Source organism: Hyperoodon ampullatus, assembly GCF_949752795.1.
Source record: "Hyperoodon ampullatus genome assembly, chromosome: 12".
Lineage (NCBI taxonomy): Eukaryota > Metazoa > Chordata > Mammalia > Artiodactyla > Ziphiidae > Hyperoodon > Hyperoodon ampullatus.
Genome location: NC_136925.1, coordinates 38,921,520 through 38,993,608, shown reverse-complemented (window position 1 = coordinate 38,993,608; position 72,089 = coordinate 38,921,520). Strand labels below are relative to the sequence as shown.

General features: G+C 39.8%; 1 protein-coding gene across 1 annotated transcript; it reads left to right on the top strand.

The window, feature by feature from the left end:
- The first annotated feature begins 13,863 nt into the window (after positions 1 to 13,863).
- On the top strand, positions 13,864 to 58,770 carry SNX3 (sorting nexin 3). Its single transcript, XM_079716533.1, has 4 exons — positions 13,864 to 14,106; positions 50,218 to 50,313; positions 56,517 to 56,641; positions 58,007 to 58,770. The coding sequence occupies exons 1-4, from the start codon at positions 13,945 to 13,947 to the stop codon at positions 58,110 to 58,112; spliced, it is 489 nt and encodes a 162-aa protein (XP_079572659.1). The 5' UTR covers positions 13,864 to 13,944; the 3' UTR covers positions 58,113 to 58,770.
- Positions 58,771 to 72,089: the final 13,319 nt, after the last annotated feature.

The window sequence follows — 72,089 nt, the reverse complement described above, 5'->3', positions numbered from 1 at the left end:
CTAATATTTTGAATCTAAAATGACAGTAAATAAATCAAGGCTTTGAAACACTCTGTCAATAGATTTAAGCTCAGGTTTCTGGTCAAGAGGATCATCAAGCTTTCCAGTACTAGATTCATTTAGTTACAACATTGATTGAATAGTCTCTGCTCACAGGCCTAGCCACACACCACCAGTCACTTCTAATCATGGCTTCAAGGCCTCATCCTATGATTTCCAACTACATTCTTTCTTTCTAGGTAAGGCCATTTCCTTATCGACTTGTTCACAGATTCTAGGCATTTCAGGGCTTACCATGTGTCCGGCACTGTTCTATATGCTTTATAAATATTAACTCTCAGTACTCATAATCACCTGGTAAGGTAGATACTATTTTTGTCCCCATTTTATACATGAAGAAACACAGGAACAGTCAGGCAAAGTAACTTTTCTAGGGTTACTTGGCTACTAAGGATTTTGCCCATTTCCTCTACCAAACCCTCACTAAATATAATTGATTTGCTCATAGTATTGTCTTCAAGTCAGACACATTTATGTAAAATATAAATTTCTAGGCAAGAGATATTTATACTATAAAAACATATCAGAATGGTAGTACGTAAATCACACTAGTATTGTGCCTAATGGATAGAAGAGATTAGAGAAAGCAAGGTAGCATGGAGATCTCTGTGGTCTAACATTAACCAAGCTAGGGTATGGCAAGGGGGTGAGGGCAGATGAGAAAGCGGTGAAAAAGATGATGCACAGCTAAAGCCCAAGCAATTCAAAAAATAATACTTACAGCAAAAAGGATATAAATATTGGGGGCATTGCTTGAGAGTAAATGGAATGAGAGTGACTTCAGATATGCTGAGTTTGGTTAGTCAATAGGACAACAAACAGAAATAGCACATGGGTGCCTGTGTGAGTATGTGCTGTGGGGTGGCAAACATTGTAGTAATATGCCCATACTCCAAGTTGAGGTAAGTGTCGATTTGGGAGCATTAAACAGCTGAGTGGATCAAGCCTTGTCGCAGCAGGTCTGGTCAATCTCTCTACTGAAACCAGCCCACAGGTTCTGGCCAAATACACTTCCTGCGAAGATGTGTTCCCAAATGAGTAGTTAGGAGAGCTTACTTCCTTTGCAAACACGACTAGGAATCAAAGCTGGTATGCCTGTGTATATCCTAGTGGCTAAGGCCTTTCACTAGAACACTGATACCAATCCATAGAGATCTGCCAGGCCTTTCACCTCCCAGTAGGAGTTACGGCGCTGTTTGCATCCTGGCACTCTCTTCCGACCTGGCATCTCATAGATTTCCAGTCTGGGCAGTCCTCAGCTGCTTAATGCAGTACCTTCTTTGGGTCAAACTAGAGAAACAGGGGCAACTATTTCTCAAGTCCATTCTTTTCTCTACATTCCCACTGCTGCTATCTTAGCAGAGTGCCAGAGTGATCTTTCTAAACTAAAAATCAAGTCACTCCCATTCAGTGGTTTCCTTTAGAATGTCTTTAGATAAGGATAGAACCACAAACACTGTAATGCCTCATGGCCTTGTCCCTCTGGCCTTAGTCCTTATCATTTTGCACTTTCATTCCAGCAGTACTAAACTATGTGTAGTTCCCCAGCAGTGCTTTCCTCTGGGCCTCTATATTTATCTCTATCTCTGGAATGCACCTCCCACACACAGGCACACCCAAATCATAGGCACTTTGCACGTCAAACACCAACTTTATGTCTCAGTTTTGTTGCTTCCTTCTGGAATTCTTTCCCTACTACCCTTGAGACTGGGCTATGTGGCTCTCATCACGTTCTACTGACATGTCCCTATGACCAGACTGAAAGATCCTGGAAACAAAAAACATATCTTTTTCGCCACCTTCCCTCCTCTCCATGCTCCCTCCTGCCCTAGCACCTAGCACGGCACTTGGTTTACTGTAGCTGCTCAGTACATATTTGTCACATGAATGGCTAGAATGCTCTAAGTGTCCTAAGGGAGACATATCTGTTCAGCTAAGGAGACCACATGATGCTATTGGTTCTGGAAATGACCCTCTCCCTGCCCCACCAACTAATCAATACAATATATATGGCATTCTTCAGATTCTCTAGATCCTTGCTATTTGGTGTGGTCTGGAGACCAGCAGCGATGGCATTTTCTGGAACTTGTCAGAAATGCAAAATCTCAGGTCTCATCCTAGAACTCCTGGATCAGAATCTGCAGTTTTACACAATCTCCAGGTGACTTGTATGCATATTAATGTTTGAGAAACACTGCTCTAGATAACATTGTTGGTTCTTTACTTAGAAAGTTCATAATCCATTTTCCTGAGAGAAGGAATACAAATGCATGGTTCCCACTGTTCCCACAGCTCAGAATTGTGTATTTTCACCCTGATTCAGGTTTACACTAACCTTGCCTGGCCTTACATGGTTGAAATCAGCCACTCTGCATGAGGTCAGGGGCCTTCAATTTCAAAAGGAATCCTGTGGTGTTTTTTTTTTATCCCTCCAGAAGTCAACCACTTGAGCAAGGACAGAAATTGCTCATTGTCATGGCTGCTTTTGACTCTTCCAGACACTGGATCCAATGTCATCTCTAAGAGGAGAGTCCCTCCTCACCCAGGAGTGTCTGAGCAGTCCTGATGTCTAAGCAGTCCTCAGCCATTGGCTAGCGTGCTCAGCATTTGGCTGCGAGCAGCCATGGGAAATGTGGACTCAGAGCAAATGCAGTAACGAATTTCAGCGCACAGCAGCTGAGGCCATAGGTTAATTATGTTTCCTGAGGCTAGAGATCTGAGAGGCACATTCTCATGGCTACCACAAAGGGTTAAGAGAAGATATAGGGAAAAGGGCATAATTGGTGAAGAACTTGGATAAAAGCAAGAGAGGGGGTTTCCAATGTTGATACAACCAGCTGGGCACTGCCTGATTTACCAATACAGAAGAGACACTAAATCATGCAAAAAAAAAAAAAAAAAGTAACAAAATGTAGAATTGAGTGTGCGTTGGAAGAGACACTCTGTGAAGGATCTCAGGGTACGGAGTAAGACCCCTCAAAGGGCATGCCTAAAACACAACAGATCAACAGATGCTCACTAACCTGCCTTCTGAGAGTGAGTCACGTTACCAGTCTTATTTTGCTGAGTGGCTTGCTCCAGGTCTTACCTCTTCTTTTTTTCTTTATTCTTCTTTTTTTTTTTTTCCCTCAGGATCTTAGTTCCCCAGCCAGGGATCGAACCCATGCCCCCAACAGTGGAAGCACAGAGTCTTAACCACTGGACCACCAGGGAAGTCCCCTGCCTCTTCTTTAAATGAAACTGTGAACAAATATACAAGGAAAATCAGTGTGATGTGTTCAACTAAAGTATTAACCTCTCCAAGATCCCAAACTCTTAGACAGTCCAAGAAGCAACCCGGCACTGACCCCTCCATGACCGTGGAACTTAACCTTTAAGGGAAGGATAGAGACTATCTGATATGCTCCTAGAAGGGCTTAACATCATCTCCAAAGCCTGAGTCTCCAACCCCAGCTGGTCGTCCAACAATTCAGTTCAATTCTGACACTAAATACCTGGACTTAGCACAGACCCTGCAGGTTAAAGACTCAGTCCCACAAGACTGCTCCCACTTCAGACACCAGCCTTAAATGGGGTGCCTAAGCTACCCACTCCTGCCTGGCTGGTTACAAATTTGAGGATTCTCATGACCCCCTTCCCCCTCAGGTTTGATAATTCGACTCCCAGAACTCAGAAAAAACACTTTACTTATGTTTAACAGTTTATTATAAAGGATAACAACTCAGGAATAGCCAAATGGAAGAGGTGTCCAGGGCAAAATATGGGGGAGGTGTGCAAGGCTCTTCCTTGCCCGCTCCTGTCTGCCACATTCCCAGGAGTCAGGCGGTGGGGCTGAAAATTTCACTGTGCTTTGCAGATATTGCAATTTTACAAATTGAAGGTTTGCGGCAACTCTTAGTGGAGCAAGTCTATCGGCGCTATTTTTCCAACAATATTATTTTTTAATTAAGGTATGCACATTATTTTTTGAGACATAATGCTGTAGCACAACTAACAGACTACAATGTAGTGTAACATAACTTTTGTATGCATTGGGAATTGAAAAAATTTGTGGACTTGCTTATTTGTGATATTTGCTTTACTGTGGAAGTTGGGAACTGAACCCACAGTATCTCTGAGGTATGCCCATACAGGAGCTTATCCTGCAAATATAATCCCATGTGTGTGTAATGACGGCATATTCAAGGTTATTCACTGTAGTACTGTAATAGTGAAAGACTGAGGTCACCAAAGATATTTGTCAGTAGGGGATGTAGTGGAGAAAAATTTTTTCCTCTACCCTTCTAGGGTAGATAATAATCAAATTGACATAAAACGTTAACAGGAGAGAAACAAATTTAATTTTGTATGTACAGGAGTCCCATAGAAGCATGAGACTAAAGAGCAAGTTGGGCAGTTGAAGCTTAGGTACCATCCTGAGCTAAGGAATGGGATAGGGGCCTGGGGCTTCCAAGGGGGAGGACAGTAATTCACAGGACAATAAGAGGAACAGATGTTTGGTAATTAGATGTTTGCCCTGCCACAGAAATAGATCATTCAGACAAAAGTTCTCTCTGGTAATAGCTCTCTCTAGGCCAGGCCCCCTATCTACGTTCTTTTAGGTAGTGGCGAGAGAAGTACAAGTTTTTCTTGAGTCTGCTGCATCTTGATTGCCCTCCGTTCAAGACAATCCACATGCCAAACTGGCATATTTTGGGGTCACACATTCTGCTCCCCTTCAGGGACAAGTTAAATAAATTATGGTACATCAGGTAATGAAATACTTTGCTGCTGTATAAGTATGGATCTATCTCCAAGGTATATTGTTAAGTAAAATAAGGTGCAAAAGTGTGTGTATCCTATGATGCCATTTTTGTTATATATACATATATATATGTAAACATGCTAGAATATTTCTGGAAGGATACAAAGATACGCAGCAAGAAACTGGTAACAGTGGCTGTCAATACAAAGGGGAACTAGATGGCTGCAGACAGGGACTGGAGGCAGATATATCAATGGATACTCTTAGGTGCATTTTGACTTTTGAATCATGTAAATGCCTTATTTAAAATTAACAAACAAGCTGCAGTGTTTATAAATAATTTCCTCAATACCAAATCTGAAAATGCCCACATTCTCAAAAGCTGGAAGTAGCCTGGGCATGCCTTGAGCTCTCAGAGGTTCTGAGGGTGACTCATGTTGTAAGTAGTCTTCAGTGGAGAGGAGGGAGATACTGAGCTTTGTGGGTTTCTTTGCTTTGTACTGCATGAAGTGAGGTTACATGCTGAGAGTAAGGAAGAAGGGTGTGAAATACAAGAAGAGGATAAAATAAGGGAATGCTGAGGTGTGTTGAAGGGTCAGCTGAGGTTGGAAACCATAAATTTACAAAGGTGCCAGCTAGTTTGGGATTTTCTTCATGAAATCACAGCAGCCTGGGAGCAGGGGTTTAGAGGTAGGTCAGGGTGTGAGCTCTGAATTAGAAAAATGATATGAGTGGCCAGGCTGGCCCTTGAGAAGTTTACAGGACTTCACTAGGTTCGTCACATTTTCAGAGTCTGACACTCTGGAGGTCCAGCTACTTGGTTTTACCATTTTCCTCAGAGGTGATTAGGCCTGGGGGAGTGATGCATTAGTCAAGTTCACAAGACACTGATTGATAAGACAGAACCTCAATTTACAAATTTAAAATGAAAATATAAACTAGCTGGTCCCACAAGGCAGCATCTCCTTTTGCCTACAAGAAAGTCCTCATAACAAATAATCCTAAAATGTATATGGAACCACAAAAGACCCAGAATTGCCAAAGCAACCCTGAGGAAAAAGAACAAACCTGGAGGCATAACCCTCTCAGACTTCAACAATACCTCAAAGCTACAGTAATCAAAACGGAGAGGTATTGGCACAAGAACAGACATATGGATCAATGGAACAGAACAGAGAGGCCAGAAACAAGCCCACACACCTATGGTCAATTAATCTCTGACAAGGGAGGCAAGAATATACAGTGGAGAAAAGACAGTCTCTCCAGCAAGTGGTGTTGGGGAAGCTGGAAAGCCGCATGTAAATCAATGAAGTTAGAATACACCCTCACACCATACACAAATATAAACTCAAAATGGCTTAGAGACTTAAATATAAGACATGACACCATAAAACTCCTAGAAGAGGACACAGGCAAAACATTTTCTGACATAAACTGTAGCAATACTTTCTTAGATCAGTCTCCCAAGGCAAAAGAAATAAAAGCAAAAATAAACAAACAGGACCTAATCAAACTTACAAGCTTTTTGCACATCAGAGGAAATGATAAACAAAACAAAAAGACAACCTACAGAATGGGAGAAAGTATTTGCAAACAATGCAACAGACAAGGGTTTAATTTCCAAAATATACAAACAGCTCGTACAGCTCAATATCAAAAAGCAAACAACCCAATCAAAAAATGGGCAGAAGACCTAAATAGACCTTTCTCCTAAGAAGACATCAAGATGGCTAACAGGTACATGGAAAGATGTTCAATATCACTAATCATTAGAGAAATGCAAATCAAAACTACAATAAGGTATCACCTCACACAGTCGGAATGACCATCGTCAAAAAGTCTACAAATAAATGCTGGACAGGGTATGGAGAAAAGGGAACCCTTCTGTACTGTTGGTGGGAATGTAAACTGGTGCAGCCACTATGGAGAACAGTATGGAGGTACCTTTAGAAATTAAAAATAGAGTTACCATACGATCCAGCAATCCCACTCCTGGGTATTTATCAGGAAAAGATGAAAACTCTAACTTGAAAAAATACACACACCCCAATGTTCATAGCAACATTATTTACAATAGCCAAGGCATGGAAGCAATCTAAGTGTCCAACAACAGATGAATGGATAAAGAAGATGTGGTATATATATACATATATCATGGAGTATTACTCAACCATAAAAAAGAATGAAATATTGTCATTTGCAGCAACATAGATAGACCTAGAGATTATCATATTAAGTGAAGTCAGACAGAAAGACAAACACCACATAATATCACTTATATGTGGAATCTAAAAAAAAAAATTATACAAATGAACTTACTTATGAAACAGAAACAGACTCACATACACAGAAAACAAACTTATGGTTACCAAAGGGGAAAGGGCGGGTGAGAGGGATAAATAACAGTTTTAACAGATACACACTACTATAGATAAAATAGATAAACAACAAGGATTTACTATATAGCACAGGGAACTACATTCATTATCTTATAATAACCTATAATGAAAAAGAATCTGAATATGTAATATATAACTGAAACACTTTGCTAACACCTGAAGCTAACACAACATTGTAAATCAACTATATTTCAATTAAAAAAATTTTTTTAAAGTCCTCATAGAAAATGAAATTACTATCAGCCGACTGTTCAGTGATCTCTGAATAAAGAGGAATGGATGATCTTAATGACTAGAACTACCTAGCTGTGATAATCTAATATACTACTCAAGGAACACAACTCTCAAGGTGTTCACAGTAATTCAGGCACATTGACAAATTATTTTTCTAGAACTGAACCATTAGGAAAACATAAAATTGGTTATAGTTTTCTATCGTCTTAGCCCATGGTTAGAATATGGTTGCATTTTCTCGTCCCCACAGCCCACTTCAGTTGCCACCCTTGTGTTACCAGTGTTAACATTTTGGTGTATATCCTTTGCTACAAAAATATGCACATATAAAAGTACATACATACAATGACAGGGTTTTGTTTGTTTACCCAAATGAGATCATACTGCACAGATTATTCTTTGATCCTTACTTACCAAAACATCATGGATATTCCTCTTCTAATTCTAGTAACTAAAAATAGATATATTCTAACATCTTAAGACATAAAAATAGGGACTTCCCTGGTGGCGTATTAGTTAAGAATCCGCCTGCCAATGCGGGGACACGGGTTCAAGCCCTGGTCCAAGAAGATCCCACGTTCCGCGGAGCAACTAAGCCCGTGAGCCACAACTACTGAGCCTGCACTCTAGAGCCCGCGAGCCACAGCTACTGAAGCCCAAGTGCCTAGAGCCCGTGCTCCGCAACAAGAGAAGCCACAACAATGAAAAGCCCATGCACCAAGATGAAGAGTAGCCCTCCCAACAAAAAAAATAAGAGTAGCCCCCACTCACTGCAACTAGAGAAAGCCTATGCAGCAACGAAAGACCTAATACAGCCAAAAATAAACTTAAAAAAAATAGAATTATTTCATTTGCTCTAGTATATAATTTATATATTACATATAAATTACATAAAATATTATATAATTTCCCTAGTTTGAATATACTATAATTCAAGCATTTCTTTTTTTTTTTTTTTTTTTTTGCGGTATGTGGGCCTCTCACTGTTGCGGCCTCTCCTGTTGTGGAGCACAGGCTCCAGATGCGCAGGCTCAGCGGCCATGGCTCACGGGCCCAGCCGCTCCATGGCATGTGGGATCCTCCCAGACCAGTGCATGAACCCGTGATCCCTGCATCGGCAGGCGGACTCTCAACCACTGCACCACCAGGGAAGCCCCAAGCATTTCTAATTCAGGCTGTTTTCAGTTTTTGCCACTACAAATAAAGCTGCAATAAACATCCTTGGACTTACATCCTTAAGTACTATGGTCTCTTGAAGCAGAAGCTGGATTTGGGGATGAAAGTGTCCTGAATATTTTTAATTTTGATAAATATGAGCAAATTGCCTGTTTCCTTACAGTCTCCCTAACACTGTATGTTTCTGTTCTTTTTGATTTTTGCCAGTATGATAGAAAACAGTATTTCATATTTGTTTTAATGTATTGATACATTTGATTAGTGAGGTTGAGCATATTTTTCCCACTTATTGTCCATTTGAATTTCTTTTCCTAAGAGGCAGCATGAAATAGTGGTTACGTATATAAATTCTGGAGCTAGTTTTGCCATTTTGTACTTGTTATTTTGCCTTTGTGCCTCAGTTTTCCCATTTATAAAATGGAGACAGTAATGGTACCCACCTATAGGGTTGTTAGGAGGATCTGACAAATTCATTATCTGAAAAACATGTAAAACTGTACCTATCCATATTCTTTGCTCATTTTTCTATGGGATTGCATTTTTCTTATCAATTTATGGGAGTTCTTTTTATATTAGGAATATTAGCCGTTCACTATCTTACGTGTTACAGGTATACTTCCCCCAATTTTTTTATTATAATGCCTTTGATAAGTAATTTTTATTAAAAATTTATGTACTTAAATGACTATATTTTCTTTATAGCTTGTTTCCCATATTGCTTAGGAAGCACTTTTTTAACTCAAGGTTATACAATTTTTCTCCTACATTTTCTCTAAACCTTTAAAAATATATATATTTCAGGGCTTCCCTGGTGGCGCAGTGATTGAGAATCTGCCTGCTAATGCAGGGGACACGGGTTGGAGCCCTGATCTGGGAGGATCCCACATGCCACGGAGCAGTTGGGCCCGTGAGCCACAGCTACTGAGCCTGCGCGTCTGGAGCCCGTGCTCCACAACAAGAGAGGCCGCGATGGTGAGAGGCCCGTGCACGGCGACGAAGAGTGGCCCCCGCTTGCCACAACTAGAGAAAGCCCTCGCACAGAAACAAAGACCCAACACAGCAAAAAGTAAATTAATTAATAAACTCCTACCCCCAACATCTTCTTTAAAAAAAAAAAAAATTTCAATTCTATCTTGGAATTCCCTGGTGGTCCAGTGGTTGGGACTCCGTGCTCTCACTGCTGAGGGCCTGGATTCAATCCCTGGTTGGGAACTAAAATCCCACAAGCCACGTGGTGTGGCCAAAAAAAAGCGCAACAACAAAAATAAATAAATAAATTCTATCTGGAATTTTTCCATGGTATAATGCAGGGGACTAGCTATGTGGTCTCCCTATTCCCTAGGCACTCAACTGTGTCAGCAACATTTCCCCAATTAATTGAAATGCTCCCCTTGTTGTATATACAACATGTTCTTTGTTGGGATCTGTTCTGCACTCTATTTTATAGAAAGCCAAAACCATACTCGTTTTGGTTTTTTTTTTCTGGCCATGCTGCGCGGCTTGTGGGATCTTGATTACCTGACCAGGGATCCAACGCAGGCCCTCAGCAGTGAAAGTGCAGAGTCCTGACCACTGGACGGCCAGGGAATTCCCCATACTCTTGTTTATAGTTAGCTTTACGGTGAGTTTTAACATTTGGTAAAGCAAATCCCACTTTGATTTTTTTCACTTTCATAATCTTCTTGGCTAATCTCCAACATCTGAACTTTAAAAAAATCTTGTCCAGTACTACCCAATGCATCCAAGGCAGAGAGGAGGTTAAAACCAATCACAGTGGGATTCTGATTATATTTGCATTATTAATTTTATTTTTTATTTTTTATGTGTCAAACATTTTATCAAATCATTAATGAGAGAATAAGATGTTACAATTGGTTCAGAGAAGTCAGAGGAACAGACGTATACATAAATAATCAGGAATGCTGATAAATTTTTTTAAATTTTTTTATACATCAGGTTCTTATTAGTCATCCATTTTATACACATCAGTGTATACATGTCAATCCCAATCTCCCAATTCATCCCACCACCACCACTACCACCCCCACCCCCCCGCCACTTTCCCCGCTTGGTGTCCATACGTTTGTTCTCTACATCTGTGTCTCAATTTCTGCCCTGCAAACCGGTTCATCTGTACCATTTTTCTAGGTTCCACATATATGTGTTAATAAATGATATTTTTCTCTTTCTTACTTACTTCACTCTGCATGACAGTCTCTAGATCCACCCACGTCTCTACAAATGACACAATTTCATTTCTTTTTATGGCTGAGTAATACTCCATTGTACATATGTACCACATCTTCTTTATCCATTTGTCTGTCGATGGGCATTTAGGTTGCTTCCATGTCCTGACTATTGTAAATAGTGCTGCAATGAACACTGGGGTGCATGTGTCTTTTTGAATTATGGTTTTCTCTGGGTATATGCCCAGTAGTGGGATTGCTGGGTCATACGGTAATCCTATTTATATGGTAATTCTATTTAGTTTTTTAAGGAACCTCCTAAGTTATTTTATTTATTTATTTTTATTTTCAGCTGTGTTGGATCTTCGTTGCTGCACGCAGGCTTTCTCTAGTTGCAGCAAGCAGGGGCTACTCTTTGTAGCGGTTCACAGGCTTCCCATTGCAGTGGCTTCTCGTAGTGGAGCTTGCAATCTAGGTGTACAGGCTCAGTAGTTGTGGCACATGGGCCTAGTTCCTCCCCGGTATGTGGGATCCTCCCCGACCATGGATCAAACCCGTGTCCCCTGCATTGACAGGTGGACTCTTAACCACTGCGCCACCAGGGAAGCCCCTGCATTATTAATTCTAGATGAAGTGATATTTTTCGGATATTAAGTCCTCCTATTCAGGAACATGGAGTCTTTTTAATTTAGGTTTTGGTTTATATCCTTTAATAAAATTTCATAATTTTGTTCTTATAGATCCTGTGTCTTCCTTCCTTTTTTTTTTTTTTTTTTTACTTTTGGTCACTGATGTGAATAGGGTATTTTTTCCATCTCCAGTCTAACTAGACATTGCCTAGACAAAGGAAAATTATAAATTAAGTTCTTTACTTTCACTTGGTCACTAAATTCTCTTGTTAATTCTAGTAGCTTATTCTAGTAGCTTCTTCTTTATGGATTTTTCTAGGAATACAATCGTATCTCCTGAAAAATAAAGATAATTTTTTTCCTGATGTTTATCCTGGGAAGCTCTTCTTTAGCCATTTGACAGTGCTGCTATTTTCTATAGCTGCTTCCCCACTGCAGGCAATTGTTGCTGCTGCCCAAGGCTGCACTGAGTGGCCTCCAATGAGACAGCTTTCTAAGAGAATATCCCATGATTGCTTTGTACAGGTGTCACGGATGACAACACAATACGGTGGTTCTAGGTCTCTTAGCTCTCATATATTCCAATTCAAAGAGTCATTTATATACATTTTTGAGCTCACTGCCCTAATCATAGCAGTCAAGTTTCCACTTGGTCTCTTGCAACAGGCCCAGCAGGGAGTCCTGCCTGGGTACTTATTCTGATATTACTCTTACTCTTTGACAGGGAGATATACTCAGAGAGAACTTGTCTGACCACCCTAATGAGCTTGTCTGGGTCACTCTCACATTATCCAGTTTTATTTTCTTTATAGCACCAATCATATTGGCAGATGTTATTTATTGCTTTATTATCTGTCTCCCCAAGATAGAGCATATACTACACAATCTGATGAAACCAAGGAATTTCAATGTCTTCCTCACCCTTTTACCTCTAGTATCTAGAGTTGAAAACGCCCAGTAGGCCTTCAATAAATACTTGTTTAATGAATGAATGTTCAGTTTTCTTGAAAATAATCTACATCATGTTTAAGTAAATTTTTTTTTTTTTTTTTTTTTTTTTTTTTTTTTTTTTTTGCGGTATGCGGGCCTCTCACTGTTGTGGCCTCTCTTGTTGCGGAGCACAGGCTCACGGACGCGCAGGCCCAGCGGCCATGGCTCACGGGCCCAGCCGCTCCACGGCATATGGGATCCTCCCAGACCGGGGCACGAACCCGCGTCCCCTGCATCGGCAGGCGGACTCTCAACCACTGCGCCACCAGGGAAGCCCTAAGTAAATTTTTTAACACCAACTTTTCTTGTTTTTATTAAGAATGGTTGCTAATGATCCAGACAATTTTTCAGCTTATGGGACAGATCAGATTATTTAAAGTGAATGGGTTTTCTGAAACTCAACATATAAAGAAATGCAGAAAGAGTTGTGAGACTATAACATCAAGGGAGAGAACTCTCCGGGCAGGAATAGACATCTATCCTTCCACCTCAATGCTCAAAGTCTGCATTTGTTGGAGATTAAATGCGATCTACTTAACTGTTTTGTCTTTTTTTCATTTCTGATAAAGGCTTTTTTGAGTTCCATTTCAAATGCTGTACCAATACGTTTACCGCTTTTTTTTTTTTTTCCCCCCCACTGGAACTTTGTGGGAACTGAAGGGGAAAAGTTGCAGATCACTCAAACATCAGAAAGTCAAAGCAGGTTTCAGCCCATATATTATCTGTTATCTTGTTTTAGAGGGCCGACCAGTCTCCCCAAACGGTTCGACCGTACGGTATGATCTCGCGACGTTGTTTTATTCCAGTCTACTTTCCCACGTTCAATTCACCAAGCCAGACACATGTACGGTGAAACTCTCAAGTTGATATCAAAATCATTTGAGGCATCAATTCAAGGTTACCTAGAAAGGCATTTTCAGGGGTTTACAGTGAGACGGTGGATAGGTTGGCACTGAGCGTAGGCAGTTTTGTTGATTGCGGGCAAACCTCCCCTACCTCGCCGTTTAACTTTTGTGCCGGCGGCTCCCAAGACCGCGAAGACCGTTTCCGGCGTTCTCCCCACTGGTCCAGGCCAAAACGGACACAGAAACACAGGAAGCGCCCGCCCTCGCACCCCCGGTCCCGCAGCACCTGGGCCGCATACTCGCGGCGGCGCGCTCGCCCGATGCACTGTGGGCGCTGTAGTCTGGCCGGAACGTCTTCACACCTACAAGTAACCTGACTGCGCTTTTCTTCCTCTGCCTGGTGCGCAGTCACCCTCCGCGGTTTCCGCTGGGACTCCCTGCCCGGGACGCACCGTTCCAGCGGGTCAGCTGTTCCCCACTTGGGGACAGGAGGCGGAAGCCGGAGGGGCGCGGGGAGGAGCTACGCGTGCGGAGTGAACACCCACCCTACGTGCTCGTTCGCCCTGCGACCGCTGCGCGCGAGCCCGGCGTCCCCGCGGCGGGCAGCAGCGGCGGCAGCGGGGTCGGTGGAACGCCGAGGGGGTGGACGGAGCCCGCGGTGGCGGCGGCTGCAGCAGCGAAATGGCGGAGACCGTGGCGGACACCCGGCGGCTGATCACCAAGCCGCAGAACCTGAATGACGCCTACGGGCCTCCCAGCAACTTCCTCGAGATCGATGTGAGCAACCCGCAGACAGTGGGAGTCGGCCGGGGCCGGTTCACCACCTACGAAATCAGGGTCAAGGTGAGGCCGTCCCCTCCCCCTACGGAGAGACCCCCTCCTGCGGTCCCTGGTGCCCCCAGCCGACCCTGGAGCGCAAACCCTCAAACGGCCAAGGCCGCCTAGGCCGGGGCTCCCGGCTGTCCGCGGGCGGGGTTGTGGGCCAGGGCCCTTCTTCGTGTAGGGTTTGGATGGGGGCGGCAGAGTGAGCTGAGCCCAGCGCTGGCACTTGAAGAAGGTACTCGAAGAAGAGGGCGTAGGTTGAGCGCCGCTTGCCCCTCAAGCAGCTGATCTGGGAATGACATCTGAGTTGGAAAGGGGTAGATCTTTCGAGAACACAGCCCTTCATCGGGAAGGGAGCTAGCTGTGACTGAGAAAGGGGGTTTGCGCAAAGTTGAAGTATTTCCGGTTTTCTTTTCCTGGATACTTTTCTCCTATTGGGCCAAGCCAAGCTGATTGCTTCAGGCCCTTCCCAAGCTACCAAACTCACCTAGGTTGTACGCTTTTCTGAACAGAACCCCATGGGAGTTCACAAAAGCCTGACAAATTTGGTAGGGCTGAGCCAGGCGAGAACGGTGATTGGAAATGATTGACGTTAGTATTTTGGGCCACAATCGTGCTAAAGGAGTGCTGAGGAGTGGGGAGTGTTGCCAACCTCACAATCAAAACTACCACTGCTTTAAGAAAAGCCTGTTTATTTAGGGATCTTGCTCTCCTAATTTCGAGATTTGCACTTCACTGAATGAAGGAATCAGCTGAAGTAGAAACACATTTATAATTTCATAACTAGTATTTGTTGGCAGTAAGTAATTCAGATGATTTGAAAGATGCTAATTGAGAATAGTGCTTCACTTTCACTCTCTAGTTCAGAATTAAAGAATTTCCTCATGTATGGAAGTATCCTTAAAAATTAGTTACGTAAAACGAATCCAGCTGTTAATGACAACAACAAATTACTAAAAATTAAGCGTAAGAATTTGGTTTTAGAGTAATCAAAATTTACATAACAAGTTACTATTAACATTTAAGTGGAGTAATTTCTCATTAACTCACATTTTTTTGTGTGGTAAAATACAGCAAAATTTAACATCTTAACCATTTTTAACTGTACAGTTTAGTAGTGTTCAGTTTATTCACTGTTGTGGAACTTACTTTAAAAAATGATTTACTTTTCATGTGTTGCTAGAAAAATGTAACAATCGTCAAACTTTAAGATATGAAACGAACAGGTTCATGTTACAAGCCATCGTTGTCTCCCTAAGGATGTGTGGGCCACAAGCAGTCTTGTTACAGTGAAACTGCAAAATTTGAGCTCCAGTGTACCTAGGGAAGTATATTATCACGTAAGCCAAGTGAAAAAAATGAGGCACTTTTTTTTAACGTTTGGGATTGTCTTAAATATATGGCAGATCGTTCACTAAAAAGAACTTCCTCTTTTACCCTTATTCACTAGCATGTTTTCCTTTATTTCTTGTGCTAAAACAGAGCTTGGTGGTCCTATTTCTAAGCTTCCAGAGCTAGTACTTCCTGTCACACAACTGAAGTGGAATATCCTGCCTACATTTCCTCCATTTAATAACTTTGTGTTTATCATGCTGAGTGCATTATATTAAATGGACTCTAGTATGATAATTATTTTTAAAAATTCATCTGGTATTTTATTACCAAATAACTTACGTGACACTTAAAAATAGTGTTTATGGTATGATCGTTTGTATTCTGGAGATTAAAATCCTTTTTAAGAGTGATTAATGAGTTAAGGAATTAACAAAGTACACATCTACACTGGTTTGTTAGATTATGTACACCAGTTTGTTTTGTGTTAATGACTGTTAAGTCATAAGTCATGTGCCCTCTAAGAAAATGTAATTGAGTTTCTAATGCTTATGAAATGCCATTGGGGATTCTCTTAATAATGTAATGTGTTAACTTAAAACTCAGGACACCATATAGTAAGATATTAGAACTTATTTTAGCAGCATGTGATTTTTGAGAGAAATTAAGGTAGAACTGCCAGGGAGATGAATAAGTAAGTCATTTTGTCATTTCTTTTATTACTACTTTTCTAAACTCTTCCTGCTCTCCCTAGCTCCTGCTGCTTGCCTTCTGCTGTTGAATTTGACGTGTGGCAAACCATTTTATGTTCCAAAGTTTGGGCCCTTAAACTATCTTATAGTTACTCTCTCATTCTAATCTTGAGAAAAATGTTCCATTTTATAGGATCTGATTGAAATTACTCTAATTCACAGAGTAATTTTATCTGGATGGTGGCACTTTAGAATGCAAGTTTCCCAATCTCCATTTATCTTTTGGTTTGAGGATAGTGTTTAAGACTATTAGGATCACTTGATTAATACCTCTGGGCTTTTGAAAATAATTGGTACAGTGTTAGTGTTTTTAAAAATTTTTCTAATGGTAGATATAGCAGAGAGCACCATAAATGATTAAAGGTTTTTGAAAGCTCAGGGTCTAGAATTACTTTGGCATATTAAAGAGAAGGCTAAAGGTGAGATTCAGTCACTGTTCATAAAGTTTGTGCTATAATGTAACTTTAATTTTCTGGAGATTTTAAGTTAATTAAGGTCTGTTGTACCTAGAGACAACTGTTTTGAACAGGAGTGAAGTTAAGGATCTTTCTTGAGCTCTGAGTTCAAAGAATAGATTTATCATTTATTAGCAGAGTAAGGTGCAGAATCTAAGCTCCACTTCCCCTCTGTAAAGTAGGTATGCTAATAATAGTACAGTTGGCCCTCTGTATCTGCTGGTTCCTCATAGGAGGATTCAACCAACCACAGATCTAAAATAGAAAAAAATTCCAGAAAGCTCCAAAAAGCAAAACTTGAATTTGCTGCACACTAGCAACTATTTATATAACATTTACATTGTATATTAAGTATTATAAGTAATGTAGAGATGATTTAAAGTAAAAGGGAAGGACTTCCCTGGTGGCACAGTGGTTAAGAATCCGCCTGGGGCTTCCCTGGTGGCGCAGTGGTTGAGAATCTGCCTGCCAATGCAGGGGACACGGGTTCAAGCCCTGGTCTGGGAAGATCCCACATGCCGCAGAGCAACTGGGCCCGTGAGCCACAACTACTGAGCCTGCGCACCACAACTACTGAGTCTGTGCACCACAACTACTGAGCCTGTGCTCTAGAGCCTGTGAGCCACAAGTACTGAGCCCGTGTGCCACAACTACTGAAGCCCGCATGCCTAGAGCCCTGCTCTGCAACAAGCGAAGCCACTGCAATGTGGGAGCCCACGCACCGCAATGAAGAGTAACCCCTGCTCACTGCAACTAGAGGAAGCCCGCGTGCAGCAACAAAGACCCAATGCAGCCAAAAATAAATAAATAAATTTATTAAAAAAATAAAAAAGTAAAAGGGAGGATGTGTGTAGGTTATACGCAAATACTAAGCCATTTTATATAAGGAACTTGAGCATCTGCAGAATTTAATATGGAGGTGTGTGTGTCTTGGAACCAAATCCCCCATGGATACTGAGGGATGACTGTACCTACCTCATAGGGCTAAATTATGCCATAATGCACATAAATCTCTTTAGCACAGTGACTGGTATATAATAGGCACTCAAAAGTTACTTCTTTCTAAATACAGCTACTTCTAAATTAAAAGTCAGGGGCTTCCCTGGTGGCGCAGTGGTTGAGAGTTCACCTGCCAATGCAGGGGACACAGGTTCGTGCCCCGGTCTGGGAGGATCCCATATGCTGTGGAGCGGCTGGGCCCGTGAGCCATGGCCGCTGGGCCTGTGCGTCAGGAGCCTGTGCTCCGCAACGGGAGAGGCCACAGCAGTGAGAGGCCCGCGTACCGAAAAAAAAAAAAAAAGTCATTGATCAGCTAACTACATTTTCTATGTTAATGTGCAGTTGAGCTACTAAAATCATTGAATTTTCTTGTCAAGAAACATATGTTTTGTGGCATTCCATGTGGGAAGTTGTGATGCCATTCAGAACATAGTAAATTTCACACTTAAGAACAAAAATAATGAATAGAATACTCCATATTTTAAGGTAGTATGTTTCCTATGATTGTACTAGTATTTTTTTTCCAGTTTGAGATATAATTGACATATAAAATTGTATTTGTTTAGGGTGTACAACATAATGATTTGCTATATACATATATATAAATGATTACCACAATAATTTTTAAAATATATTTATTAATTTGCTAACTTTTTGGCTGCGGTGGGTCTTCGTTGCTGTATGCGGGCTTTCTCTAGTTGCGGTGAGCGGGCTTCTTATTGCGATGGCTTCTCTTGTTGTGGAGCACGGGCTCTAGGTGCACAGGCTTCAGTAGTTGCAGCACGCAGGCTCAGTAGTTGTGGCTCACAGGCTCTAGAGTGCAGGCTCAGTAGTTGTGGCACACGGGCTTAGTTGCTCCGTGGCATGTGGGATTTTCCCGGACCAGGGCTCGAACCCGTGTCTCCTGCATTAGCAGGCGGATTCTTAACCACTGTGCCACCAGGGAAGTCCAATTACCACAATAATTTTAGTTAATATTCATCACTGCACATAGTTCTAAAAGAAGCTTTTTGAAATTGAGGCATATTAAAACATAACACTGAATAGTAAAGTTTGCTAATAAACAGTGTGATGAGAAAGATAGTGAAAGTCGCATCTTGACAGTATTTGCCATTCTAAACCTGTATTGGTGATTCTTCTCTGGATGAGTCCTCTCATTTTAAATTGAGAGTCATTAATATCCTGATCAGAAATAAGTTAATTTTTAGACTTGTTTTTAGGATTTATAAGAATCAGTTGTTGGGCTTCCTTGGTGGCACAGTGGTTGAGAGTCCGCCTGCCGATGCAGGAGACATGGGTTCGTGTCCCGGTCCGGGAAGATCCCACATGCCGCGGAGCGGCTGGGCCCGTGAGCCATGGCCGCTGAGCCTGCGCGTCCGGAGCCTGTGCTCCGCAGCGGGAGAGGCCACAACAGTGTGAGGCCCGCGTACCACAAAAAAAAAAAAAAAAAAAAAGAATCAGTTGTTAAAGGGCCAAAATAGTTTTTTAAAGAATCAAGGCATTTTGGAGCCAAAGGACATCTGCAGGATCTGTGTAGCTTTATCAGTTGGCCATGAGATGTTGTCTGATATACATATTTGCTGCCAGCTACAGCTCACCTCCAGGATCTCTATCAGGGAAAGGCATTTTGCTAGCTTTGAAGAGTCTCATTTTACCTAACCCATCCTTAAGATGGGGGGAGAGAGGCAGTGGCAATTAAAAAGTAGCCCTGTTATACTGTGTTAAGGGAGTCTGTTCTATGTTGTTCATTTTGACAAATAAGGGAACCAAGGCACAGAAAGTTGTCTCTAACCCAAAGTAAATTATCTAACTAGTGTCAGAGCCAGGGTTGGATTTGAAGTATTCTGGTCCTGGGTCAGAATTGCTTCACAGCTGCAGTTAACTGAATTTAAAACAATGCATTAAAACTTTTGTTATCTACTGCCTAGTGTTGGGTAACCCTCAAGTGTCTAAACCTTTAGAAGGAAATCCCATTGTTGGCACCCTTGAGACCTGAGAGTTGACTCTTCAGTAATCCACAGTAGATTAAGATGCACCCAGGAAAAATAAATAGCTTAAAAGAGCTTACTGTTGAATTCTGTGCTATGATGAGATGACCTGAAGAAAAAGTGTGTTGTTGCTTGGCTTTCTCATGTTATGTTAAAGCTGAAAACTGAGGGGATTTATCACTTGAGTACCTGCTCTGTTCAATGGACTTTGCTATATATAGTATAATTTGATCTTTGTGGTAACCAAGCAGAGCAGATGATATCTTTGTTTTGCAAATGTGAAAGCTGAGGTCACTCTTGGTCCTCATCTCTTGTCCTTCCTTCATTCTTATTTCAATCCTGCTGAACTACTTGTATCTCCCAAGGAAGCTGACTGGTATCCAGGCCTTTGCACACACTTCCTCCTCTGTTAAAAAGTCTTCCTTTAGCAGCCTCATCTATCATTACTTGTCCTGCAGGACTCAGCCTTGATTTTACCTTTTTAGAGATTTTGCTGATCCCTGGAATCTAGACTGGATTTCCTTCCTGGGTGCCCTTGTAGCCCTATTAGGATTAAGTCTGTTTGCTTGTCTGCAGCTTCCTTTAGTTCCTGTTTCTTCGACTATAACCTCCTAGAGGACAGGGACTGTCATGATAACCCTTACTCAACACCTGACATTGTGCTTGGCATGCAGTGGATTCTTCGGAATAAATGCAGTTTAGGGATGTTAAGTAACTTGTCCAAAATCACAGCTATTAAATAGCAGAACTGGGATTTGAATGTATATTTTCTGACCTTCAGAGCCCTTTTTCTTCCACCCTCACTGAACATTCAGATCACCTGGAGCACTTCCGAAACCCTTTAGATTCTCTTTTAATTGGGTTGGGGTGGGATTTGGGAAGTGGTAATTTAAAAAGCACCCCAGCAAGGCCACCTTACTGATATGCAGCAAGGATTATCCCTGGTGGCACCATGCTTTCTGTCTCTGAGAAATGACAGGTAGCAGAGAAGTATGAAAAAAAAAAATATGGAGCCACAATGGTTGGTAGCCTTGATGAGTTTTTTAAAAAGGCAAATTCTGGGGGCAAAAAAAGAAAGAAGCAGATCCTTACAGCAAAGAGGAAAACCAGTGATATTTGCCAAAGATGAAAACTATTTTTAGAGGGGAGACAGTTTAGATACTAAGCTGAAAGCATGCCAGCAGCTTAGCTTTGGGGGAAGAAGGGAAGGCATTGACTACATTCAGCCAAACCAGATCTTTTTGCCCCTGTCTTGCACCATCCATGTCTATATCCCTGTGTAATAATCATGAGAGTAAGCCAGAAGTCAGGAAAAGACAATATATATCCACCTAAATAATCTTTATATTTTATTAATATTCCCACTCTATACCTTTAAAGTGGAAAATCTACAAGTGCTTAATATTTAGCTATTTTGGTGATTCCATGAGATATTTTTCATCTCCTCACCTTCACAATCATGCTTACAAAAAAAAAAAAGGATTGAACTGTTATTTTTAGATACTTCTATGTTTGTACCATATTATGCTGCTTCCATGTAAGCAGAGCCAGCAATTTTTTGAGTGTTAGATAAGAAAGATGGTGTCCAAGAAAAGCAATACTGTAATTTTGGTACTGCTGTCTACTGATTCCTTAGTTAAATGACTTAAAGCTCTCAGCCAAAGTTCTACCTCTTTTAAAGAAATATTTAACTTAGAATCTAGGAAATTAGACAGGGTAGTAAAATGTGACATATGCTGTAGTTTGCCAGAAAGCTTGTATCAATTAAGATACAGTTTGGACTGATCTCACAGAGACCTCAAAAGATGAGTTTATTTTTTTCTTGTGAAGAAGTCTCTAGCAGTCCAGGGCTGGTATTGTGACTATCAGCTCCCAGTATCACATCCACATTGTAGCCAAGGGGAAGGCATATTCCTGCCCCATTGCCACATCTGGCTACAAAGGAAGCTGGAATTTAGTCTAGCTGGGCAGCCATATGAAGAAAGGAGGAACAGACACTGTTCTCTGCTTCACCACGGTGGCAAATAAGTGATTGGGATCAGCCTTCTAGGGTGTGGCTCTAGCAACATTCTGATCATGTCTCTTGATTCCTTCCTTTGCTGATGACTGAAATTTCAATGTTTAGAGAAAGTTCATTTGATTTGTAAGGAATAAAATTTGAGCTCCCATTTTGACATTCTTAAATGTGAATAAGTTTCCATTCCTTCCTGAGAAAATTTTGGTGAGTGGAGAAAGGAGGCACGCATGAAGACATGGAGTATTGATAGAGGTATATCATGGGGTTGAGTTTGGTTTAGAGGTACTGAAAATAGATGATTAACATTTTTTGGCCTTCAGTGACTTTAAAACTGTAGGCGGTTTTACCTAGGACCAGCGTTTTAGCTGATGACATTGAATGATGGAGTATATTGTTTGAGCCACCTAAATAAGTGAGGTCAATGTCTCTTACCAGAGAATCATAGGAAGACTTTAAATTATTTTAATAAAATTACTTAGTGCCTAACAATATTGGAATGGTCACTTTCTAAATTCTTTGCTCTCTAGACTTTGATTTTATCAATGCTGTAGCATCTCTGTTTCCTTGGCTTTCCTAAAATTATTCCACACCTGCCACCTATAGCTTGTTTGCTTTCTGTTTTTTCCATTCCTGTCCTTGTGGTATGAGCTTCTCTGTTCTGTAGGAAGTTTGGGCATTCTAATCCACAGAGAGGAACAAAGGAGCCTCAAAGCTCCCCTTCTTGTGTCTAGTTCTCAGTACCTCCTCTCTTGCCATGAAATTATTGATCATCTTCAGGTGGAAATAGAAGCAGATAAAAATCTTGTTGGCTAGGCATACTTCTGTGTATCACCAGATCTTTGTTTAAATTTACACTCAAATATTTCCCCCATATTATATAACTGAGAACATTCTTAAGACACTAATCACTCTAGAGCAGGGATCAGCAAGCTGTGGGCTTCCCTGTTTTTGTAAAGTTTTATTAGAACACAGCACACCTTGTAATGTTCTGTTTACATAGTATTTATGACTACTTTCGCACTGAAAGGGCAGAGTTTAGTAGCTGCAACAGCCTAAAATATTTACTGTCTTGCCATCTGAGAAAAAGGCTGCCCATCCCTGGTCTAAATTTTATGTAGCATTGAAGTATTGGAAATCAAAAGCACTTGGAGAATCTTTATTTTCAAAACATGAGACTTTGAAAAAAACATTCAATTAGAATGCCAGTAGTAAATGATGGAGGAAATGGTAGTTAAATGTAACACTGCTAGTTAGGTTTTTTTCCTTAGATTTCATCAAATACCAATAGGATTTTAAAGCATAGTCCTATTCTTCGGTGCTGAATGGAAATATTAGATGCCATTTTTTCCTTCTGAAGGTCCTGTTTTTGCAAAGACACAATCTAACTTTGTGAGTTATTAGGTTACATCTACTATTCATATTAAGGCCAAGCACAAGGATTTTTAGTTCATAAAATTAATTTTCTTACTTGAAGCCTTTCATAAACTCCTTTGAATAACTACTTAGAGAGAGTTGGTGCTGATAAAAACTGTTAAGCAGCTGGGTCATGGTAGTTGAGGTTTAGTCAATAAACCAGTGGCAAAACTGAAGATGGTGCCTGACAAAACTATAGTCAGTTCTAGCCAGGACTGGGGTTTGGATATTTTTCAGCTCAGAATTAATTTTTCATGCCATGTCATTTAATGTTTTGTGTTCTTACATGGTAACTCTCTACGTATTATGGCAGTATACCATTATTAAATGATTAAATTGGTATTGGTTGAACTATTGACGTGGGTAAGTTTAATGTCTGAGTTGTAGAAAGGGGTTAAGTTGAAAATTGAGGAACTGTAATATTAGCTCTCAAAACGGGACAATATAGTAAATTCATAAAATTTTTATCTTAGTTTAAAGGGTAGATGATGTTGATACACTTAAGTTGAAATAAATTATAGAGCTTTTCACTAAGATGTTAGGATATGGTTCTTATCTGTAATCTGTGTATTTGCCCAGTTTTATTCTCTCAAGATTCTAATCTAACTAAATTTCTTTTTAGATTTAACTTGACATTTGAGTAGCTCCTGTGGGCCAGTTGTTTTATTGAGCACTTGGAATGCTAAGTTTAATAAGACATGGTTGCTGCACTTAGCAAGTTCACACCAACCTGAAACAGGACTAGACGTTTTCTTTTATCAGTTTTCCCTAAAAGTGTCCAATAAATGAACATTTATGAACCACCTACTACATCCCAGACACTGTGCTAACATATGTCTTGCCCTTAAAGGCAAGAAACTTATAGACTGGAGGTAGGTCAATTCAATTCAGTTCAATTCAGTTCAATTTAATGGTACTACTTGGTGAGGATAGTCATAATGTGCAGTAGGAACCCAAGCCTGCATGAGGGACTGGGGGTGTGAGGGCAGAATGGGCCGGGAGTGTTCTAGGCAGAGTCTTCTCCATCCTTCACTGCCAACATCTGATGTCAATAACCTGCCAAAGTCACACAGTATTAATACTGGATTCTGACCACTTTATGCCCTGGGACCCCTTGTTACTGCCTGGCTCATACATATTTCTCTACCTCTTTATTTATGGTTTGTTTTGTTTTAAGCATCTCTTGGGCAATTGCTATATCTCAGGTGGTATGGTAGGCACTTTCTTCTGTGTTTTCTTTGATATAGTTTTAGTTATCTGACTGCCTCTTCTTAGAAACTATAATGACTCTTATTTTCAGTTACAACAGATCATAGAAATAAACCAGGGTCACTCTTACTTAACAGTAGTCATTTCCTTTATCAGCCTGATCATGATTTGTGATATAGCCAAGAAAGTTTACCTGCTGTCCTCCTCCCAAACCTAACCCAAATGACCTTATTTATTCCTCCTTGCAAAAGCTCATCCAGATATATATACATTGTATAGGCTGGTTTTCCCACTAACCAATATTGTATCAGTTGCATAACAAACCACCCCAAAACTTAATGATATAAAACAGTGATTTATTTCCATCCATTCTGTGGTTTGGCTAGGCAGTTTCTCTGCTAGTTTTTGCCTGTGCTCTCCAGCTTTTGAGCTGGAGAGTTGGCATGTCTGGCATTTGATGGCATGTCTGGCTATCCCCTGGGGTGTCTCATTCTCTTCTATACGGCCTTATTCTCCAGTAGGCTATACTGGCTTCCTTATGTGGCAGTCTTAGAATAGCATTCCAAGAGAATGAAGATAGAAAGTTGCAAGATCTCTTGGTTTTAGGCTCTGAAACTTGCTTGTCACTTCTACTACATTCTGTTGGTCAAAGCAAGTCATAAAGCCAGTCTAGATTCAAATAGACTCCACCTCTCAGATGGAAGGAGCTTCAAAGAATTTGTGGCAACATTTATTTACCACACATTACTTGTTAGGGATCTCCAAATGTCATAGTTGGTGGCACCTGTGGCTTGGGTGATTGTGGGAGCAGAATAACAATTTCTCAAAGATTTCTACTCCCTAATAACTAGAACCTGTGAATATGTTACCTTACATATGTTACCTTTGGAGATAATGATCAAATTAAGGATCTTGAGATGGATAGGTTGTCCTGGATTATCTGGGTGGGTCCAGTACAATCACAAGGGTCCTTATAAGTGAAACAGGCAGGAGAGTCAGTTACAGAAGATGTGACAATGGAAGCAGAGGTTGGAGTGATCTAACTGCTGACTTTGAAGATGGAAGAAAGGACCATAAGCTGAAGAATGCAGGTAGCCTCCAGAAACTAGATAAGACAAGGAAACAAATTCTCTCCTAGAACCTCCAGAAGGAATGCAGCCCTAGTGACATCTTGATTTAGCCCATTGAGACTCATTTCGGGCTTCTGACCGCCAAAACTGTGAGATAATAAATTTGTGTTGTTTTAAGCTACTAAGCTTGTGGTAATTTGATAAAGCAGCAATAGGAAACTAGTAAGAATGACATGCCGCTGTCCTAAAGATCATTTCCAACAGAAGGAAACACTGTAGACTCACTCCAAGAGAATGAGAGTCAGTGGGGACTGGGGCTCAGCCTGACTCTGAGCCTTGGCCATAGGCCACACAGCCATATCTTTCTTCTCTCCATCAGAATCTAGCACCATCAGCTCTCATTATCCCTTACCTTCTAGTCTGCCAAGGTGTTTTGCCAAAGGCATAGAAAAATATTTTTTCTCATGGAAAAAGTTAAGCGTGTTACTTAATAGCTTGTAGAGGATTAGTTTTCCAAACTATAGAGAAAATTACTAAAAGACCGTCACTTTGGCTGTCCAAGTGTAGGTCAAGATTAACAGTGCATTTTTTTAAAAGGATTGAGTATAAGAGGAAGAACCACCTAATCTTTGATACAGTTGTTTACCCTTGCTGTTGCGATAATAGTGCCTTTTGTATGAGAGGGGGCTAACTTCTGAGACTAGACAAGTGTAAAATAGGTGACGAATACCTTAGGTTATTGGCTCTTGATTAAAACTTAGAAAAGATTTCATACTTTATTGTAAGGCCTTTGACCCTCCATAATTCCAAGCAAAGTCTTAAAGCAAAAGTATCTTCCATTCACTGCACACCTTAGGAGAAATGTATTTTGACTATTGCAACTTGTGATTCTAGGTCTCAAAGTCTAAAATATATTTAAGGATTTCAAACAGTGAATGTATAACTAAATAATTTCTTCCGATGTCACATGATTTTTTATGTTTCTATTTTGAGAAGAAACCTGAACCTTAACTTGAGGCAGTCATTCAAAATGAACAAAAACAATCTTTTAAAACACCCACATCCATTTGTGACAGAATAGATTTTAAAAATCCAACTTAAAAGATTATGAAGCATATAAAATATGTATCAAATATGTATGGTACCCAGAGCTTCTTTATGAAGAAGGTTCAAGAATGTCAAAGCTAACAGAGCATTGTAGAAGGATTATAATTATATAGAATCTGATCAAACTTTAATAAAATTAAGAAAAGCTTTATAGGTTGAAGTAGGACATCAGTTATGGATATACTTCAGTGGATTATTTAGAACTAATATGTTCTTTGATCTGCTTTTCTCTAGAACTTTTGATATTCTTTGTCTAAATCTGCTTTAATACAGTAGCCATTAGCTATATTGGGCTATTTAAAGTTTTAGACTCAAACTACCAGTCATATCTTTGTCCAGTTTCCTTGGAATTCAGATTGACTTGGTTGACTTGTCTTTAGTTGACTATAATTGATATTGGCCTCAAATATACAGGATGGCTCATATATGAAGGGACCAGTGCACACAGGGCTTTTTCTCCTGAGGTTTTGTTTTGTTTTGCTTTTTAACTTTTTGCCCTGTCTCACTGTGTTTCTGGTCAGTGGTCACTCACAATTTGGTCACTGTTAACCCCTGTGCCAAACTCTAGGTGTGACTGACTGCACACACACCCCATTCTTTACTGATTGAGAGAGAGAAATTTTCTTAATTTCTCTCTTTTAATCAAACAAAGGTTAGAGACTTCTTTTCTTTTTTTTTTTTTCTAAGTTGCCCAAGAGGCAAGGCTTTTTCTTTTTAATAAAATTATTTATTTATTTTTGGCTGCATCAGCTCTTCGTTGCTGCGCGCGGGCTTTCTCTAGTTGCTGCAAGCCAGTGCTACTCTTCATTGCAGTGTGCGGGCTTCTCATAGCAGTGGCTTCTCTTGTTTTGGAGCACAGGCTCTAGGTGCGCAGGCTTCAGTAGTTGTGGCTCGTGGGCTCTAGAGCGCAGGCTCAGTAGTTGTGGCGCACAGGCTCAGTTCCTCCACGGCATGTGGGATCTTCCCGGACCAGGGCTTGAACCCATGTCCCCTGCATTGACAGGCGGAATCCTTTTTTTTTTTTTTTTTTTTTTTGCGGTACGCGGGCCTCTCACTGTTGTGGCCTCTCCCGTTGCGGAGCGCAGGCTCAGCGGCCATGGCTCATGGGCCCAGCCACTCCGCGGCATGTGGGATCCTCCCGGACCGGGGCACGAACCCATGTCCCCTGCATCAGCCGGCGGACTCTCAACCACTGCGCCAACAGGGAAGCCACCAAGCAGGCAGAATCTTAACCACTGCCAGCAGGTAAGTCCAACTTATTTTCTTGATAGGATCATTTTATTACATTAGGAAATTGAGTATCATGTGGTTTCAGAGACATCTTAGCAGTTTTTTGATGTCAGTATTGCTAGAAATTCTATATTCTATGCCAGAGTCTGCAGAGAAATTTTGTTTTAATTCCTAGTTGCTATTATTTACTATTGTTATTTCCTATACTTGCCCTGACATTACATTTTCTTTCTCTCACTCTCCATCCATTCCTTTATAGGGCTCCCTGGTGTTATTCCACCAACAGAAGACCTGACGCATATCTCATTTTCTTTTTGGGTTTTGACTGATAGGTCTATCATAGTGTTTAAGTTTTCCTCTCAAGGAAGCTAGACTTCTCTCCCAGTTGATCTAAACATTCTGGGGCAGTCTTTCCCGACCTAGTGATGGTAGAAGAGAACTGGAGGTGGACTTAGTATTATGTGTGTTGGGGGCAGAGGAACAAAACTTTGAGTACTTATGTACCATGGACTTCCATTCTTTTAGAGTCTCTACTAATTTTTTTGTTCTTTGGGAGATAACGTTTAACAAATTCTAAGTGTTTAACACTTGAACTATGGACATGAATTCATATCCCAGTTTTGCCCTACCTGCTAATTGAGTGCCCTTGAGCAATTAACCCCTCTGAACTTTTTGTCCATCCTAAGATGACAGTGTTAGGATCTTCCTCAGAATTACATGATAATTAAATGATGTGTGTTACAGACTTTAAATACTACCTTGTTTATTTAATATTAGCTGCTGCTGTTATTATCTTAGAGTTGGCTCCAGCTTTCTATTTATTGCACTGTCAAAAAAGAGAAGAAAGCGCTGATTTCAGTAAATGATTAGTTTTAAGAATCCATTACTCGTTCTCTTATAGAATGTATTATTTTAAACATTCTTATAGAATGTATTATTATTTGGCAGTAGATGGTAGTGATGGTTGCACAACAATGTGAATGTACTTAATGCTACAGAACTCTGTACACTTAAAACTGCACACTTTGTACACTTAAAATGGTAACTTTTATGTTATGTACATTTTACCACCATAAAAAAACATGGAAATGAATAATGGGGGAGGGGCGGTTGTTTAATTTTTTTTTTTTTTTTTTTTTTTTTTTTTTTTTTTTTTTTGCATTACGTGGGCTTCTCACTGCTGTGGCCTCTCGCGTTGCGGAGCACAGGCTCTGGACGCGCAGGCCCAGCAGCCATGGCTCACGGGCCTAGCCGCTCCGCGGCATGTGGGATCCTCCCAGACCGGGGCACGAACCCGCGTCCCCTGCATCGGCAGGCGGACTCTCAACCACTGCGCCACCAGGGAAGCCCGCGGTTGTTTAATTTTATATCATCTTTCCTCTCAAGTTACCAAAGCAAGGGAGGAAAGCAGTTCTTCAAGACCTTTTGCCAAGAATCTCAATTCTTTTTGTCTTAAAGTCTGTTTTATCTGATACTAATATAGCTACTCCATCTTTCTTATGGTTATTTGTAGGCTATATATAATTTCCCATCCTTCCACTTTTAACCTGTTTTTGTTTTTGAATATTAAGTGTGTCTCTTGTAGACAGAATATAAGTTTTTTATTCAGTCTCAATCTCCACCTTTTGATTGGAGTATGTAATCCATTTATGTTTTGTTTTTTTAACTGAGGTATAGTTCATGTGTAATATTATATAAGTTTCAGGTGTACAACATAGTGATTCACAATTTTTAAAGGTTATAGTCCATTTATAGTTACTAAAAAAAATTGACTGCATTCCCTGTGTTGTACAGTATATCCTTGTAGCTTATTTATTTTATACATAGTAGTTTGTACCTCTTAATCCCCTATCCCTATTTTGCCCCTCCCTCCTTCTCTCTTCCCACTGGTAACCACTCCTTTGTCCTCTGTCTGTGAGTCTGTTTCTTTTTTGTTCATTAGTTTGTTTTATTTTTTAGATTCCACATATAAGTGGTATCATACAGTATTTGTCTTCCTCTGTCTGACTTACTTCACTTAGCCTAATAAGTCCATCCATTGTTGTCGCAAATGGCAAAGTTTCATTCTTTTATGGCTGAGTAGTATCCATTGTAATACACACACACTCTTATATACCACATCTTCTTTATCCATCCATTGATGGACACTTACATTGCTTCCATATTGTGGCAACTGTAAATAATGCTGCTGTGAACATTGGGGTATGCGCGTCTTTCCAAATTAACTTTTCTTTTTTTTTCAGATATTTACCCAGGAGTGGAATTGCTGGGTCTTATGGTAGTTCTATTTTTAGTTTTTGAGAAACCTCCATACTGTTTTTCACAGTGGCTGCACCAATTTATATCCTCAACAGTAGTTTACAAGGGTTCCCTTTTCTCCACATCCTTCCCAGCATTTGTTATTTGTAGTCTTTTTGACAGTAGCCATTCTGACAGGTGTAAAGTGATATCTCATTGTGGTTTTAATTTGTGTTACTCTGATGATTAACAGTGTTGAGCAGCTTTTCCCGTGCCTGTTGCCCGTCTGTGTGTCTTTGGAAAAATATCTGTTCAGGTCTTCCCATTTTTTAATTGGATTGTTTGCTTTTTTGCTGTCAAGTTGTATGAGCTGTTTATATATTTTTGAGATTAACCCCTTATTGGTCATTTCATTTGCAAATATTTTCTCCCTTAATCCATTTATCTTTAATGAAATTACTGGTATGATGGGTTTATTTCTGCCAATTAGATACTTGTTTTCTGTATGTCTCATATTTTTGTTTTTCTGTTCCTCCTTTACTGCTTTTTGTGTTAAATAGATACTTTCTATTGTACCATTTAAATTCCTGAGACCCTTTTACTTCTTTTTAAAAATTATTATTAGTGTTTGATCTAGGAATTACAGTATGCCACAGCTTTTCACAATGTACTTCAGATTAATACCAGCTTAATTCCAGTGAAATAGGAACCTTAGTCCAATATACCTCCCCCTTCCTTCATGCTATTATTGTCATGTGTTACATTTTTATATGTTATAATGGCAGTAATTTTATAATTGTTTTATGCAGTTGTCTTTTTAATCAGCTAAGAAAAGAGAAAAAATTATTTTTTACTGTATTATCGATTTACATATGTAATTGCCTTTATTGCTGCTTTTTATTTCTTCATGTGGATCCCAGTTACCATCTAGTGTCATTTCTTTTCAGCCTGAAGGGCTTTCTTTAGTATTTCTTGTAAGGTAGATGTGCTTACTATGAATTCTTAAGTCTTTGTTCATCTGGGAATGTCTTATTTATTCTTTATTTTTGAAGGATAGTTTTGCTGGATATATTAGTTTTCTACTGCTGCATTAAAAATTATCATAGGGCTTCCCTGGTGGCGCAGTGGTTGAGAGTCCACCTGCCGATGCAGGGGACACGGGTTCATGCCCCGGTCCGGGAAGATCCCACATGCCGCGGAGCGGCTAGGCCCGTGAGCCATGGCCACTGAGCCTGCACATCCGGAGCCTGTGCTCTGCAACAGGAGAGGCCACAACAGCGAGAGACCCGCGTACCGGAAAAAAAAAAAATTATCATAAATGCAGTACCTTAAAATATTACCTTAACAGTTTCTGTAAGTCAGAGGTCTGGGCATGGCTTAGCTCGGCCCTTTGCTCAGGTCTCACAAGGCCTACAGTCAGGGGTTGGCCAAGGTTTTGGTCTCATGTGAGGCTTGGGATTCTTTCCAGGCTCACATAATTGGCAGAATTCATTTTCTTGGAGGTTATAGAATTTATAGTAGCCTTCCTCCTCAAGGCTAGTCAGACTATCTCTTTGGTCTAAGAGGAACTAAAGCCCTCTTTTAAGGGACTCACCTGATTTAAGTCAAACCCATCCCCCAAAAATCTCCCTTTTGATGAACTCAAAGTCAAAATGATTAGGGACTTTAATTCCATTTGCAAAAGTCTTTCACTTTGTCAGAGAATGCAATCTAATCATTGAAGTGACATCCATAGGACTCACCCACACTTAAAAGGAGGTGTGTACACCATGGGGTGGGAATTTGGGGGGCCATGTCAGAATTCTGTCTACTACGCTAGGTACAGAATTATTTGTTGTTGTGTTTTCTTTCAACATTCTGAATATTCCACTGCTTCCTGGTCCCCACTGTTTCAGGGGGAAGTCAGCTGTTAATCTTATTGTGAGGGATTGGCGGGTATATGATGAGTCATTTTTCTCTTGCTACTTTCAAAATTTTCTGCTTGTCTTTGTCTTTAAACATTTTGACCATGATGTGTATAGAGTCTTTTTATGTTTCTCCTACTTGGAATTCATTGAGCTTCTTGGATGTGCAGATTAAAGATATTAGTCAAATTTGGCAAGTCTTCAGTCATTATTTATTCTTTCTTTGTCTCATTGTGAGACTCCCGTTTCACCTGTGTTGGTATGCTTGGTGGAGTCTCACGGGTCTCTGAGACTGCTTTTGTTTGTTTGTTTGTTTTTTCCTGTATGTTCTTCAGAATAGAAAATTTGGTTGATCTGTCTTCAGATTTGTTGATTCTGTTGTCTGCCAGTTCAGATCTGCTGTTGAGCCCCTCCAGTGAATTTTTCATTGCAGTTATTGTACTTTTCAACTCCAGAATTCCAATTTGGTTCTTCTTTATAATCTCTTTTTGTTGAGATTCTCTGTCCATTGAGTCATTGTCATCATACTTTGAATTCTATAAGTATGGTTTCCTTTGGTTCTTTGAACATATTTGTGATAGCTGCTTTGAAATCCTTGTCAGCTTAGTCCAACAACTGAACACCCTCAGAGACAAGTTTCTATTGACTGTTTTCACCCCCATGTGGGTTACACTTTCTTGTTTCTTTGCATGTTTTATAATTTTTTTGTTAAACCAAGCATTTTAGATGATACATTTTAGAGACTGTTGAGCTAGATCACCTCTTGGCTTTCCTCCCAGGGGAGCTCTGATGCTATATCTTTATTTTTTTTAAGGACTTGCCTGCACTAAGTCTGTAGTTTGCAGTTGCTGATATTTTTCTTCTCTCTCTCTCTCTGTGTGTGTGTGTGTGTGTGTGTGTGTGTGTGTGTGTGTGTGTGTGTTTTAAGCCTGGCTTCCTAGAGGGTCACCCTTGGATCAGGAGTGCTTTAGTGGTCAGACAGTGACTGGTCAGAGGTTCTGCATAAACACCTTGAGCTAGTAAGGCTTCTGCCCTTTGCTAGTGTATTTGTACGTAGGTTGGGGAATTGAAAGTATAAGCCAGGTTACAAGTTTGTTTCAGCTTTCACTTTGTGCCAAGTCTTCTCATGTCTTTATCTCTCCTGTATCTCTGAAAGACCTCATATTCCGTTACAGATGTATGGATAATGAGGGTCCTCACCATTCTTTTCTGAGCTTGCATACAACTTTGTGCAAGCACATAGCCTTTCAGACCACCAGGGGTAAGTGAGAGCAAGGCCTGTCATTGCTGTGCCATTCTCAGGATACCCCTGCTAAAATTCTGGCAAGTCTGCTGATTTGTTTCTTGCCCCAGTCAGTACTGCAACCTTGGGCTACTGCAGTATTGGCCTTCCCCAATTGTTTGCCACCAAGATCACTATTGTTAACAACACCCCTGTATATGGAACTTTTCTGCATTCTACTCTTGATCAGTGATCTGTCTCCCTCTAGCAGCAATGGTGCTGGTTTGCACAGCTTGCCTCACTGGTAGAACTACTAGTTTTGTCTTTGATTTTTTTGGAGGGAGAGAGTTTACCAAGCTCCTTACCCCACCATCCCAGCAGTTCCACCCTTATCTTTTTACATTTGTTGACTGAAAAAAAAAAAAAGCACAACCTGAAAGATGAGAACTATGGTTTATTCTGCAGACTTGCTGAAGACTTAAGCCCGGGAGGCAGCCTCTCAGATAGCTCTGAGGGACTGTTCCAAAGAGGTAAGGGAGGAGCTAGGATACACAGGAGTTTTTGCAACAAATACCAGGTAGTTGGAACATCAAAAGATTAATTAAAGACAAACAGACATCAGGTTAATGAATTTAGCGCTTTTTATGTATGGGAAGATGCAAGAGTCTGGGCTCATTGAAATCATTCCTTTGATATGCACCTTAACTATCTAGGACCAGTATCCTGTTTTTCTCCATCCTGAATCCCTTGAGGGTGCACAGTGTTGGGTGGAGTGGAGGGCCGGCTGCAGTGGCTGATGGTTTGATGGCCTCAACATCCTTTGCTTCTGATATGGCAGGTGACATTTTTAGTCCACACATTACACCTTTCTTCTAGGTTCCATATTTTAAAGAAACAAGGTTTTACGCATTATAGGTTTTTTTAAATTTATTTATTTTATTTTTGGCTCCGTTGGGTCCTCGTTGCTGCACACAGGCCCTCTCTAGCTGTGGCGAGCAGGGGGGCCACTCCCTGCCATGGCGCGGGCCTCCCACCACGGTGGCCTCCCATGCTGCAGAGCATGGGCTCCAGGCACACAGGCCTCAGTAGTCGTGGTGCATGGGCTTCAGTAGTTGTGGCTCACGGGCTCTAGGGTGTGGGCTCAGCAGCTGTGGCGCTCGGGCCCAGCCGCTCCGTGGCATGTGGGATCCTCCCGGACTAGGGATTGAACCTGTGTACCCTGCATTGGCTGGCAAACTCCCAACCACTGCACCACCAGGTAAGCCCTCCTTTTTTTTTTTTTTTTTTTTTGGTATTTTTTTTTAAATTAATTTATTTTTATTTATTTATTTTTGGCTGTGTTGGGTCTTCGTTTCTGTGCTAGGGCTTTCTCTAGTTGCGGTGAGTGGGGGCCACTCGTCATCGCGGTGCACGGGCCTCTCACTGTCGCGGCCTCTCTCGTTGCGGAGCACAGGCTCCAGACACGCAGGCTCAGTAGTTGTGGCTCACGGGCCCAGTTGCCCCGTGGCATGTGGGATCTTCCCAGACCAGGTCTCGAACCTGTGTCCCCTTCATTGGCAGGCAGATTCTCAACTACTGCGCCACCAGGGAAGCCCTGGTATTTTTTTTTTTACTTTTTTTTTAAGTACTCTTTTTTGTGTGTGAATTTTATTTATTTTTTTATACAGCAGGTTCTTATTAGTTATCCATTTTATACATATTAGTGTATATATGTGAATAAAAGTTTTTAACTTTTATTTTATATTGGAGTATAGTTGATTTACAGTGTTATGTTAGTTCATATTATTATGTTTTAATGTTAATTTATGGATGTTCAGAAGCACTTTTTATGCAATGTTTAAATATTTTTAAAAGCCTCTTAACCAAGTATTACTTAGCTCTTTGCACATAGTAGTTGTTGAACTGTTTAGTAGATTTTTAAAAAATTATTTATTTTGGGCCATGTCGGGTCTTAGTTGCAGTGCACAGGCTCTTCATTGCAGCATGTGGGCTTCTCTCTAGTTGTGGCGTACGGGCTCCAGAGTGCATGGGCTCTGTAGTTGAGGCACACGGGCTCTCTAGTTGTGGCACACGGGCTTAGTTTCCCCGCGGCATGTGGGATCTTAGTTCTGCAACCAGGGATCAAACCAACGTCCCCTACATTAGAAGGTGGATTCTTAACCACTGGACCACCAGGGAAGTCCCTTTAGTAGAGTTTTTAACCTTTTTTATTTAACATCTGTTTTGGGTCAGGTACTCTAACCATAGTGTTCCTTAAGAGCATGAACCTTGAACATAGGTAAGAATCCTCTCTATCTCTTTGCCTATTAGTAGACATGTGACCTTGAACAAGTTTCATATCTCCTCTTTTTGAGTTTCTTCAGCCATAAAGTGAACCTTTACACTAAGTATCCAATAAGTGATAATATGTGTGAAGTAATAATAGTTCCTATTTAATTGAGCTAAGTGGCAGTATCTTCATTTTAAAGATACTGCAACTCAGTTATAGAGGGGGAAAGTAACTTGACAGGGTCATACTGTTTAGTTCCAGAGAAGGGCTTGAGCCCAGGTCTGCTTGATTAATTTATCTGGTTTTTTGTTTGTTTGTTTGCTGCTTCCAGGAATCAGACATCATTGTCACAGATTTGTGATTAGCTTCTATTATGCTAAGTCTACAATCATAGAAAGGAAATACTGAATGAATGTATATATACTCATATATATTTGCTTGCATCTTGTTCCCCCAACAATGTATCATGTCAGGAACTTCCACCACTAAAAGTGTTGCAACAATTATTTAAACCTTATGTCTGTCTCTGAGATACAAACTTAATGGCTGTTACCTTGAATACCTTAAGTGAATGGAAAAAACGGGGACTTTAAACTTTTCATCCACATCTAAACTTGAAAACTTTTGATACATAATGATGTAAGCAGCCATGAAAATATACTTAGAAAATTTTTCTATTAGCTTTAAGACCTTTGACAGGTTGTACATACATGTCTTTATCATAATGTACTCCCCAAATTGAGTACTATCTCACAGAAACTGCCCCATGGTATTCCACTCTCCTTCGTGTCTACCTCCTAACCCTAACCTATCCTTGTCTGTATAAAATCTAAGTCAGGGACCATGTCAATATACTTAGCATTCATGGTAGAGTCTCAGTAAATGCCTTTTATTCTGTATACTTATTAGCATTCTAACTAACATCAGTTTAATGGCTTATGAGACTTCATCATTAATATTTATAAATATTAAATATTTATAGGGTTTCAAGTAGGGTTCGGGGGCTAAAGGTGAAGGATCTGGAATGATTTCCTTTTCTTACAAACTTCACAACACAGCTCGGAGGAGAGGTCACGGAAGGGAAAGTATGAGAAGAAAAGAGGCTATAGACAGAGTACTCTGAAATGAGCCTAAATTATAAGGGAAGGAACCAGAATGCCTTGCTTTCCAGCCCTACCTCAAACACTGATTACACCTAACACTTAAAGATGATCTGCTGGCCAGACATTTTTTAAAATTATACTTACCTAATTATTAATACATTGAAACCTTTGATGACAAGTTACAAGTCCTCTTGTGACCTGTGCTGTTAGTCATGGTATATTATGAGGATTCTTAGAGAGTTACTTACTATTTCTAATAAAAAGATTTTGCATTAGTGATTTGAGTACTTTCAGGTTACTAGAACAATAATCATTCTTTGTGCAGCTTTATGAAAGGAATAAAATATTTTAATGGCACTGCTGTCAATTTGTAAATTTAAATCATGCATGCATATAGTGTTTAATATCATTGTCTATTTGCTCTTACTATAGCTAATCACTCTGACTAGAAGAGAAAGGAGTCTATTACTATGGGGATCACTCATGTCTTAGAGAATTAAGACTCATTAAATACCCTCTTTGATGTTTTTTATAGTTTTCCAGGTAATTCTTTGAAGAAACACATCAGCTTCATTCTTTTATAATATTGGCGGCAAACTATTTCATACTATCTATTCCTAGAGATATATCAAGTTACTGTAGAGAAAACAACTCAATCTTAAATTATAACCATTATTTTAAAACTTTGCCTTTGTTCAGAGTAGGAAATCTTCAGGTTCAGCTCATTTGATCAGCTTCTTAAGTTATGGAGGAACACTTCCTTTGCTGAATAATCCAGAATCAATAAAATCTTTTGGATTTTCTGGGAACTTCAGCTACTCAGAAAATAGTCACGAGCTGATAAGGAAGCAAAAAAGTAAACAGCAAAGAGTTTAAAAAATTTTTACGTCTATTCGCTCTTTAGGTATCATATTTTTATATGTGAAATACTGTCCTCTCAGTCTCTTCTTGTTTATTAGCATGATTCTACCAAAGTCAGGTTACTGATTCAGTTATCTATTGCTGTGTAACAAAACTCCCAAAAGTTGGTGGCTCAAAACAACAATTTACTTTCACTTTATTACAGTTCTACAGTTTGGTCAGATCTTAGAAGGGACAGCTTATCTCTGTTCTCCTTGATATCTACTGGAGCAGCTTGATTGGGGCTGGATTTATTTCTAAGATGACTCAGTCACATAGCTAGCTGGCAAGTTGGTGCTGGCTACCATCTGGGAGATAAGCTTGGGCTATTGATCAGGTCCTTAGTTTTCCTCCATGTGGATAGTTAGATTTCTAATAGAATAACGGTGGCTGGGTTCCAAGAGACAACGTCTTTATGAAGAAGCGTTCCAAGAGGACGAGCCCTATTGTAATCAATAGATATTTGCTAATATACCATTGATCAAAGGCAGTTACATGGCCAGGCTGATATGGGAGAGGATACAGAAAGATATGGAGGATACAGAAAGAAAGATACCGAGAGGCATTGTTTATTGTAGGCCACCAAAGTACTAGCCTACTGCAGTTGTGTACCTCCTTAGTCTACAGCAAAGTAGCCTCTCTGGAGGACATTTTGAAGCCTTAACATTCATAGCTTTTGGCCCAGTAATTTTACCTTTAGAGGTTTGTCCTAAGGACAGTATATCAGTTCCCTGGATCTATATTAAGGCTTCATCTAGCTCTCATCCATAGCATTTTGCCCAGGGTCAGATAGCTGATTAATGCCTGAGTTGGGATTAAAACCAGATTGTCTGGTTCCAGAGCTGTATGCTTTAACCATTGTACTATACTATCTCTCATGTAGATGATGACTCTATACAATCATGTTAACAATATCAAATGAGAAGCTGATATTTTAATAAGAATAAAATTTGTATATATGGAAGTCTGAAAGGATATACAGTTGGTCCTTGAACAGCATAGGTTTGAACTGCATAGGTCCACCTATTCACAGATTTTTTTCAATAGTAAATACTACAGTACTACAGGATCCATGTTTGCAGAACCGCAAATACAGAGGAACCGTGTATTTGGAGGGCCAACTATAAATTATACTTGGATTTTCAACTCTCAGGAGGGTCAACGCCACTAATCCCCAGCATTGTTCAAGGGTCAGTAATGTATCAAAATGACATATCTGCAAATGAGCATGTACCATTGTTCTTTTTTTTTTTTTTTTTTTTTGGTAAGGATACTTTTTATGAGCCTACCATGCAGACTTAACCTAATATATTCATGTGTGTATGTTTTATGTCTATTTCATTTCTACGCTGATTACTCTAGTGCAGGTTTCTACACTTTTATCTAAACAGTAAGCCTGTGATTAATTATGGTAAAGGTAAATAAATGGTAAAAGGTAATAAAAATTACCTTTTTATTTAAGGTATAAAAATAAAAGGTATAAGGTATAAAAATAAAAAAATAATAAAAGGTAAATTATGCTAAAGGTAATAAATCTTGGAAGACTACTTTGCTCTCCACCCCCCAGTTTTATGCTGTAAATATCTCTTAAGGAGGGTGTCTTTTTTAGATCTCTGTAGTCCATATGTGCCTGGTAATGCATATATTGAAGTTTAAAATACACTTACTGAAAAGAGCTTCTTAACTAATATTCTTTCACTGGTTTCTACATTATAGTTTTACTTACAGTGACCTTGCATCCCGTTTCCAGTTGTGTTCTCATAGTGTTAGTTCCAGATCACTATCCTTGTGGAGGTAAAATATTGCCCTTATCTGTCCTGGCTAAACTAGAATCACTGGTGAGCATACAGATTCCTGAGTCCCCCCGTACCCTGTTTCACATTTAGTAAGTCTAGGTCAGTGGTTCTTGACCCTGATTGCACCTTAGAATCACCTAAAAATACTGATGTTCAGATTCCAACCCATGCTAATTTGAATGAGATTCTCTAGATGAGGGCACTTGGAGTGTGTGGGGATGGGAGTGTGTTTAAAACCTCTTGAGGGACTTCCCTGGTGGTAAGATATAGTATATCTTATGATATATGATAAGATATAAGAATTAAGATAGTGTCCAGGGCTTCCCTGGTGGCGCAGTAGTTAAGAATCTACTTGCCAATGCAGGGGACATGGGTTCAATCCCTGGTCTGGGAAGATCCCACATGCTGCAGAGCAACTAAGCCCACAGGCCACAACTACTGAGCCCATGTGCCACAACTGCTGAAGCCCACGTTCCCTAGAGCCCATGCTCCGCAACAAGAGAAGCCACCGCAATGAGAAGCCTGCGAACCGCGACAAAGAGTAGCCCCCACTCACCGTAACTAGAGAAAGCCCGCGTGCAGCAATGAAGACCCAACGCAGCCAAAAATAAATAAATTAATTAAATTAAAAAAAAAATAAAACCTCTTGAGGCAATTCTTACAATTAGGCACATTGGAAAGAGATAGAAAGTAGTTTTGCACTTCAAAAATTGTTCAAAAAAGGTGACCCTGTTAATAGGCGGTTTTCTTCAGCAGAAGCCTGTAGGATGATGTAAGTGTTCATGAACTATTAAGAACAAATTTTCCTTTACAGTAGAATTATTACTGCACAATTCCATTAAAGGTTGTTCATTGAAAACCTTGCATGAGCTCACAAATGAATCTTGTTGCCATTCACAAATGAAGAATATGGACAAAGTAGGAAAAGTATTTGGAATTACTTGGTTTATACATTAAACCAGTCTAGATAATTTCTTCTCTGTAGAGTTTCAGAAATTATACCATAAAGGATACTTCTTTTAAAATAACGGGAAATTGTATCATAGGAAGGCCACGTCCTTATTTTTTAAAAAAAAAGAAAGAAACTAAACTAAATACCTTGGCTTAATGACAATCTACATTTCAAAGGTTCTCCAGACTAAAAGCTTATTCTTCACTTCAATGACTTCTCCCCAGCCATATTTAGAGTTCATCTAGGTTATAAACCATATCTCCAGTTATTCATGCTGTTCCAGTTTGGGTAAAACAAGTATCAAAAGTACTGAAGGGCGAGGTAATAGCTTAAGCACTTCTCAGCTTATCCTTTATCTCTAGATGTAGATATTTGGAGAAATACAACCTTTTAATGAGAACTGTAGTGAGGCATCCATTTACATCTCTTAGGATTGGTTGAATAGAGTATGGTCTATTGGGTATACTTTTGATGTCTTTGCCAGTCTCTTTTTTCAAATGTACACATGACACTATCTGAAGAAATACTAGAAACACCTAGTAAACATTTTTCTAATATCTATTGTTAAGCTATATTCAGGTGACCACGTTTTGAGGCTTGGTTTTCTGCTTGGCTATCAGTGATAATCAGGTTACATATAGGGTATCTGTGAGCTGCTGACTTTAATAGGTCAGCCTGTGTAAGTGTGTAAGACCTAGCTTTTTGGAGACCAATAATGTGGCCATTTCCTCTGCTTGGACATGAAGGGAGCACTTGTTTTAGAGCTCTATACCATGGTTTCAAAATCTGTTCTTTAGTATATAATGTCTGTTTGGATTCCTGATGATTTTACCCTATGTGATTAGTAATACCTTGTGGGAAATGACTGGTTTCTCTTTTATATAAATAGCCTTTTAAGAGTATCAGGCATATAGGCATCTCTCATAACATTTCATCCCTTTGCAGTTTTGTTTCTGGTATATTATTTGGAAAAATAAAGAGCAATAAAATAATATTGAATAGTTCTCCTCAAGTTGTTAGTCTTGTTCTTTTCTAGTTTTCTGAGTGCCCCAGGTTTCTTATATAGTGATTAGTCCATCCCCTTTTCGTAAGCTACACAGAAGCTTGAGAACTGCCCTGAATTTTGCATAGGACAAGTAACAAATATCCATGGCTTCATTCTAGCCAAGTAGACTATAAGTCTTCTTAATTTTTCTGAATCAACAAATTGTGAACATAATGTACTTACACATCTGCGTGTTCACACTGTATTTGGCAGAGAGTAGGACTTTCCTGCAGTAAGCCAGTCTCTCTCTTAATGCTTAAAGTTAGGCAAGTAATTTCACCTAAAAATGTGAATTCTCCAAGAAGAATTCATTCTGTGCTCTGCCAGTTCTATAAGTTTTAAATTTAGCTGGGTAAATTCCAAATGGCACTAAATTTTATTATGAAGGGTAAGTGCAAGAATAAAAAAAAACTCACTATAAAGAGGAAAAAGGGTAACTTTACATGGGAGAAATCTTTACATGGGAGAAATCTAGCTGACCTCACCTTAACCAAGTGATCCAGTAATAGGACAAGCTGACATCACGTGCTTTCTGATATCGGGCACTGAGAAAGCGTCAGCATTCCTTCTGTAAGGACATTCCTGACAAAAATGAACGACATGAAACTGGTCATGAGGAAAAGGACAAACCCAGTGTATAATGTATCTCAGATATCTGGCCTGCATTCTTTAAAATTGCCAATGTCTTAAATGGCAAAAGGGCAAGAGGATTGCTCTAGATTGAAGGAGACTAAAGAGATAACAAGGCATATATAAATAAACTACGAAGATATATTGTACAGCACAGGGAATATAGCCAATATTTTATAATAACAAATGGAGTATAATCTATAAAAATTTTGAGCCACTCTGTTGTACACCTGAAACTAATATTGAAAATCCACTATACTTCAATTAAAAAAGAAAACTGCAGAATATTACTGACATCACAAAATTCAGAAATTAACATAATTTTACTAACTGCCTAACACCATTCTATATTTTTTTGAGGTTTTTGCTGCTGTATACTCGTTGATCACTTCCACATATGACAGCAATTTTATTATATTTTACATAGAAAAAAATTTTTTAAATTACATTCCTTCCTCCAGCATGGAGAATAAAATTTTGTTCTTTACTAATGATAGTTTAGGAAAACAATAGTGTCATATATCATTATTTGTAATGCCATGTGATTATGGGGCTTGTCAAATTTAGGGAAGTCTCTATCAAGTTTCTTTCGTTTTATGAATTGTCATATTTATGGGCATTTTGAATTTTCTTTGTACAGTATTAAGCTTAAATACTCTGAACTGACATTTCTTAACCAATTTGTTACCAGTGTGAATCTTGTAAAGAATTTTATGTTATTTTCGTTTTGTGTCAAATCAGTAAAAACTTTAAACATTAAAAAAAAGAGCAATAATGAGGCAGTGCTTGATTCTTTTTTTTAAATTTATTTATTTATTTATTTATGTTTGGCTGCATTGGATTTTCATTGCTGCACGTGGGCTTTCTCCAGTTGTGGCGAGCGGGGCCTACTCTTTGTTGCAGTGTGCAGGCTTCTCATTGAGGTGGCTTCTGTTGTTGAGGAGCGCAGGCTTCAGTAGTTGTGGCACGTGGGCTCAGTAGTTGTGGTTCACGGGCTTTAGAGCAGAGGCTCAGTAGTTGTGGCACACAGGCTTAGTTGCTCAGTGGCATGTGGGATCTTCCCGGAGCAGGGCTCGAACCTGTGTCCCCTGCATTGGCAGGCAGATTCTTAACCACTATGCCCCCAGGGATGCCCCATGTTTTGTTTTGTTGTTTTGTTTTGTTTTAGGACTACCCAGATTACTACCACCAGAAAACTTACTGAGCTGTACCCTCAACGTATTTGTGTACTTTTCTCTATTTGTGTTATTCTTCATTTAAGAAGTTGTTTTAAACTACTCAGGTAATTCTGAAGCATAACCAGGTTGAAGAAGACTTCTTTGACTTCAGTAGTAGGAATAGGATACGGAGTAGAGATTTTGGATTGACTTTTTTACCTCTGACTTTTTAATATTGTGTTCTATATTTAGATATGACTTTAAAAGCTCCTTTCAGTGCCAGATCTCATCACTCTTGTTGTGTTCTCAGATTTTGCCTCCCTTGTTAATATAGGTAACCTATTTTATAGTTTTCCCAAAAAATGATATTAAGTAGTGGTGACATTTAACTAGTATTTGGCTTATAATGATTACTAAAAGCATATTTTCAATGTGGAATAAAATAGTTTTTATAGACTTTATGGATTCCAGGCAACAACTTAACTTTTTGAGGGGCAGATGATTATAATTCTCTGCTTTTTAAGTGTTAGTTTGGGCCATAGCCCTGACGTAGCTTTAAATTATGGTTAATTTGAGGTTTCTTATACGTATGACAATAGTTGATGTAAATATTTATAGGAGCCTCTGTCTTTGCTTTGCAGAACGTTCATAACTCCATGAATGAAACTGAAAAGTCTAAAATAGGCCAAGGTTACTTAAGCTCACCTTCAGCATTTACTAATAACACATACCTACACAAATAGCTGACGGCTGTGTCTTAGTTTATGGTTCCTGCCTAATGATGAACTTTAGTTTTGCTTGTCTCTGGTCTTGCCTGTCTCTGGTCACTGTTCCTCAGTTATTGTTATTTCATACAAATGGCTGAGTTTGACACTTTTACCTGTTAGGTAAAATGAACCATAGCTAGAGGAAAACAGTGGTTTCTAGTTTATGCTCAGCTTGAGCAACTAGAGCAGCTTTTCTTTGTTTCTTTCTTACTTATGTATGTATGTGTGTATGTACGTATGTATGTATGTATGCTGCTCCAGGTCTTAGTTGTGGCACATGGGATCTTCGCTGCAGCATGCGGGCTCTTAGTTGCGGCATGCGGACTTCTTAGTTGCAGCATGTGAACTGTTAGTTGCAGCATGCATGCAGGATCTAGTTCCCCTACCAGGGATCAAACCTGGGTCCCCTGCATTGGGAGCATGGAGTCTTACCCACTGGACCACTAGGGAAGTCCCTAGAGCAACTTTTCTTGAAATTAGGAGGAAAATATGAATATAAGGATGAGAAAATACTAAATCTTGCCTTTTAAGTTTCAGAAGTTTTAGTCATCTTAAGTTAACCATAGTTAAGTCTGATTTACATTTAGTTTCAGAATTCAGCACTTTATTTGTCTCTGGATAAGTCAAAAGCATTTTAAATGATATCCAAAAGAAAACCTTTAAAGACTTTTTGCTATAATTTGCCTCAGTTGTCTGTCTCTTTTCCATATTCTTCAAGCAGATAAAACTTAAAACTAGCTAGAACCAACCTTTTTCTTTTTTTTTAAGGAATAACTGACATATAACATTATATGACTTTCAGGTGTACAACATAATGATTTGATATTTGTATACATTGTGAAATGATCACCACAATAAGTCTAGTTAATATCCAGAATCATACATAGTTACCAAAAAAATGCTTTTGTGTGTGGTGAGAATAGAACCATCTGTTTTCATGCTGCCCCTTAGTAGTACATGTAGCTAATCTGTTGAATTCATAGTAACTTCTCCGTTATACTTTTTTGATTTAAAGATATTTTCCTGTTCAGAGATGTTTGTTAACTGCTGGTGCTCACATGGAGATACCTTAGCCAGACATTCAGGCTTTTCAGTTTTAATTCCCATCATCTCCTATGGTTTAGAATATACAAGAATTACTTCCTAAATATACTTCTTCCTTCTCTGCATGTTTTCACCATTCTCAACTGTCTTCCTGTAGTATGGCTGACTCCATGTGTTAAAGGAATACTGACCAAACCAATCGTCAGTTCCTTTATGCTTTTTCCTTTTTCTTTATACAAATGGTATCATACTGTAGATAGATACTGTTTTGAAACTTATACTTTACACATCTCAGGCAGGCTGACTGATCAGTCTATGGCTGAGTTATATTTTCTAAAAGCTGTATAATAATTCATTTTATATCTGTAACAGTTTAATAAGATTTTTAGTTTTCTGGGGTTTTGTGTGTGTGGTGTTTTTTTTTTGTTTTTTGCTATTATATAAACAATGCTAAAGTAAATTTCTATGCACTGATACCTTTCTGCATATGTGGAAATATTTGTAGGATTAATTCCTGGTGGAATTGTTGGCTCAAAAGATAAATGCGGGCTTCCCTGGTGGCGCAGTGGTTGAGAGTCTGCCTGCCAATGCAGGGGACCACGGGTTCGTGCCCCAGTCCAGGAAGATACCACATGCCGCAGAGCGGCTGGGCCCCTGAGCCATGGCCACTGAGCCTGCGCGTCCGGAACCTGTGCTCCACAACGGGGGAGAGGCCACAACAGTGAGAGGCCCGCGTACCGCAAAAAAAAAAAAGATAAATGCATTGGGGCTTCCCTGGTGGTGCAGTGGTTGAGAATCCGCCTGCCAATGCAGGGGACACGGGTTCGAGCCCTGGTTCAGGAAGATCCCACATGCCGTGGAGCAACTAAGCCCATGCGCCACAACTACTGAGCCCATGTGGCACAACTACTGAAGCCTGCGTGCCTAGAGCCCGTGCTCCACAAGAGAAGCCACTGCAATGAGAAGCCCACACACCACAACAAAGACTAGCCTCTGCTCGACGCAACTATGGAAAGCCCACGTGCAGCAACAAAGACCCAACGCAGCCAAAAATAAATAAATAAATTGAAAAAAAAATTTTAATTAAACTAAGAAAAAAAGATGAATGCATTTAAAAGAGTGATAGATATCACCAAAACACCCTCCTTAAAGGTTGTACCAGTTTTCACTATTATCAGCAAGTTTTTTAGATGCCTATCTATCTTCACCATCACTGGGTATTAAAATTTAATACCTGCCTGTCTGACAAATGAAAATGGGATCTTACTGTTTTGACTGGCATTTCTTGTGTGAGTGAAGTTGAACATTATTGACATAATTTTTGTGTGTTCTGCCTGTTCTGTTTGTCAGGTTATTCATCTTTATCTTTCATTAGTTTTTAAGTTCTTTACATTTTAATGAAATTATTTCTTTGTTTTTTATTGCATATATTTGTCTACAGTTTTTTGTGGTCTTTCAACTTTTTGTTTATGGTGTATGGTATTTTTTTTTGTGTGTGTGGTATGCGGGCCTCTCACTGCTGTGGCCTCTCCCGTTGCGGAGCACAGGCTCCGGACGCGCAGGCTCAGCGGCCATGGCTCACGGGCCCAGCCGCTCCGCGGCATGTGGGATCTTCCCAGACCGGGGCACAAACCCGTGTCCCCTGCATCGGCAGGTGGACTCTCAACCACTGCGCCACCAGGGAAGCCCAGGTGTATGGTATTTTTAACCATGGAAATTTAACTTTTCATATGCTTATCTTGTAACCTAACATGTTATAAGCTTCATAAGAGCCGGGACTGCATCTTACTCATTGTTATATTCCTCATCTTATCTAGCACTATGCCCTTTTATAGATGCTCTTAAACTGTAGTAATAGTTGCATCCTCCCAAAACTGTAGGGGAAACAAATTATCCTTCCTCTTTTCTCTTTAGAAAACCAAAATAGAATATTTTATAAGGGTTAAATAAGTTGAAAGTGACCGATCATGAGAGTTTGAAATCAACAGGGATAGTCCAGTGGCTTAAACAAAAAACATCAGCATCTTTCATTTGTATTTTGATCAAGTTGAATTGCAAGTCCTTGTGATGATCAGGGAGAAGTTAACAGGCACACTTACCACTCTAAAAATAATGGGCAAATAATACTAAGAATTACTTGATGTGACTTTATCAAAACTCTAAACAAACACACGAAAGGATGCTCAACATCACTAATCATTAGAGAAATGCAAATCGAAACCACAATGAGATATCATCTCACACCGGTCAGAATAGCCATCATCAAAAAATCTACAAACAATAAATGCTGGAGAGGATGTGGAGAAAAGGGAACCCTCTTGCACTCTTGGTGGGAATGTAAATTGATACAGCCACTATGGAGAACAGTATGGAGGTTCCTTAAAAAACTAAAAATAGAATTACCATATGACCCAGCAATCCCACTACTGGGCATATACCCTGAGAAAACCATAATTCAAAAAGAGTCATGTACCACAGTGTTCATTGCAGCTCTGTTTACAGTAGCCAGGACATGGAAGCAACCTAAGTGTCCATCAACAGATGAATGGATAAAGATGTGGCACATATATACAATGGAATATTACTCAGCCATAAAAAGGAACGAAACTGTGTTATTTGTAGTGAGGTGGATGGACCTAGAGACTGTCATACAGAGTGAAGTAAGTCAGAAAGAGAAAAACAAATACCGTATGCTAACACATATATATGGAATCTTAAAAAAAAAAAAAGGTTCTAAAGAACCTAGTGGCAGGACAGGAATAAAGACGCAGACATAGAGAATGGACTTGAGGACACGGGGAAGGGGAAGGGTAAGCTGGGATGAAGTGAGAGAGTGGCCTGGACATATATATACTACCAAATGTAAAATAGATAGCTAGTGGGAAGCAGCTGCATAGCACAGGGAGATCAGCTCGGTGCTTTGCGTCCACCTAGAGGGGTGGGATAGGGAGGGCGGGAGGGAGACATAAGAGGGAGGGGATATGGGGATGTATGTATATGTATAGCTGATTATCACTTTGTTATACAGCAGAAACTAACACACCATTGTAAAGCAATTATACTCCAATAAAGATGTTAAAAAAACACAAAAAACTCTAAATCAGTCCTCATATAAAGAGAAATTATAACCAGCTGAGAAAACCATGAAATTTTCTTAAGCTAACCATGATCCTTTTTTAATGTATAATCTATCAAACTCTTAGCTAATCATAGAAAGGAATGGACTTTTTCTCCCTCCCACTATCCGTCTATTAAAGTGAATCAGATATAATCATGCTTGTGTCAAAAGTTCAAAAGGGAAAATGGAGGTAAAATGAGCTGAATTGGCATTCTTCCCTCAACATTGTACCTGTAAGCTTGATATGTTGTTTCAGAGATTAACTTTATAGACTTCCGTACCCATAAGTATGAAAATTCTTAGGGAACTCTTTTCACAAGCTTGATCTTAACATATTGAATAAAGAGAGCAGCTAATCCCTTTTGTAAAGTAATTTGAGAGGAGGGAATTCAAAATGTAAAGTCTCACCTGCAGAAAACACTCAATTCTGTAAAGCCCTTTCTATCTTTAGACACTTACAAAGACTTAATATTTTAATGCGGAAGGGTGAACTTGGTTAAAAAGCGAATGGGTGAAATTAGAGAGAAATAATCCAGTGCTTTCTTTCTGGGAATTATCATCCTGCTCTCCAGGGGACCTAATTTTATTCCCTGTGGGGAGTGAGAATACCCCTCTGTACAGCAAGCCAGAATCTCTAAATATAAGCTTGACTTTTAGTATAATAAGGGTCTTGTTAGGTGCAATTTTGCTCTTAGTCATTAATACAATGAACAAATGTTGTGGTTACCTGGGAAAGAAAATTCAAGTGCTTTTAAACCTCTTGTGAGATTTGGTTTCATGCTTGAAAACTATACAGTGTTATGCCCAATAGCATCTGTAGAAGATTCCAAGCTATAAGGTATACTACATAGAGAAGTTAATACACATTGGAAAAAATTGAAACCACTGCAAAATGGGTTTAAGGTCCTGAATAAAAAGCTTTTCTTTTGCTGAATGACACTTACTAGTGGCATTAAGTTTAACAAATGATTGGAATTTTCTTAGGGGTGAATTTTACATGATGATGATGTCCCTGTAAGAAGCCAGTCTTTCCTTCTGGTGACACTTTTTCTTTTCAGCTTTAAAACAGTTTGTCATTCTACAAGTGCAAAGACTGAATAAAGGACAAAATGTAATCTGAGAGTATATAGTATTAAATAGCATTTTCAGTATGGTATGGCATTAATTGTGTTAGGTCATTTCTGTCCCTACCAACTTTGTGATATTATGTGCATTTTAAAATCTATTCTTGATTATAAAATTGTAGTGGTATACAGCTTCTGCTAATAGCCCTCAGTCGTAAACCATTTTAAATTGTATTTGGTAGTATATTTTCTCTTTAGGATCAGTAAATGATAATAGAAATCTTTCTTATTACTTTAAGTTTAGAATTTGACCAAAGTAGTCTTTGCATTCTTTATTTTAAAGAATAGTCTTCCATTCCGATGTAACCTCAAGGTACTGGGCATTATGTTTTCAGTTCCTAAACTTGCCCTCAGCCTGTAAGCTCTGGACAGATGGACCTTATGTGTAGGACTCCTAATTTCCTATTGGTGGTAAGAGTGCATTGCACTCTTTCCCTGCTGTTTTCTCGCATTTTTAAGAAGACTATTAAGAATAATTCTGTATTCTTTTCTTTCACTATGAAACATCTAATTTAGTCATAATAACAAAATATTTTGTATTTCATTTCAAAGTAGTTAAGGTCTGTTTCCCCTATGAGCATTGTATACTAAACTGTATAGCAATCAGAGCTAGCTTCATCTCACTCCTGACATTTTTACAGCTTACTGAAATAGAAAAACTGACCTATATTTATGTAACTGACCTCAGGCAGAATGACATCCAAAAGCATATGTACAAACGTGCATTTTAAAAGTTGTATTCTACTAGAGAATGGACTTGAGGATATGGGGAGGGGGAAGGGGAAGCTGTGACAAAGCGAGAGAGAGGCATGGACATATATACACTACCAAACGTAAAATAGATAGCTAATGGGAAGCAGCCGCATAGCACAGGGAGATCAGCTAGGTGCTTTGTGACTGCCTGGAGGGGTGGGATAGGGAGGGTGGGAGGGAGACGCAAGAGGGAGGGGATATGGGAACATATGTATATGTATAACTGACTCACTTTGTTATAAAGCAGAAACTAACACACCATTGTTAAGCAATTATACTCCAATAAAGATGTAAAAAAATAAATAAATAAAAATTGTATTCTAGTATAAATAACATACTTTTTAACAGCCATGTAAAAAATGTACTTTTTTACATTTAAAGGTAAAATGTCATCTTAATAACTTTATGATTTTCTTATATTAACATAACTAGGCTTGCCATGTTATCAATTTGACAAACAGGTCCTCCCCTAACCCCCCACTTTTTTGAAGTCCCTGTAACATGCTTCAACTTAGGAGTGATTTTCTGTTTGTTTCAGACAAATCTGCCTATTTTCAAGCTGAAGGAATCTACCGTTAGAAGAAGATACAGTGACTTTGAATGGCTGCGAAGTGAATTAGAAAGAGAGAGCAAGGTAAGAATTATTTGTAATGTGACTGTAAAACAAAACATTCCAAATTTTAATGTTTAAGACTTCTCAGGAGAATTATCTTGAATAAAGTGAGTAAAAGCAAACATTTCTTTTTTTTTTTTTTTCAAATAGTTCAATTTCACTTTACTTCATAGGAGATGGGGGAAGTGTGCAGTTTTTCCTTAGAACTCTTCCTTCTCATGTCTACTTCAGTGGCCCGGTTGAGGCCTTTGTTGACTCACACTGAGATAACTCTTCTTAGAACTTTCTTGCTATTGCTTCCTTCCTTTCCGTGATCTTCCTGTCCCACCTTCCTCTCCTCCCCTTGCTAAGTTTCTCTTATTCAGTACATCTCCTATATCAGTGTATTTCCAATTTTTTTTTTTTTACTGACTCCATACTTTTTTTTTTATCATCACACATTTACATATAACAGAAGTTTCATAAACCAGTACTTACCTTACTCTGTGTGACAGGTACTGATATTCCTCAGATTAACTTTTTAAATGATGGCCATGATCTACTGTTGGGTTGCTACCTGCAGTTTTATAACACTGTCATATATCCTGGTAATAATTGTCTTCTCTTAGAAGAAATTTGGTGGCTTTGGCTGCAAAATAGAGAGAACAAGGTCTCATTCTAATGTCTCTTATTTCAGCCCTATATCAGAATGACATATATGGCATGGAGTCATGAAAAGTACACTCAGAATAAAGAAAAGTTATCTTGTGACTAGAGTGTAGTAGGATAAGAAGTGGGTATGGTAGGAGCCCTGAAGTAGGTTAAGGCTAACTCGTTCTCGCTTCTGAAGCGTACTGAGGTAGAAAAGGAAGGAAAACGTCCTTAACCAGAAAAATGTGGCTGGATACAAGAGCAACATATACAAATCATAGCATTCCATCAAAAATGGAAAAACAGTTTTACTCAAAAGAATATCATTGAAAGATCAAAAGAAGACCTTAATAAACAGAAATATTACATTCCTGGTTCGGAATATTCACTTTTGAAGATTCATTTACTCTATAAACATTTGAGAGCTCATTCTGTGTGTTCTGTCAGTTGCAGATAGAACTGAACAAATGAAAGGTCCCTACTTTTATGGCACTTTATTGGGTAAGTTGGGGTAGTGGTGAAGGGAGACCAGAAAAAGATGGTAAGATATATAATATGTCAGATGGTAATATGCTCTAAAAAACAAAATTAAACTAAGGGAAATAGGGAGTTCCAGGAGAGCTACTGTCATATAGGATAGTCAAGGGAAGGCCTCTCTTAGAGGTGGCATTTTAGCAGTAGACCTGACAGAAATAAGGCAGTATCTCCTAACTTATTTATAAATTTGTAAAATTCTAATACAAATCTTAATGGAGTTCTTTATAAACCTGCAGATTTATATAGAGCTTTAGAATCAGAGAAAGCTCAAGAATGGCCAAAAGTTATTTTTACCAATAATTTAGCACCTGCAGACATCAGAGCATATGTTAAGACTATAGTAATTAAAACAATGTAGTATTGCTTTAGGTATGGACAAATAGATTAGCAGAATGTCAGAGAATTTAGAAGCTGACCATGTGTTTACTGGAAATTTAGTTCATAACAAAAATAACATCGTCAGTTTGTGCAGAAAGGAATTTATATTCAGTAAATGGGGTTGAAACATTCGGCTAATTGGGAATAAAGATTTATAACTCACTGTATATAAATTACAGATGGTTTGAAGATCTAAATGTACAAAACAAGTAAGGAAAGTTTTGGGTAACAAAGAAATTTTTTATGACCATAGGGAGAAGTGTCTTTTTTTACCCCACCTTTATTGAGATAGAATTGACAAATAACATTAAGTTATATAACACAATGATTTATGTATATATTGTGAAATGATTACCATAATAAAATTAGTTAATACATCTGTCACTTCACATAGGGGTTTTTGTTTGTTTTGTTTTGTTGTTAGTGGTAGTAACATTCAATATCTGTTTCTCGTAGCAACTTTTAAGAGTACAATACAATCCTGTTAACTATAGTTACCATGCTATACATTAGATTCCAGAACCTACTCATCTTTTAACTGAAAGGTTGTACCATTTGACCAATGTCTCCCCATTTCCCCCACCCCTCAACCCATCTACTACTCTCTGTTTCTGTGAGTTCAGCTCTTTTAGATTGCACATATAAGTGAGATCATACAGTATTTGTCTTTTTCTGTCTGATTATGGGAAGAAGTGTCTTGATAGGCTTTTGGCTTTGCTTAACATAGCACCTGGCACACTGGAGTGTTTAATACGCATTTCATGAATGTATACATCACTTTTTTTTATGACAGCTTTATTGAAAGAATTCACATGCCATACAATTCACCAATTTAAAGTGTACAATTCAGTGGTTCTTATTATATTCACAAAGTTGTGCAACCATTACTATAGTCAGTTTTAGAACATTGTAATAACTCCGTAAGAGAAACCCCATACCCGTTAGTAATCACTACCAATTTCTCCTCACCCAGCCCTAAACAACCACTAATCTTCTTTCTCCATGGATTTGCCTGTTCTGGGCATTTCATATAAATAGAAGCATAAAATATGTAGTCGTTTGTGTCTGGTTTCTTTAACTGGCTTCTTTCACTGAGCGTGTTTTCTGGGTTCATCCTATTGTATTGTTAATCACTACTTCATTTCTTTTTATTTCCCCCAAATATTCTTTTGTATGGATAAACCACATTTTATTTATCCATTTATCATTGGCAGACATTTGAGTCATTCCTGCTTTTTGACTATTGAGAATAATGCTGCTGTGGGACTTCCCTGGTGGTCCAGTGGTTAAGACTATGCTCCCAATGCAGGGGGCCCGGATTCAATCCCTGGTCAGGGAACTAGGTCCCGCATGCCACAACTAAGACCCACGCAGTCAAATAAATAAATTAAATAAATAAATAAATAAATAAATATATATATATATATATATATATATATATTTTAAAAAAATAATAATGCTGCTGTGAACATTCATGTACAGGTTTTTGTATGGACATAATGTGTTTGTATCTCTTGGGTATATACCTAAGAATGGATTTACAGCCATATGATAACTCTGTTTAACCTTTTGAGGAACTCCCAGACTATTTTTTCCAGAACAGCTATACCATTTTTACATTTCCACCAACAATGTATAAAGGTTCCACATTTTTCCACATCCTCACCAACATTTAATATTATCTGATTTCTTTATTATAGCTTTCTTAGCGTGTGTGAGGTGGTATCTCGTGGTTTTCATTTTCCTGATGGCTAATAATGTTGATCATCTTTTCATGTACTTATCAGCCATTTACATATCTTCTGTGGAGAAATTTTTTTTCAGATCCTTTGCCCATTTAATTGAGTTTCTTTTATTATTAGTTATATATAGAATATACTAAAAAAACAAAAAACCTCTTACAAGTCCCTTATCAGATTTACAGTTTGCAAAAATCGTCTCCCATTCTGTGGATTGTTTTCACTTGACGTTGTCCTTTGACGCACAGTACTTCACTTTTAACATTAGACCAGATAATTATTTTGGGCATTTAAGCTGTGTGAAAGTTGTACTTACATTAGTATTGCTAAGAACAATTAATCAAATTGTTTTATTTATATATTAGTACTTTTAATTAAGATCTGTTGTACTAGACTAGAAAGTAGATGACATTTATTGTATTTACTGGTCATTATGGTTCAGTCTTTTAGCTTTTTTTATTTCAGTGTGCTTTCACTATATTATGCTGACCAGATATCCTTCTGTCCACTTCTTGCCCCACATACACACACATATCATCAGACACATTACTTTTAAATTGGTGTAAGAATTCTAAGTAGATCTTTTCAGGCTGCTTAAGGAAAAATAATTTGATGTTGAAGATCTTTGGGATCTTAGCTGGACAAACCACTCATAATTTTTGTAGGTGATTAATCCTGTTGCCTACAACCTTACCATCCATTTTAATGAGTATTTTGAGTATTAGTAAGAACGTATCTCTGTGGATGATAATACATAGTAATCTTTAATCTTAAATTTCATGCTAAATTCTACCCTGAATTAATGGTGGTCATTTCTTTAACACACTGGTTCTATATTCCTTTTTTTTTATAATAGCTTTATAAATACAAATGTTTTTCCCTGCCCATCATATAAACTATTCTTCTGGAGCTCAGCTAGTGGTCATGATCCCTGTTTTTTTTGTTTTGTTTTGTTTTTTGTGGTATGCGGGCCTCTCACTGTTGTGGCCTCTCCCGTTGCGGAGCACAGGCTCCAGACACGCAGGCTCAGCGACCATGACTCACGGGCCCAGCCGCTCCGCGGCATGTGGGATCTTCCCGGACCGGGGCATGAACCCACGTCCCCTGCATCGGCAGGCGGACTCTCAACCACTGCGCCACCAGGGAAGCCCGATCCCTGTTTTTGTTTTTTTTTTGCGGTACACGGGCCTCTCACTGTTGTGGCCTCTCCTGTTGTGAAGCACAGGCTCCGGACGCGCAGGCTCAGCGGCCATGGCTCACGGGCCCAGCCGCTCCGCGGCATGTGGGATCTTCCCGGATCGGGGCTCGAACCCGTGTCCCCTGCAACGGCAGGCAGACTCTCAACCACTGCGCCACCGGGGAAGCCCCCGATCCCTGTTTTTTAATTGTAAGTTCCCTGCAGGTTTTAACTCTTCAACTTGACAAATGCTAATATAGGAGAGAGATTTAAGAATGTTAAAGCAAACTTATGAAGACAAATCTTTAGATGTCTTAATCATTGGGTATCTGGGGAGAGTAGATCTAGGAAGGAATTACAAAGTTTATGTTGGGCATTGGTTTTGTGTTTTTTTGCTCTTTGTTTTTTGCTGATCTGTAAGAAGTTGTATGATCTTTCCCTTTTTTACCTTGTTGAATTATCGTTTTAGGATAGAAACTCTGCATCAAGGGTTTTAGGTTTTACCTCTTAGAATATGTATAATTTTATTACTGGTGTTTACTATTTATATTTCTCCTTGTTTGACTTGTTTGCCCACATCTTTTCTCTGTTTTAACATAAGGATTCACCTAAGTGGTTAGTCATTTAACAGACATTTGAGCTTCTGTTGTATGCCCAGCTTTTCTTAAAATAACCATAAAAAGCCTGAGACAAGGGTCCTTGATTTGAAAGCATTAATAGGGTAGATTGGTGGTTCTCCACCAGGGGCAGTTTTGTTACCCAGGAGACATTTGACAGTGTCTGGAGACCACTGTTATTGTCACAACTGTGGGGTGCCTACTGGCGGCGTCTAGTGGGTAGAGGCCTGGGATGCTGTTGAATAGGTATTCTATGGTGTACAAGAAACCCCTCCCCCCTGTACATTATCTAGTTCAAAATGTTAATAGTGCCATGGTTGAGAAATCCTGAGATAGAGAACCCAACTAACCTGTGAAATAAATAGCTAGGTGCTATTTAATTCAAACAAATATTTGAGCTCCACATAATTCCCAGAAGAGGGAGATCAGTCATAAATTGTCCCTAGAGGAAAGTTAGGCTTTGACAGGGAAAATTTGGGATGTTCCTCTAGTGTGGGAAGGAAGAAATGACAGGTCTTTGGGGAAAGATAGGATAATGGGTTTGGGAGAAAGTTGACGTGCTTCTTAGCCTAGGAAATGGAAGAGTGGCAACAAGTAGAGTTGATTATTTTGTCATCACCTCAAACACAGGTAGGAAAGATTATATGCAGATGGTAGGAGGTGGAAGAAATTTACCAAAGAATTCTTAGCTGCCCATGCCAGAAAGAACAATGTTAGTATTTTACTTCTTCATTTAATTGAGAGTTGAGTTTGATCTCTTCAGTTACCATTGTAATAAAGCATTGTCTTCCCCAAGTGACATCTAAACTGTCTGAGGGGCATGGTAGCCTTTATTTCAGTATTGATTATTCACTTTGTATACTTGTGCTTTGATAAGTCCAGGAAAAATGAAAATTAAGCTGTGGGCCCTGCCATTGAGGAGCTTTGGTCTGATGGACTATTCTGGCATTTTGGTTATCTTGCCTCCAAAACACTGAATCATTTTTCAGTGTATTTTTATTGATTCCCTTTTACTGTATATTTAAACTAGTTTAACAATGGGATGGTTCTCATAGTGAAGATATACTTTGTCTTCGTGTTATGCTCTATAAATTTTCCCAACTCAGCCAGCATGTTCAAGAAATTTCTTTCCTTATCTTGTTTTAGGTTGTAGTTCCCCCACTCCCTGGGAAAGCATTTTTGCGTCAGCTTCCTTTTAGAGGAGATGATGGAATATTTGATGACAATTTTATTGAAGAAAGGAAGCAAGGGCTGGAGCAGTTTATAAACAAGTAAGTGCTTTCTGTTCTCAGGGTCTAAGAGTGAATAGTGTTCTGAGATGTCTTTAGGTGACTGCTGTTTATTAATTTAGATATCAGACTAAACTGGTGCTTTTTCTTTTTGGTCATTTCCTAACTTTTTGTATTATTTAAACAAAGTGAAAATATATAACAAGTTGAATACCGTGATAAATATTAACACACTTGAGTGAGTAATACGAGTATCTTTGTGTTGACCTAAGTTTTATATTTGTTTTTCTTGGTTAATTTATGCAAATTACATTTAAAATTACAGCATTTAAAAAATAGTTTTACTTATGATTCTTTCTGATTTAAGGTATGTTCTAGCATGAACAGTAAAACTTCAATACACTTGCAATCATTTTGTTTGATTGCAGATGGAAGTATCATCAGCATGTCTTGTGTAAAGGTGCACATTTAAAATTTTTGTGGCAAAATATATTCTTTTGAAAATGTAAGGAGACTGTATCATTTATCTTTTACTTTAGAACCTTAATAAACTCAAACTCTAGCTTTTAATTTTATTCCTATTTGAAATATAGCCTCTTTTTTTTTTTTTTTTGGAAGAGTTATGCCTGGGAAGGGCTCACTATAATTGTGCATTTGCCCTTAAGTTTGACCAAATAATGTCAACTCCTAGAGAATACAGTTGTGTGAGCTTATTTATTAGCAATACTTTAATTTTTATCTAGTAATTTGAAGATCTGTGAGTGGTAAACAGAGGGAAAGTTATACAAAGCCCTTAACTTCTAGTTATCTGAGAGCACACAACCTTCATTGTCTTCTTATGAACATACTTTCCTTTTGGAGAAGGCAGTGCTAGCTTGCATGTTTTTAAATTCTGAAATAAAGTCTGGTTGCCCGGTCTGATCTTGTGTTTAGTCTGATGGAAACGTTTAAAAGCAAGCAAAAAACAAAAACAAAAAAACCTGAACATTTGTGCCTATTTCTTAGTATTTTGGGGCTTTTATTGAACTTCAGTGTATTTCTAACTATAATCCTATATCTTTTCCTTCTTTAAAATGGATTCTTAGAATCAATGACATTGTTTCACTTTTAACATTAAAGTTCATTTAGGTTTCTTACGAATATACCAACTAATATGTAAAGAAGTTAATTGGGTACATACGCCAGAGGCAGTGCAAAACTAGTGATTGAATGTTTTCTAAATTACCCTTATGAACTGAAGGAAAGAAACTATACTGTTGGTTGATAGACGATAGCTTTCTGGGCAGTCCAGGATAACACTTGCTATTACTCAGTCGTTTGTGCTTCCTAACCTCAACATGTGTATGTGTGGTCCCCCTCCACCACTGTTATAAAATACTGGACTGAAGTTGTATCTTTTATTCCTAGGGTCGCTGGTCATCCTCTGGCACAGAATGAACGTTGTCTTCATATGTTTTTACAGGATGAAATTATAGATAAAAGCTATACTCCATCTAAAATAAGACATGCCTGAAATTTGGCAAGAAGCAAGAAAAACTTTCCATGACTATTAATGATTCATATGCACCAGTGAAGAAGTTCTAACTAACTTTAGCATGCTGCACAAAAACTGGTATAATATGCCTTCAGTATACTAACACTCATAATGCTCAGTTTTGTTCTGTTTTGTTTTGGCAGTTTACAAGAAGTTAATTTGCTTTCGTGAAAAAAATCCCTCATTCCAGCCTTTCTGTATAAATAGTTCTTTCTTGCTGTTTTAATGTGTGGTACACACTCTAGCTTCACAAACCTGTTACTCTAGTATAACTTGCAGTGTCCTAACTAAAGTTACTCATTTGGTCTTACCTGCAGTTTTTGTGTCATGTTTGCTTCTTGAATCTGATTAATAGAATTTTTCTCTTATCCCCTTTTTAATATGTGGTGTCACTTGACCTAATTTATGTGTGGAAGCACTACACATTGGTTTCCAGTACCCGACACGTAAGATACACACTTGTGTGCAGAAAGTATCTCCCTTCAGGCTTAGGCTTGTAATCCCCTTCACATGGAAGATCAGTGAGGGAAATCTTTATATTCTGTATAAAAACAAAATCAAATTTATATACTAAAATCATTTGTCTAAAAATTTAAGTTGTTTTCAAATAAAAATAAAAATGCATTTCTGATATGCACTGATTGTGTTGCTTCTGGCTTTTCTTTTCTCCCTTCAGAAGACTTTCCTACTTAACTCACTTGTTGAGAGGGATTATTTACTAATTATATACTTCTCATTCCTGTAACTCCATTCCTCTTTAAGCAGTGGTGATATCAAATATGCTACTACCCTTTGAATGGGGCTATTTTCTTTTACACAACAAAAAAAGTGATGTACTAGGAAAAGCATTCCTTAAAGCTTACTGAGTTGTTATGAAGCACTTTTTGTATTTGGAAAATGCTCTATAATCTCAAGTCATTCTTTTCAAAAGGCCTTTTAAGATAAGTCAATAGCATGCCCCCTATTTTTCAGAAGAATTTTTTCCCTAGCTCATCTGAGTGACTTGTTTAAACAAACTTAGCAAGGGTGTAATAACCGTTTTCTTAGTCAGCAGGTTCATGCTTTCTCTTTAGTTTGGTTTAGGATAGTGGCACGCTTTCTTCTCTTTAACCAAGGGAGAAGGGCAGTGTTCTAGCTGACTTGTATTATTGATAAGAAACCAGCAAATGCATGACTCCTTGCTGCCTAACTTGTGTTGCGGCCAGACCTTTACAGCCAGAATGTGGTCTCCGATTTGAATCTGCACAACATCTGGTGGTTTGGGGACCCGTTGTGACCTAGAGTTAAACTCCAAGGTAAGGAAAGTTTGCCCTTGCACTCCAGAAGTGTCTCATGTAGAGACAGGTCAGTCCGTTTGAGAGGAAATCAGCTTAGGCCTTGACCAAACTACGATGTCCCCCAAGCAGATGGATATCATAGGAAGAAGTCAGAGCTGCTCTGTAATATCTTTTGTTGCTTAAATATGCCACAGTTCCATAAAAGTACAGAGCTAAACAACTGTGAATTGTGTTTCAGTGAGCTAGAGCAGTCAAATCAAAGGTTGTCAGTTTTTGGTATGCAGAACAGAGTAATGGTAGTTCTGCTAAACTCAATAATTCCTCTAAAGCATACATGATTTTGCCTCCTGGGGAACATCTGGCAATGTCGCAAGACTTTTTTTTTTTTTTTTTTACTTTTGACTGTGTTGGGTCTCTGTTGCTGCACGCAGGGTTTCTCTAGTTGTGGTGAACGGGGGCTACTCTTCGTTGCGGTGCGCAGGCTTCTCACTGCAGTGTCTCCTCTTGTTGTGGAGCATGGGCTCTAGGCGCACGGGCTTCAGTAGTTGTGGCACATGGGCTCAGTAGTGGCACGCGGGCTCAGTTGCTCCGCGGCATGTGGGATCTTCCCGGACCAGGGCTCGAACCCGTGTCCCCTGCATTGGCAGGTGGATTCTTAACCACTGCGCCAGCAGGGAAGCCCCTCGCAAGACATTTTTGGTTATCACAACTGGGGGATGCTACTGGAATCTAGTGGGCAGAAGGTTAAAGATGCTGCTAAACTGCCTACACTGTACTCGGGACCATCTCCCACAACAGAAAAATGTCAACGGTGCCAAGGTTTCTACTCACTGTGGAATTCTTTTGCTTTTGATCATTTATAGACAAGGGAATAGTGTGGCTTAGGATGGGTTGTACTGGCCTGCTTACTTTTAGTCTTTACAATTTCCTAAGGGCAGGCCTGCTTTTAGAAACTTGAAGGTTTCAAGTTAGATGAAAGGTGGTTTATTCTAGGTAACATGTTTTTACCTAATGTAGGAGGTACTCCTCAGTGTTGTCTCTTAGAGAACTGAAACCATGGTCTGTATTAAAACGACAACTTTAACCCTGTGAAGTAAAAATGCAGGCGCTGTTAACTCTAATGATATAGGAGGAAGTTCCAGAAGCCCTTAAAAGTCTTCCTAAAAGAATAGAAGTTAAATTGGCAGTGAGTTACGCAGCAAGAGTCTCAGGCTCCGGGTCCTCTCAGTAAGTTATCACCTTGTCCCAACTCCTGTAAGACGTAAAGGGTCAACAGCAGTGGTGCCTTTAGTAATTTATAGTTGTTGAGGACCAAATGTAAAATCCACAGAACAGCAGTGCCTGAGACATGTAAAGAATTAATGATAGCTATCCAATGGCAGTGGGAATCACAGATGGGGCAGTAGCAGCAGCAAATGGTACCACTAAGCCCATGGCAGTTCCTGGATAGGTTTATCTGGTATTTGGTTTCCTGCTCAGTGGTTCTGCCGTCATGACCCTCAGTAGTCATGATGACCTCTGGGCTGGACATGAGGGAGCATCTCCTTTTTATTATATCCTGCATCTTTTTAACTCAGCCCTCTTGTTAAGGGCCACTCCTGTTGCTTCAGCTTGCTTTGCCTGTTTTGGGTGAATATAGCCAATGAAAGGAGGAGGCTGTTGGCCTCTAAGCCTTTACAGATAAAATTTGTTTGAGGTATGGATGAACAGGTAGCTTAGCACACTGCCTGGTTTATAGGTTAACTGCTCCGTGAGTGCTAGCTGTGATTATTACAGTATGAAAGTGTTTGGACTGGGAAACAAGTTAGAAACTGTTTTAGGAGGATGGAGTATGTTTTCCTTGATAGTTCCTTTGTGATCTCTGTCACAGAACTTCCCTATGAAGTAAATAATATTATCCTTTACAGATGAGAAGACTGAAGCTCTGCAAGCTTAAGTAATATGCCCAAGGTTACCCAGGATGTGATGGCTCTGGATTTAGACTGGAAGGATGTCTGCCTCTAAAAGCCATACCTTGGTTCACTTCCTTCTTGTGGACCAGGCCTGTGACTTGGCACCTACCTAGCCCTTAATGCTCAGTAAATTTATTGATAGAACGAAAGGGTGAATTTCCAGTAACGTTTCCAATGTCCTTTAGGCTGAGCATGAGTGAATGAATGAATTGATTTTGTTTTGTTTGATTTTAAGTGTGGGTATAAAAAGCACTTTGGGGCATGGAGAGCTAGCTGATCAGAAGTATCTTATTTTCCTAAACTTAGCTGTGCACCACAATTACTGTCTAAGACTGAGTCCAGTATTTTTTTTTTTTTTTTAAGCTTCCCAGGTAACTCTGAAACAGCCAAGTTTGGGCACTTAGCTAGAAGGCCCTTTGATTTCCTGGTATTTGGTTAGATTTGATCTTAACCTGGCTACTTAAGTCATTACAAAAAGAAATCAGGAAATTGAGAAAAAGTCAGGACTTATCAGATCTTGAGAAATTACTTTTGTAAATCTTGATTTACAGTAAATCAAGTTTGCCTTATTCCAACTCTGCTAAGAAAATAGGACCTTGAGACCGGGAAAAGTCACTTAAAAGCACAAAAGGAAGTTTAGAGGATGCTGGGTCAACGCCTCACCACAGATGCTTTTTACTGTTAGAATGAGTGCCGTAAATGGAAGTGACCCAGTAAAATCAAACAGCAACACTAAGCGTTTTATATGAGCACAGTGTTAACATAGACCAGAGGTTAACAAAGGCCCTTTTCTCAAGAAACTCAGTCTTGTTAGGACACTGTCATGAAAAGACTCACACAGTACAGACAGGAGACACGGCAAATGTGAGGATGGAAGAGACACAGGAGTTCAAGTGGAGGGAGGGGAAAGGCCATTCCAAATAAAATAAATCGGACTTGAGTTTCAGCCCCAACGTGTAAATAACTTGAAAGTTGGCACCCTTGTCCTTACAACAAGGAAAAGCTGGACAAACTGAAAATCAGTGACTTTTCTTAGACCCACCCATCAGTGAATTGATGTTGCAGAGCAAATCACCACCCCCAAATCTGGAGAGAGGCTTATCTAGCCAGACTCAGTCAAAACCTGTTTACCTGGAGCAGGAACTGCTAGAGCCATAAACTGGTAAGGAACACACATACGGTAATACTGACACTGAATTGCTGGGGGTTGAGTGTGCTCTAGCACAAGAGTAACTCCTGGAGACTAGTCTTAGAGGGGCCCCACATGTACCTGGGCTTTATCTCCAGGAACCCCACAAGATTCCCACGGTGAAGATCAAGAAAGATCCCCTATGTCTCTGGCAGGGAGAGGAGATGAATAATCAGTGTGAAATACCAGAACCTTCTTTATTACAAAGGCTTACTCTCCAGGATAAGACTTCCAGAGCCTTATCCCTGATGGGGGAAGGGCATTCTTACCACACCAGCCCCTCTAGCCTTCCTATCTCACCTAAAGGAAAAATAAAACATAGTCAACAGGGGTCAAGACTTCAGGGAAATGCTGCAGCCAAAGAAGGGAGGAAGGGGCACAGGGGGTAAAGCTATACCCCTGGGAAACACCTGTGACGGTCACAGGCCAACGAAACACTGGGACTTAATCTGGAAACTACAGAATGTGCCCTTGCCCCCCACTTTACCACCACACCACCAGGGCTCCAGTATAATAGTGGATTACAGCCAAAAGCTGCGAGACAGACTCTGAGGAGGAGAGAAACCCAGAGTTAAGAAAGAGACAAGGGCTTCCCTGGTGGTGCAGTGGTTAAGAATCCGCCTGCCAATGCAGGGGACACGGGTTCAAGCCCTGGTCTGGGAAGATCCCACATGCCTCAGAGCAACTACTGAGCCTGCTCTCTAGAGCCTACGAGCCACAACTACTGAGCCCATGTGCTACAACTACTGAAGCCTGCACATGCCTAGAGCCTGTGCTCTGCAACAAGAGAAGCCACCACAGTGAGAAGCCCACGCACGGCAACGAAGAGTAGCCCCCCCTTGCCACAACTAGAGAAAGCCCGCGCACAGCGATGAAAACCCAATGCAGCAAAAAATAAATAAATAAATTTATAAATAAATAAATAACTGATTAATATGTTAAAAGTTTTAATGGAAAAAAACCATGTAAAAATGGAAGGATAATGTAATTAGAGAAATGGAAACTTTAAGAATCAAAGGAGGGCTTCCCTGGTGGTTCAGTGGTTAAGAATCCACCTGTCAATGCAGGGGACACGGGTTTGAGCCCTGGTCCGGGAAGATCCCACATGCCACGGAGCAACTAAGCACATGCACCACAACTACTGAGCCTGCGCTCTAGAGCCCGCGAGCCACAACTACTGAAGCCCGCATGCCTAGAGCCCGTGCTCCACAACAAGAGAAGCCACCACAATGAGAAGCCTGTGCACCGCAACAAAGAGTAGGCCCCGCTTCCAGCAACTAGAGAAAACCTGCGTGTAGCAGCGAACACCAAATGCAGCCAAAAATTAAATGAATAAATAAATTTATTTTTAAAAAAAGAAAGGAAATGCTAGAAATCAAAATCACTGTCATAGAAATGAGGAATGGCTTCCATGGGCTCACCACTAGGCTCAACATAAAACAGGGAGGAATCAGTGCATCTGAAGATAGGTCAGTAGAAACTTCCCAAACTGAAATGCAAAGAGAAAACAATAGAAAAAACAATGGAACTTCCAAAAACTGTGAGATCTTGGCAAAAGGTGTAACACATGTGTAATTGGAATGCCAGAAAGAAAAAAGAACAGAGCAAAAGAAATATTTGAAGTTCTAATGGCTGAGAACTTTCCAAAATTAAAGACAAGAAACCACAGATTCAGGAAGCTGAGAGAACACCAAGGTAAATTCAAAACAAAACAACACAGGCATATCATATTCTAACTGCTGAAAATCAAAGATCAACAGAAAATCTTGAAAGAAGCCAGAGGGGAAGAGTAAAATAAAGGAGTGCTGGTTTGACAGTTTTTAAATGCCTTTTAAAAATAATTAATTAATTAATTAAATTTTAAATTTTTGGATGCATTGGGTCTTCGTTGCTGTGCGTGGGCTTTCTCTAGTTGCGGTGAGCAGGGGTACTCTCATTGCGATGCGCAGGCTTCTCATTGTGGTGGCTTCTCTTGTTGTGGAGTACGGGCTCTAGGCATGCAGGCTTCAGTAGCTGTGGCATGTGGGCTTAGTTGCTCTGCAGCATGTGGGATCTTCCCGAACCAGGGCTTGAACCCGTGTCCCCTGCGTTGGCAGGCGGATTCTTAACCACTGCGCCACCAGGGAAGTCCTAAATGCCTTTTATCAGTCATCTTGAGGCCAGAGGTGGTGATATTTTATAATACCTGAGTTCTTAACCTGGTGTCTCAATTTGGATGGGAAAAAAAAAGTTGTGTCTTTAGTATTCTCTAACTGAAATGTAGCATTTTTTCATTATGAATGTAGTAGAAAACCAAAGTAGTAGTATAAGCAGAACTTGTGACTGTCATTAATTTAAAAATGCAAATATCACATTTATTGCTGCAGATCTTGAAATACTTTCACTATCTGAAAATTACTGTAGTGATCAGACCTGCCCCAAGATCTCATTTAACGTGTTTTTTAAAGAGCACATTTTTTTTTACAAGTTAAAAAAAAATACTTGGATAAATGTATTTCAACAAATTGGCTGAGTGTGGTTTCCTTTGTATTCCTATGTGTTTTGTGCTTTTATAAACATCTGAGTAGGGATCTTCGGCACAGAAAGGGTTAGGAACCCACAGTGTGAAAAATTCAGAACCCTCCTGTAATAGAACGTAATTTGGATGTGCCTGAGTCTGCGTGGCGTGGGGTAGGTTCACTCGGTATTAGTGTTCTGGTGTGCATGCATGAGAGGGAAACTGGGAAACGACCGACCGACCATCAGCTGAGGACTTAGGTTTCAGCCTGAGCTTTTCACATTATTACCTCATTTAATTCTCAGAACAACTCTATTGGATGGGTGTTATCCTCATTTTACCAAGAGAAGAGACAGAGTGTTAAGTAATTTGTCTAAGGTCACAGAGCCAGTAAGAAGTGACATTGGGATACAAACCCAGGTCTTTCTGATTCTAAAGCCTGTGCCTGTGCAATGCTGCCTTCTATATGGATTGCACAGACTGTTGGCAGTCAGGCCAGGGCCCAGGCCAAAACATCCATCCTGACAGCCAGGGCCTCCGGCCTCCTGGGCATCACTGTCCCTCGTGCTCACACGGTTGCCTTGATGCCAGTGTTGTTATCAAAGAGGCCAATGGAAGCAGCGATTCATTATCTTGATCTAAAGGAAAGCTAAACATTTAAGAATAATTTGGTTATAAAACTGGAATGGCCATCCCTGCTTGGCACACGTAGACACTGCAGCTTTGTCATTACTTAGCTTTCTCGGTACATTTCCTTTCCTTTCTATCCAGATTATAGTTTAATCCAGTTGTTTTCATGTTCAGTAAATCCAAACCATGTTTAACTGGTTTATTCATTGAAGAGTCTCTGAGGGTGAAGAAAGTTTTGTCCTTTCAACTGCACTGGGGATTTGCTGTCTTCTTTCTGCAAAGGGATTTTCCTGGACCTGTAATCTGAACACTTTGACCTGCTGAGGTTTTTTTCTCCACTATGAGCAAATTTGTGAGGCTTGACCCTTTGTGTGCTGGGGAGCAGAGACAATGGCCTTCTGTGAATGTCCTCTCCTGAGGACAGTAGTGACTGAAATTAGGAATGTTATTCATTTGCTCACACTTCTTCATAGCCTTGCTGCCTCTGGCCGTTGCAGCTGCCCTGTGTGCCTTGGCTACGTGCTTCAGAATAGACCCATGTTCTGTTGGCAGCATTCTAGAGAAGTTTGTTCATGAATATTTTGGGAGTTGACAGTATGACTTAAACTGAAGTGAACTGGTCTTTCAGACAAGAGTCTGTGTTGGTGAAATGAGAGGCCCTCAAACACAGTGTCTGGCAGGAGGATAAATGGCACACCCACCATGGAAGGCAATTTGGCAATAACTATCAAAACTATATGCCCAGGGCTTCCCTGGTGGCGCAGTGGTTGAGAGTCCGCCTGCCGATGCAGGGGACACAGGTTCGTGCCCCGGTCCGGGAGGATCCCACGTGCCATGGAACGGCTGGGCCCGTGAGCCGTGGCCACTGAGCCTGCGCATCCGGAGCCTGTGCTCCGCAGCGGGAGAGGCCACAACGGTGAGGCCTGCGTACCGCAAACAAACAAACAAACAAACAAAAAACAACTATAAGCCCAGGAATTCCACTTCCAGGAATTTATCTCACAGACATACTTTCTGTTTTGAGAAATGATATTTATATAATATAGATATTTCCTCTGATTATTCATTGAATATCTCTGAAAGATTATGTAAGAAATAAGCAACACTGGTTGTCTGATTGGGGGGACTGGGTGCCCAGTGGATGCAGCTGAGAGGAAAACCTTTCACTGTATATGAACTCTTAAAAAAAAAGCTTTTAATTTTGGAATAATTTTAGATTTACAGAAAAGTTGCAAAGATAATACGAACAGTTCTTATGTACCCCCTCACTCAGTTTCCCCTCATCTTATATGACCACAGTATTTTTGTCAAAATTAAGAAACCAGCCGTGGTACATTACTATTAACCAAACTCCAAACTGACTTTCACCAGCTTTTCTACTAATATCCTCTTTCTGTCACAGGCTCCCATCCAGGACACCACATTGCATTTAGCTGTCATGTCTCTTTAGTCTCCTCTGCTCTGTGACATGTATACATACCCCATGGAACTTTTTGAATTTTATATCATGTGACTGTTGACTATTCAAAAATAAGTAAATGGTTTAAATGAACTAGACTTACAGAGTCATAGGATATTAGAACTGTAAGGAATCTTAGAAGCAATTCAATACAAGCCTCTCATTTTTCCAACACAGGAAGGGACTTGGCTGAGGGCCTCCCCTAATAGCAGACCCACAGCCCAGACTAGAAACCAAGAGGCAGGCTGGGGACTAGTAGAAAGGGGTAAGCTTTAAAGTCACCCAGACTTGGGTTCAAATCCCAAGCTCTGTGTCCTTGAGCCAGTGCTCCTTTTGTCTGGATTCTTTGGTTCAACAGAATGTTTTAAGATTCAGCCATGTTGTGCATGTGTCAGTAATTTGCTTAAAAGACCAAAGAAAAAACATTTCTTTAAGGGAGCAGTCATGATTTCAAAGAATTTGTTGAGAAAAGAAAATGTGTTTTCCATCCTTGATCTCTGTGGGACATCAGTTCCCTGATCAGGGATTGAACCTGGGCCATGGCAGTGAAAGCCTGGAATCCTAACCATTAGGCTACCAGGGAACTAGATCTCTAGTTCTTATGAAGAAGTATGACGCCACTGGCCAGACTCTTTTCCCTTCTTGGGAGCACTCAAGTGCATTGAGTCCTGGGGCCCCAGTACTACTGAGGGGAAAGCACTTGGAAGGAGCCCTGGGAGATAAGCGAGAAGAAAAGTAAGCTCCTGATATAGGCACTAACTCAGTAGACACACTCCATATTGAGAAGCAGGGGACTGGTCTTTTATATGGACCGCAAAATTCAGTTGTAGAAGCTCGGGAGCTTCTGGGTTCAGAGCAGCTGTGTGACCTTGGAGATGTCACTCACCTGCCTGAGCCTATGGAGCTGGGACCACCTGCATCGGGACTGTCAGAATGCAGATGCCCCAGCCCCACCTCACACTGGCTGAATCCCAATCTCAGGAGGTAGGAACCAGGAAACTACATTTTAACATTTTACATGGGTAGGTCTTATGTGTGTTGTTCCATATAATGTGAACTTACTTTATTAAACATTTGGGTTAATAATTATCCAAAACTGAATGAGAGGTAAATTATGGCATATGCCAAGTATCTGAATTATCTGAAAACATCAAAAGGAATTCTGAAGTTTCATAGATACTGTAAAAAATGTTAGTGATAGAATGTTAAGAGTAGTATCAGAATGGAAAATATGTTCACTGATTACAACTATGTTAAAATACATAGGTACATGTGTAAGAACTACAAAAAATAGGCAAAAATAAAAATAGTGTTAGGGAGGTGGAATTATATATAATTTTCCCCTACAAATTTCCTATATTACTATCTAATAAAAGAAAGTCACTTTTAATATTGTTGTAATGTTTTATTTGAAATAAAAATAACTACCCCTTCACCTCTGGCCCATAATCCACCTACCATGTATGTATGAGATATTGCACTAGGCACTGTGTTTGTGAGAAACTCCATCAGCCAGTCCAGTCCTCCCAGGAGGGACAACAGCTGTAGTCCCAGGGCCACTGATCACCAGCTCCCAGCATACAGGAAGAAGCCTGGAGTCACTCTGGGCTGGAGGAGGGAGGCACAGAGCATGCATTGCTCCATGCTCAACTGCTATTTATGGGGTTCCAAGGTATCTCTAAGCAAGCGGTTTAGGGAGGAATCTGTCACTCCCTTGGGTTGGACAGCCTTAACCTCACTTCTGAACTACAGATAATCTGGACCCACTGCCCCTCCCTGACAAGACTTGAGTTGCCCAGCATACAAAGAATCCACTGATCTTTCCTCTTGCTCTCTTCAGAACCCGAAGAGACCTTCCTTTCCGTTGCAGAGAGCTTGGGGTGGGCAAGGGTTAGCCTGAAGCGCTGCCAGCAAGAACTGGCTTCCTCGCTTTGACATTCAGGGCAGATGACACTGAGAGCTTACTGGCCCCTCTGGGAGCCAGTCACAAAGAGCCGAGGGAGTCAGCTCAAGGAGGCACAGCCCCTCCCTGCACACCAACTCTCCCCTCCTCCAGCCTCCTCACAGCCCCTGGGTGCCCTGCTCCGAATCACAGGCTGCTGCCAATTACAAAAGCACTCAACTCTGTTTCACAGCCCCTTGATTGATAGCACTGGTAAGTGAAATTATAAGCCTTAATGATCACGTTAATTTCTGGGGAAAGGAAAGCGGTCAGAAGAGCTTCTCAATCATAAGCGCCACAATCAGCTGGGTGAGCTCAATGACAGGCCAGAGCAGGGAAAAAGGGGAAAGAATTAACTTTTTTAAAGGTCACCAGTGAGTAGAGGGAGAGCAACCAGGCACGAGGGGTGAGAGACACAGACGATCTCGGAGCCTGAACATGACCCCTGTCCCAGGCCTCCCAACGGAAGGCCACCTCAGTGCCTCTCATCCTTAGCTGCACACTGGAATCATCGGGGAGCTTTCAAATACTGGTGCCTGGGCCCTGCCTCAGAGATTCTGGTGTAATTGCTCTGGTGTGGATGCAGTTTGGGCACTGAGCATTTCGAAAGCTCCTGGAGTGATGCTATGTGCAGCCAAGATTGAGAACAATTTGAAATGAAAGGATTTGGGAGGAAAGTAGTCAAGGTTGAGCATGTTTGGAAATCCGATCAATCTGATTGGTTCTTGCCACCAAGGAGAATTTCTTCCAGTGGTCTCCTGGCCCCAACTAAAAGATAATGATGAGAATGATGAGAACAGAAGAAGGGAAATTAGGCATCACTAAGCCTAGTGCTCCTTTGCACAGATGAAAATACTGAGGTGCAGAGAGGTTAACTGACTTGCCGGAGATCACACTGGTCATAACTAGAACCCCAATCTCTTCACCCTGGCCAGCACTCCTTTTTCTAGGCTCATGGCTGGGTCAATGCAAAGAAGATGCCCTGGATGACACATGGTGGGACAAGAGCTGGGAGCTGTTCTCCAGCCTTCACAGTGGAGGAGCCCAGGCCTCCACTGCCACTTGCTCAGTGTCCTGGGACATAACCATTGAAGGACATTAGAGATACTAGGGCCACAGACAGAATAAGGCCACCTGGCTCCCCTGAGGATCAAACCTATGACCCTGGCCTCCTCAATACTTGACCCTACTCACAGTTTCCCAGCAAAACACTGCAATACTTTGGTACGTCAGAAAGATGCCCAGGCTATGTGGCAACATCCTGGTTTCTTCATCAGAGAGACTGCCCTCTGTACATTGCCAACAAGCCCAGCTCAGCAGTGGTCAAAAGCTCTGACAACCCTCCCTAATGGTCTATATGCAGGTCAGCAATATGTGGAGAAAAAAAACAACTTCATGTTCCAAAATGAGCCTCAAAAATCTAAAAAACAGACTACATTAAAAAATAAGCCATATGTTGTAAAGGTACTGGAGCTATTCAGTTAAAGGGAGTTATTATTACTCTTCAATTTCCATTGGCAATTTTTTTTCTTTTTTGGCTATGCCGTGTGGCTTGTGGGATCTCAGTTCCCCAACCAGGGATCGAATCCAGGGCATGGCAGTGAAAGCCTGGAATCCTAACCACTAGTCCACCAGGGATCTCCCTCCATAAGCAAATATAAAAAATGTTATTGTAAAATGAGTGACTTGAGATTCTTAGAGCAGCTTCTTAGCAACAGAAAGTGTCTGCCAAGCTCCTTCTATATTTTCATTTATCCACTGTCTCTCAACCTTCATTGTGATATGTGTACTGTCAAAAGTTCACAGAAGTGGCCTGGATTGAAAAATTTAGGGAACCAAGCTCTAACCATGGGTGAAAAGTGAAACCAACTTCACCAGTCCAGTAGCAGAGGCATATTCATTACTGAAACATATGTATTCTCTGTATTTTTCTAACAGCTTCTGAAGTATTCATCAAGCCTGTGTCTGATTAAGCACTTTTAAATTCTGAACAATGAAATGGGCACTCTCATACCCTCTTCGCAGGAGGGTAAATTGATACAACCCTTTTGGAGAGCCATTTGATTATATGTATCAAAATTAAAAATGCATATAATCTTTTTGACCCAGAAATGCCACTTCTAAGAATTTATCCTACAGAAATGCCCCACAAGGCCACAGAAGTGTACATAGAAGGAGAGCTCTTTGTAGTTTAATTTACTACAGTGAAAAACTGCAAACCACCCAAGTCTACCAATAAGGAATTTGTTGGGTAAACTGTAGTCCATCCATACAGTGAAGTACTAGGCAGATGGTAAAACAAATGAGGTACAGCCATATGTACCATTGGGAGAGAGAGCCACACATACACAAATAACTTCAGAGAAGTATAGGGTTTCCTTTTTTTTTTTCCTGTTCTCTACCTTGTTTGTTTTTCCCCCGTTGTATTAAGAAATAATTGACATACATCACTGTATAAGTTTAACTTGCACAGCATGACGCTTTGAGTTACATATTGTGAAATGATTAACATCTATCGTCTCATAGATACAACAAAAAGACAATTTTTAAATGTATAAATAGTATGAGATGAAGATTTAGTACCTCCACCTCTCCTCCCTCATCCTCTTCCAAAAATTTTATCATACTTTTAATTATACCAATAATTAGTGTTTGTATTATTATAACAATGTAAAAATTGTTAACTGCAGGACCTATTAGAATACTGTGATTACATGTCCTTTCTTCTTTTAAAACTGAGGTGTAATTGACCTATAACACTATGTTACAGGTGCACAACATAGATTTGATATAGATTTGATATTTCTATACATCACGAAACAATCACCACAGAGGGTTTCCATTTTTATATAAATGATTAAGGACAGCAACCACAGTGCAGGTCTCTGGCCAGTGGGTTCAGTTCTTGGGCTCCTAAACTGAACTGAAAATCTTGAACTACAAGTGAAATAATTTGGGAATCTCAATTCAGTTTCTGAACTCATCCTCTGTTCTTTCTCTTCCCTAGCAT

What these genes read in the sequence shown, in the direction of transcription:
- SNX3 (XM_079716533.1), top strand. Translation starts at nt 13,945, where the DNA reads ATGGCGGAGACCGTGGCGGACACCCGGCGGCTGATCACCAAGCCGCAG. An exon ending in CCTACGAAATCAGGGTCAAG is followed by an intron (nt 14,107 to 50,217) that starts GTGAGGCCGTCC and finishes TGTTTGTTTCAG; the next exon opens with ACAAATCTGCCTATTTTCAA. An exon ending in CTGGAGCAGTTTATAAACAA is followed by an intron (nt 56,642 to 58,006) that starts GTAAGTGCTTTC and finishes TTTTATTCCTAG; the next exon opens with GGTCGCTGGTCATCCTCTGG.